The sequence below is a fragment of the Spermophilus citellus genome, assembly GCF_964194105.1.
Source record: "Spermophilus citellus genome assembly, chromosome: 14".
Lineage (NCBI taxonomy): Eukaryota > Metazoa > Chordata > Mammalia > Rodentia > Sciuridae > Spermophilus > Spermophilus citellus.
In genome coordinates this window covers 87,080,143-87,152,231 of record NC_138194.1, presented here as the reverse complement: position 1 = coordinate 87,152,231, position 72,089 = coordinate 87,080,143, and the positions used below count along the sequence as shown (strand labels likewise).

Here is a 72,089-nt window from a genome sequence, read left to right as displayed (position 1 = left end):
ATTCATAAAAAATAATAAAATTGAAGAAAAAGTCCAAATACTATTTCCTTTTCAATTTTTAATTTTTCCTGAGTTATTCCACTACAACATAATTACTTTTCTTCCTCTGAGCTCCCAAAGAAGTTTATGTCTTTGGAATGAATCAATTCTTCCTAATCATCTTCATCTATTATACAGAATAGTAAGCCCCTAGGGAGCAGAGACAGTTTGTATTCGTTTTTGCATTACTCATGGTGCATAAAAAGTGCCTAAGTAAAAATTTAATAAATAACTGTGTATGTGTGTGTGTGTATACTATAAATATAAAAATTTAATAAATAACTGTATATATATATAAAACTGTAGATACATATATAACTATATGTAACTATAGATATTTATCTATATATACATATATATAACTGTATATTAAACAATTTCCTCAATAAAACTTTGTACATAAAAATGTTATTCTTTTATATTATATAACATATCTGGTCCCAAGAGTTTTGACTAAAGGATTATAGGTCATTATTATAACACCATGTTTCTGAAGTCAAAACCAAAGATCAGAAATGTTAATCTACTTGTTCAAAACGAAACAGCTGTCAAACAATGAAGCTGATATTCCAAACTAGGTTTGGCAGACTTAGAACTCAAACTGCATCTGCTTTGTCTGAAGATATTTTCAATTGTGGGTATAGTATCAAGAAAAAGTTGGGGCTGGGGTTATGGCTCAGCAGTAGGGTGCTCACCTTGCACTTGTGAGATCCTGGGTTCGATCCTCAGCACCACATAAAAATAAGTAAGTGAAATAAAGGTATTGTGCCCAACTACAACTAAAAAATAATTATTATAAAAAATAAAAAGTAATCTCAGTTTTTTAAAAGAAGAATCCCTTGCAATATATCAGTCAATGTTACAGAAATATAAAACTTTTCTAATAGAGTTGGAAATGCTCACTATTTGGGAGACTGGAAGATTCATTGATCTTCTTTCTTCTATCAAGAACTAACCTACTCTACAAATACTCAAAACTATTGCATCTTCATTCTTTATTTTTTTTCCTTTGGCTACCCTTTTCTAACTGTATGATGTGAGCTAAATTCAACAGTTAGAATAGATAAGCTAATAAAGAAATGCACAAAAACAGACAAGCTTATCACTAATTGGGTTTTCTCTTTTTATACAATTGTTTTGTTTTGCAGTGCTGGGGATCAAATGCAGAGCTCGTGCATTCTGGGCAAGCATTCTACCTCTGAGCCACATCCCAGCCCTTTGTACAGCTATTTAATAAATTATCTTCCAGAACTCATCTTCTCATGATGCAGGTGGGTCCTTTGCCACAATGTAAGGCCACAGGATGAACAATCGGATTTGAAAATCAATAAATACAGTCCAGATCTTTTTCCTGGGAAAGATCAAATGTTTTGAGTTTAACTTCCTCTCTATTCCTAAAAACATTTCAGAAGGAAAAGACTGATGGATTCCTCATTGGTCCCTTTTCCTTTGTATGTTTTGCTAGTTTTTTTTAAAGCAGGCTGAGAAAAGTTGTTGTTCATTATTGAAGCTCAGAACGTAGTCAGATCCCTTTGAAGTTTAATACAGCATCTGTTCTGCTGTCCAAAGAGAGTAGAAAATTAACATCTTCATCACATGGGTTTCAATGTCAAGCTATTGCCACCCAGAAGGTGCAGGTGCAAGGATATAGTTAGCTTTGTTGTATAAAGCATATTCATATGTGAGTGGTGTGTGTGGGACCACTCACATAAAATAAGAACTAGATCTTATAAAACACATACTTTAAATATAAGTTGAAAACACATTGATATTAAGCTAAAATTAGTCTTCAGATTGATTTTTCTGTGACCTGTCAAAGCCATTTAGAATTTAGCCAATAATGAACTCAGTCCAGTTTTGAAAAACTCAAAACTTTCTAAGGGTCTACTAAACTTTTCTGGTTTAGCTAATTGAAAGGTATGACTTTCAAAGTGGGAAATCTAATTCTAGCATCCTGTATAAAGGGTACTTCTATCTCTTCTCCTCAATCAAGATTTTGAAAGTTAAATAAGAGTATTATAAAATAATGATCAATATCATATTTTATAATGAAATATGCTCTAATTTGTCAGTCTATAAATGTACATCTGTGACATTGATAGGGACAGAGATGAGGCATATGACTACTCATTAGTGCCATTAGGCTGTGATAAGCCTTTTCCATAGTGAAACTTCTGTAATTTTCAGTTTTGCTTCCCTGGAGTGAGGTGAGAACCTAGGAATACCTGAAATGCCATCTCAGTGCAGAAGATTTCAATTTTTAAAGAGTTTCTCATTGATAGTATTTCAAATTAAATTAGATTTTATAGATTCATTAATTCCCCACACATTATATTTTGCAAATCTATGTAGAATTTACTAAAGCAAGGAATCACAGTAACTCTCAAACATAGAGTCAACTTCTACTTCTAGGAAGATAGAATACACATAATTTTTCCAATTTCTCTCTCTAAATAAAAGCCTTGGAAATTATGCATAAGCAGGCTTTGAAACATAGAGAAAAGAAGGCAGATTGGATAGTGACCTTGGGATCAGAGGACTGACACAGTGAGTTTCCTAGGATTTCCTTTTTGCCTTATAAGTCTCAGATATGGAAGTGAAAAAGCCGGCCACCCAGAAATGCTGACAAGCTCAGTCAACAAGAAAGCCCTGTCAAAGCCTCCTCTTCATCCAGAGGATCAGGGAAGGGGCAGCCTAGTAAGACTGGAAACTTTTAGATAAGAACTGCTCTACTCCAGCCAAACACTGCAGGACAAACTGTGGCAGCACCCCATCCATGCAAAGGTCCCATTGAGAGCCTAGATTTCCCACCACATCTGGTTGTAACCAGGTGCCCCAAGCCCCACACTCTCTTGCCAGGGTGATGTCAAAGACTCAACCAGAAACCAGTACTACCTGTCTGCTGTAATGAAAACTCAGTCCCCTGAAGTACCAATGCAGAGGATTTAGGGATCCCAGAGCTTCACATCCTGCACTGTTCCTGCTCCATTCTGGGATGATGCCAGTAGGCCCAGTGAACATATAGGACCTTTACCACTGCCCAGTGGTGAAGAGGCTGTATACCCTTCCCTACTCACGGTGTCCACCCTTGTCCATAGTTTTGACTACTCCAGCCAACACAATTTTTTCATATTTCATTAAGAATTATTTTTACACTGCTGATCGATTTTTGTCTTTATATGAATATATGTATTTGTTTATTATCATTTGTTCCATTATTCTTTTGTTCTTTTGCTTTGTTTTTCCTTTGATGGAGGACTAGTGAAATTTTTGTCTCTGTACTGTTTTGGTGTTTGTTTCTCCTATTACTCTTTCTCTCCTTTCTTCTCTCACTAATAGCCAAATCATCTTGTTCTCTCTTTTTCCTTGTTCCTTTTATTTTTTTCTTCTTCTTCTTTATGAACTTCATTTGATATTGCTCTTCTGCTTTCTTCCCTGTCACCTTTTGAATACTCTAAACTTTCTTTTGCCTTCTTACTCCATTGTCTTTTTTTCTTAAGGAAATATATTTTTTTACCATCTTCCATAAGTATTTAATTTATACAGTTTCTGTCCCTACCACTTATGTTGCAGTTATTAGTTCAGTGAATGTCACTGTTGACTTATTGTTGTTGCTATTGTTAATTGCTGATGCCACTGTTTCTGGTTTTGAGGGATTTGGGGTTGTAAACACCTGGTATTTTTTAATGCTATTTACTGTTTACTGCTATTGCTGTTCTTTATTTCCATCTTTTCTGTGAGGTGTTGTGAATTTAGTGTGACACTGTGAGTTCACAGAGTAGCTATTCAGCTGCGAAGATTCACACCCAACTTATCTAAGAGACAGGTATCCTTATTCCATACACAACCTAAACCCATTCAAACTTTAGCAATACTTTAGCACAACAAATAGGTGAAGAAAAAACAAAACAAAACTCCAAACTGATGACTAACCCCAAGCATAAATGTCTATGGGGGGACCTCAAGTACCTTTCATCAATATTTTCTCCTGCAGCAAAAGCAGAAAGAATTAATAAACAGACTGCAGACCCTACACCTGCAAGAGGCTTCATTGTAGATTGCTCCCATATCCTTTTAGAACATACAGAGTTGTCAAGTTTAGAAGAATAATCACAGAGTATGTACCCAATATATTCTACTGTGGATAACACAACTGTCTGACCTGCTAGAAAAACCACAGTCTTGTAAGATCTACAGAGAAAATGGGATCCTCAACCTTTGATACAATAAACAACATATAAAAATACTCTAAATATCACAAAATAACTAGCAGGGGAATTACACTACAAAAACTCAGAAATGTATTCAACATTTCACCATAACCCAATATCCCAAAATACTGTGAGAGAAGGCTCTGCCCTAAAAAGGTCCTCCTATTAAAAGAGAGGGAACATCCATTTCAACAGATGCACAAGTCTCAACATAGGGATACAAGTAATATAAAAAATAGGTAATATAACAGCTCCTTTAAGGTTCATAATTCACAAACAGCAGATTCAAAGATATTGACATAGATGAAATAATGGATAAATAATTCAAAAGAATGATTATTTAAAAATTAATGAATTTTCAAGAGAACACAGAAAAAGAACTGAAAGAATTAAGAAAGTCAGTTTAGCATAAGGATAAGAAAATCAATAAAGAGAGAGAGATTGTAAAAGAGCAAAATGAAAATCTTGGAAATGAAAGGCACAATAAATCAAACAAAAATCATTGTTGAACACCTCTCCAATAGAGTAGGCCATGTAGAAGACAGAATATTGTAGCTGGAAGACAAAGTGGCTGCCCTTGAATACACAGACTGCACTGAAGAAAGGAAAATAGATAACCATGACCAGAATAAACAAGAATTCTGGGACAACATTAAGAGACCAAATTTAAGAATTATTAAAATTGAAGAGGGATTCAAGATACAAGCTCATGACATAGATAATCTTTTCAGGAAAATAATAAGAGAAAAAAATCGAATTTTATTCTGTATGGTAGGTATTTTAATTATAACATGTCATGGATTTTCAGATATAGAAGGCATTCAAAATTCCAAATAGACAAGGTGAAAAAATGAGCCTCTCCATCATATAATTCAAATATCCAATATACACGACAAGGTAAGAATTTTAAAAGCCTCAAGAATAAAACACCAAATCACCTTTAGAAGTAATTCAATCATAATTATTTATGATTTCTCAACAGAAACTATAAATTCCTTGAAATACAAATCTGTCACACAAGATTGCTATATCCAACAAAGCTATCCTTTATAATAGATGAAGAAATGAAAATCTTTTAGCAAAAGCGAAAAGAATTCCTGACTAGTAAGCTGCCGCTACGTAAGAAAACATATAAGGAAATATTACACCATGAAGAAATTAAAAACAAACTCCAGAGCTCACAAGTGGAAAAATATCATTAGATGAGGAGAGAAGGAAATGAAACACAAACACTACAAATAAATAAAAATGCCAGGAAATGACAAAAATCTCTCTGCAATGACATTGAATATAAACTATTATCCAATTAAGATATAGATGGGCAGAATGGATTTAAAAGACTCACTCTATGTTTTTTTTTTTTTTTCAAATGATTCACTTCCAGACAAAGACAATAGCAAGCTGAAAGTGTGAAAGTGAAAAGATGGAAAATGATACTACATGCACATGGAGCCCACAAACAAAGGAGAGTAGTTACTCTGAAACCTGATGAAGCAGACTTCAAACCAAAATTAATCAGAAGAGACAAAGATGGTCACTTCATACTAGCAAAGGGAAAAATCCAACAAGAAGATGCAATGGTGTAAATATGTATGTCTCATAAATACATGTCATGCAGTGTAATTAATTAACACAACTCAACTCAGATAGACCTAAAAACAATAATATTGATTGATTTCAATACAACCATCTCACTGAAAGGTCAATCAGACATAAACAGAGTAGATTTTTCAGACCTGAAAGATAGATTGTAAATCACATTGATCTAACAAACATCAGTAGAAAATTACATGTAATGGCAGTTGAACTCACTTTCTTCTTTGCTGCCCATGGAACCTTCCACAAAAAATACCACATTTTAGGCCAGAAAACAAGTCTTAGCAAATATAAAAACAATCAATATAAACTTTGCATATTATCACATCATAATGGAATGAAATTAGAAATCAACAGCAAGGAATACTATAGAGACCACATAAACACATGGAAATTGAACAATATAATTTTGAATGATGGATGAGGTAAATAAACAAATCAGGAAAGAGATTTAAAAATTCTTAGGATTAAACTATAGGGGAGACACTACATATCATAATCTCCAGTACACCAATGAAGGTCTTTGTAAAAAAAAAGTTTATACCTGTGAGTGCCTACATAATATATATATATATATATATATATATATATATATATCCCAAATAAATAAACTAATGGTGCATTTCAAGGCCCCCAAGGAATATGATTTATCCTATTTCAAAACCAGTAAAAGGAAGAAAATAATTAAAGTCAGAGCCAAAATTTATCAGAGAATTTTAAAAAATATAAAGAATCAGTATAATGAAAATTTTGATAAAATAAAACATCTTTTTTTTTGAAAAGATAAAACAGACCTGACAAATTTTGGTTAAACTAACCAAAAGAAAGAACAGGAAGACACAAATTAATAAAATTAGAGCTGAAAAAGGAGATATTTCCACAGACATGACAAAAATGGGGAGGATCATTGAAGGCTATTTTGAAAACTTATATTCCTATAAATCGAAAAGTCTAGAAAAAGTAGATAAACTTCTAGACTTAACAAAGTTGAACCAAGATGATACAGAAAACCTAGCCAGACATGCCCAAAACATATGCCCTACCGAATTTGAAACAAGAGGATATAGAAAACCTAAGGAGACCAAAATAAAGGCAATGAGGTTGAAACAGTAATAAACAGCCTTTAAACAAAGAAAAGCCCAGGACCAGAAGCATTCTCAGTTGAATTTTATCAGACATTTAAAGAAAAACTAACTCCAAAGCTTCTCAAATTATTACATGAATTAGAAAGGGGTGAACATTTCCAAATCCATTCTATGAAGCCAATATTACCTTGCTATAAAAAGCAGACAAAGAAACATCAAGGAAAGAAAATTATAGACCTAAATCCTTGATGAAAAATAGATACAAAAACCCTTAATAACATATTAGCAAATTATATTCAACAACACTTTAAGAGGATTTGTACATCATGACCAGGTTGGTTTTATTCCAAGGACATAAGGATGGCTGAACTTGTATAAATCAATAAATGCAATTACTGCTATAAACAAAATCAAGAACAAAAATCACATAATCATCTCAATAAATGCAGAAAAAAAGCCAACCAAATACAACATCCATTAACAAAAAAAAACAAAAACAAACAAACAAACAAAAAACTAGAGATAAAAGGAACTTATCTCAACATCACAAAGAATATCATGAAAAACCTAAAGCCAACAACATAGTAAAGATGGTAAAGCTGAAAACATTTCCTCAAAGATCAAGAATGGGACAAGGACGTCCCCTCTTACCTATTTAACACGATGATTGAAATTTTAATAAGAACAATTATTCAAGAGAAAAAGACCAAAGTGGATACGAATAGGAAAAGAAGAAATCAAATTATCACTGCAAATTATATCACCTTCTATACATAGAAGACCCAAAAAGCTCCATCAGAAGACTTCCAGAACTAATAAGTTCAGCAAGTAGGGGGTTACAAAATCAATAGCTTTTCTATATTCATTTCTAATAATGAATCTCATGAAATGGAATCAGGAAAACAATTTCACTCACAATAGCCTCAAAATATAAAAACCAAAAAAAAAAAAAAAACAACCTAGGAATAAATCTAAACAAGGAGATTTATAGAACACTGAAGAAACAAATTGAAGGAGATACCAGAAGATGGTATCTCCCTTCCACATTCATGGATAGGCAGAATCAATATCATTCAAATGGCCATGTTACCAAATATGATCTACAGACTCAATGCAACTCCCATCAAGATGTCAATTTGACTAAGAAAAAAAAGTTCTAAAATTCACATAGAAAAATGAAAGCTTCAGTATGGTCAAAGCAATACTGAGCATAAAAGCAATATGGAAACATCATAACATCTGATTTCAAATTATACTACAGAGCTATAGTTATAAAAGCAGCATGATACAGGCATAAAAACAGACCCATGGAAGGGTATAGAAGACCAATGGAGAATAAAAGACACAGAGACAATCCATATAGATGCGGTTATCTATCTGTTCCTTAACAAATGTCCCAAAAAAACATGTTGGAGAAAAGATAGCTTTTTTAAAATTGGTGCTGGGAAAATTGTATATCGTTATGTAGAAGAATGAAACTAGATCTCTTATCCTGCACCATAGTCAACTTAAAATTGATCAAAGACCTAGGAATTAGACCAGAAACATTGCAACTATTAGGAGAAAACAGGTTCAAATTATAGGCACAGGCAATAATTTGTCAATAGAACTTTTAAAGCTCAGGAAATAGTATTACAAATTAGTTAATGGGATGGCATGAAACAATTAAGTACATGAGGAGAGAGCCTATAGAATGGAAGAAAATCTTTGACAGCTGCTCTTTCAACAGAGGACTGATATCCAGAATATATAAAGAACTCAAAAAACTGAATGCCATAAAAACAAAGAACCCAGTCAATAAATGGGCAAATGAACTAAATAGTCACTTCTCTAAAGAATATAAATAGCCAAGAATTATTTGAAAAAAATGTTCCATATCTTTATCACTCACGGAAATGCAGCTCAAAACTCCACTGAGATTTTATCTCACTACCCAGTTAGAATGCCAATTATCAAGAATACAAATAATAATACTGGCAAGGATGTAGGGAAAAAGATACACTTGTTCACTTTTAGTGGGCTTGTAAATTAGTCCAATCACTACAGATATCAGTGTAGAAGTTCCTCAAAATATTAGGAATAGAATCATCATATGACCCAGCTATACCACTCCTCAGTATTTTTCCAAAAGAATTAAGGTCAGTATACCATTGTAAAACGTGAATACACACATTTATAACTGCACAATTTACATTAGCCTAATGAGGGAACCAGCCTAAGTGCCCATCAGTAGCTGAATGAATAGATAGATAAATAAATAAATGTGTGTGTGTGTGTGTGTGTGTGTGTGTGTGTGAGAGAGAGAGAGAGAGAGAGAGAGAGAGAGAGAGAGAGAGAGAGAGACAGAATTATGTCATTTGTAGGAAAATGGATGAAACTTGAGAGGATTATGCTAAATGAAATAAAGCCAGACTTATAAAGCCAAGGGTCACATGGTTTCTGTCATACGTGGAAGCTCCAGAAGAAGGTTAAAAACAATAGGGGGATATATTATGAAACTTGAAGGGAGATAAGTAGAGTAGAGGAAAAGGACAAGGGAGAAGGAAGAGAGGGCAAAAAAATGGGGAATTAAATTAACCAAATTTTGTTATGTGCATGTAAGAATATGTAAAAATAAATCCCAATATTATGCCTACCTATTATGCACTTATAAAAATGAAATATGATATATGTGCAAGTATAAAGAGTCATATTATATACATGTTTTAAGATCTGTGCCTATTGTTCTTTCCATAATTTCAGTGTTAGTTCTGCTCTTTGGCACACATCTGGAGAAAATTAAATAACTGTTTTGTAAGTGAGTTAATCAAGAAAGGCAAAAATAAGAATACACAATAGTGAAAAGACAGTCTCTTCAACAAATGGTTTTGAGAAGAACTTATATCCACATGCAAAAGAATAAAGTTGTTCTCTTTTGTACACAAAAATTTGTTTTAAATAGATTTTAAAAAATTAAATATAAGAGGTAAAATTAAAGCTAGAAGAAAACACAGGGAAAATCTTCATATATTGACTTTTGACAATGATTTCATTGGTATGATACCAGAAGCAGGCAACAAAAACAAAAATAAAAAAATAAGATCATAACAAATGGAAAAGCTTCTACTCAGCAAGGGAAACAATCAACAGAGTGAAAAAGCAAACTAAGAAATGGGAAAAAATATTTGCAAATCATATATCTGATAAGGGGTAAATCTCTACATATATAAGAAACTCCTACAACTCACAAGTAAAATATCAAAGTCCTGATTTTAAAATGAGCTAAAGATTCAAATAGATCTTTCTCCATAAAAGACATTCAAATTCTCTGCAGATATAAGAAAAAAATGCTTCATATCACTAAGTATTAGGGAAATGGAATTTAACACAAGGCCACCTTATACCTGCATGAATACGCATAAGTAGTGCATAATTCCACTCATATAATGCACCTAGTCAAATTCATATAATTAAAGAGTGGAGTGGTCATTTCCAGGAGCTGAGGTAGGGGAAGAAATGGAGGGTTTTAAATCAATGAATTTAACATTTTTAGAAATATGAGTAAGTTCCAAATATCTGCTGTACAACATTTTACCTATAGTCAACAACAATGTAGTACACATGTAAAAAGTTGTCCACAGTATTTATCTCATTTGAAATGTGCTTATCACAATAAAATAAAATCAGAGAAGTAAAGTTTAAACTAAAATAGATCTTAAAGAAAAAAAACCTCATTTAAATTTTAGAACTAAAACATACAGTAACAAAATAAGAGACTCAATGAAAAGATTCAACACAGAATGAAAGGAGAAATGTAAACCCCATAAACTGGGGTGTATTACAAAAGTAATCTAATCTGGAAAATGGAGAATATAGATTAAAGAAAAATAATGAACATAGCCCCAGGAACCCATGTGATTATAACAAAAGACCTAATATTTGCATCATTAGAGTTCTGGAGGGAAAGGAGGAAAAGCATGTGCCTAAAAAGTAAGTGTAGAAAATAGACACATCCCAAAAAATCACGGCATTTGCAGGTAAATGGATGGCGTTAGAGAAGATAATGCTAAGTGAAGTTAGCCAATCCCAAAAAAACAAATGCTGAATGTTTTCTCTGATATAAGGGGGGGGTGACTCAAAGTGGGGGCAGGGAGGGAGAGCATAGGAGGAAGATTATTTCTAGATATGGAAAAGGGGTGGGAGAAAAGGAAGGGGAAGGGGATTAGCAAGGATGGTGGTATGTGATGGTCATCATTATACAAAATACATGTATGAAGATTTGAATTTGGTGTCAACATACCTTATATACAGAGATATAAAAAAACTGTGGTATATATGTGTATTAAGAATTGTAATGCAAAAATAAAGAGTACATGTATAATGGCATAATTTGGCATGAACATACTTTACATACAGAGTTATAAAAAATTATGCTGTAAATGGATAATAATGAGTGTAATGTATTCCACTATTGTCATGTATTTAAAAAATAAATAAAAGAAAGGGGAATAAAAAAAAAAATAGACACATCCCAAGTGTAGAAAATAGACACATCCCAAGTATAGAAAATAGACACATCCCCAATTTATAAAATAGACAAACATATTCATAAAGTTGAACAAAGCCCAAACAGACAATCCTAATGAAATTACACTTAGGTACATCAGAGTCATCATAATCAACTTTTGAAAACTAAAGATAAAGTCCTGAAAGCACCAAGAAAGAAAGGTCTCCTTCCAATATGGGAAATGATTTGAATGATAGTAATCTCTTCTCAGAAGTCATGGAGGTTGGAATATGTTTCAAGCACCAATAGAAAAGAACAGTTGACTAAGAATGTCAACTCTGAATGTCCCACATTCTTTAATCTTTAAAGAAGGAAAGGAAAATCAAGATATTCTCAGGTAAAGAAAACTAAGAGAATTTGTTACCAATGGCCCTGCCCTAAATGGCTGGACAATCAATGGATGTTTGCTAAGGAGAAAAGAAAAGATAAATGAAAGAATTTTGGAACATCAGAACAGAAAAAAAGGGGTTTAAAATATGAGCAAATGAAAAGTAATCTATTTCTTGGCTTGAATTTTCTAAGCTGTTTGATTATAGAAACAAAAGTTCTAATATATAAAATGGCTCTAAAAGTATAGGGAAAAATTCTTAAGATAGTTATAAAAGGTTGAGGTTAAAGGAAAGTAGAATGTAGTGCTTTTGCATTCCTTCAAGCTGTCAAAATCTCAACACTAGTAATCTGTGTTAAAAATTCAATATATATAATGTAGCACATTCATTGTACAAGATATATATAAATGTTTATATACATATATACACACTCAAAATTTTATATTACATATGAGATTATATATCTAAAATTTTTGTATTCATTATATAGAATTTTATATATATGTATATGTATGAGATAAACTGAAAAAATCATAAATGAAACAAAATGGAATAAAATAATGTTTAAGCAAACCACAGGAAAGATGATGCTATGGTTAGACTACCCCTCCAAATTTCATGCAAAAATTTGTTGCCATGGTATTAAGAGTTGGGGCCTAGTAGAAGGGGTTTATATCACAAGGGCTCCAGTTCCATGAATAGATGAATGCAGTTATCACAGGAATGGGTTAGTCTTCACCAGGAGGACTCCTTTTAGAAGTGGGAGTTTGGCCTCCTTTTGCTGTCTTGTGCATGGTTTCTTGCAATATTATCACACAGCAAGAAGCCTCACCATTAGGGACCTGCAAGCTTGCATTTCTGGGCCTCTTGAACCATAAAAATAAATCTCTTTTCTTTTGCAAATTACTCAGCTTGTGCTATTCTGTTAATACAGTAGGAAATGAACTAAGAAAAAGAATACATCGAAATAAAAATTTAAAAAAAAACAAGCAGAAAAAGACAATAAAAATGGTAGACTTAAAACTTAATATAATAAATTAATGTAAATGGTCTTAATATACCAATTAAAAGATACAAATAAGCAGAGTGGAACAAAAAATGATGCAAATTCATGTAGACTTTAAGAAACTAATTCCAAGTATGATGATAGAGATATGTTGAAAATTAAAGAATGGAAAAAAAAAAGAGCATCAAGCAAACATTAAAAGAAAGCAGGTGTAATGGTTAATTTAAATAGTCAACTTGATTGGATTAAGAGAAGTCTGTGGTTAACGGGCTTGTGGGTGTGTCAATGAGGGTGTGTCTAGGAATGTTGGGCATGTGGGATAGACAGTGGACACCCTCCCTAAATTTGGGCAGCACCGTCCAATAGGATGATGGCTTGGTTGGAATAAAAGTTGGAAGAAAAGGAAGCAGTAGCAGATGTCAGCTCCATTATTCTTGAACTGGTTCTGGATTGCTGCTGTGATCCTCTAAGGATAACAGACTCTGGCTTTTTCACTCTTCCAAAGTGGATTCTCCAGAACTCTTTGGTCTTAGATTAGGGTAGCACCATTGATCCGTTTTTTTTTTTTTTTTTCGGGGGGCTTCAGCCTCTTGGACTGCAAAGCTACTGGTTCTTCCAGCTCTGCAGCCTGCAGATGGACATTGTGGACTGTCCAGCTTTTGGTCACCTAAGCCAACCTAATAAGTCCTCCTTTTATTATTATACTTCCTGTTGATTCTGTTCCTCTAGAGAACCCTGACTAATATAGCAGGAATGTTGTATTAATATCACCCCAAATAGAGCAATGGAAATTACCAAACACAGAGAGGTACATCCGATCCAGAACTGCAAAGCCTAGGAAGGCAAAATGTGATGAAGCGTGCAGTGGTGTTTGCCTGTAATCCTAGAGACTCCAGAGGCTCAGGCAGAAAGATCCTAAGATGGAGGGCAGGCTCAACAACTTAATGACACCCTAAACAAGACCCTGTCTTAAAATAAAAAACAATAAAATGGGTTGGGTATATTACCCAGTGTAAAGCACCCCTAGGTTCAACCCCCAGTACCAAAACAAGCAAACAAACAAAAAGTTATAGACTCAAAGGACAAATAGGCAAATTTGCAATGATAATTAGAAACTTCAACACCTCTTTCTCAATCAATGAAGAGAACAATTACATAATCAGTAAAATAGTAAAACTCAACAATAGCACTTATTTAAAAAAAAAATCTAACCAACAGTTTTATAGAATGTTCTCCAAGAACAGAACACATTCCTTTCAAGTACTCACCAAATACATAGATAGACCATGTCAGTCTAGAAATTCACAGCAGAAAGGGAAGAAAACTGCCAAACACATAAAAACTTTTACATAATCCAGAGAAAGTTTCTAGGTAAATAAACAAAAACAAAACATTTAACTGAATGAAAACAGAAACAGTGAAATATAGCTAAACAGTGCTGAGAAGGAATTCCTAAGGCTACTTAGTTCCATTAGAACTGAAGAAATGTCAAAAAACCTATGAGAGAAATTTTTAAAAATAGATAAATTCAGATTTATTTGTATATTTGTTTAAATATGAATATATATAGATTTCTTTGTATGTATACAATAAGCTAATATATTAGATTTTCCTTGAAAATTTGAAGACTGATCATATATATATACATATCTTATATATATAAGCTAACATGTATGTATCTGTTTTTCAATATACACAATTTTTTTTCTTGAACATTTGAAGACTGATCAAATTTAATTAGGTCAGTCATTGTGAAGGTTTTGAGATAACAAAAAAATTCATCTATCAGAATGAAAATAAGCAAGTAATTGATTGCTAAAGAATATTTTGTATTAGACATCAGTATTAAGCTCTTATTCTCCCTCTCTCTCCCCTTCTCTTTCTCTCACTGTACTTACATATACTTTACATATACCAGGCAGAGTACTAGGTGCTAAAGATTATTCAAAAGCTAGTGGAGGGCCCAGTCACTGAATGAACCAACTCCATCTTATCTGTGGTGCCATTTGCCTCTTTTGACTTTTTTCCTCTCTGAGCAATTTCCTTCTGCAAGTTACCTTGGATTTTAGGAACAACAGGCCCAACTAGTAAGTACCTTCCTGATAAGGCACTGAAACTACTTACAAGCAAAGAAGAGCCTTGCAGAACAGAACACCCATAATGGGCGTGTCCCTAAACGAAGCAATTGTCCTGAAAGAAAACCAAGGACTCCGATCCAAAGCAGGAGAAATCTCACAATGTGAACTAAACCATCCCCTCTAATGATGACCTTCCAGAACCTCATAGAAGCCAGCCGAGAGTCTAACAAGGTAGGTTTATTCCACCAGGTAAGCAAACCCCCTACCATGTGAGCCCCCAGCCCTAGCCTTTGTTGCTCTATTCTATAAAGTTCCAAAGTTTCTGTCAGTCCCTTGAAGGCAGATCTTTTGTCACTGTACCCCTCATATCTGTTCTTCCTAATGTGGCCCACCAACGCTCAACTTTGTCTAATCGACATATTGAGAGGAGTGGTCAAGCCTGGTCTTTGAGCCCAAGCTGGGGCTGGGCCTTCACCCAAGGACTCTGGTAGCACAAGAACTAGGAAAGACTGTGTCCGTGCTATTAGTGAACTATGTATGCTTAGTTCATAGAATACGTTTCTTCTTCATCTAAATAAGCTACTTATTTTCAACTTTAATCTTCAGTAACTGGAAGAAAGCAAAGCAGGTACTAGGTCCTCAGGTGTTGCTGGTCTGACGCTTAGACATCAATGAAGAAATGGAAGGTTGTTGCGTCTTATTCTCCAATTTGGGTTTTTCCTCTGGAAAAAGCAGAGTTCTCCTAATCATAGTTATCTAAGAAGCCAGTTCCTCCAGCAAAATTCTGTTTTCCAATGAAGTGGTTAAAAACCATTATTTAGCTAAAAGACTGAGTAGTGTTTTCTCAGACAAAACCCTCTGCCTTTTAAGTAAGTAGATATAATCTTGAAGCTAGAATTCCTCTCATGTCACTGTCTCCTGGGGTAACTGACATGAGTCCTTAACATAATATCTTAACATAATATTTCTTTAATAAATATTACCTGAACAAATAAATTCATGATTCAATTAGTGACTGGTTACCTAATATCTAATAACTAATACCGAATAATCTAATATCTAATAACTGACCTAGTGCCATACTGTGGTTGGATATTCTGAGAGGAGCCAGACTGGATTTGTGTAACTTCTTTTCACAGAGCAAGGATTGCAATAAATTAAAAAAAAAGACATAATAGGTTTTGAAATAACAGAGTAAGAGATATTTGCAGTGAATGTTGCTGGTGTCATTTTATTTTCTTAACAACACTATGAAAAGATAGAGAGGATGATGTGATATCCACTTTTCACATGAAGAATCTTGAACTCAGCGCAAGTTCCTTGCCTAAGATCCCTTGGCTTTGCAGTAGGACCAGGTAAAACAACAGAAAGTTTATTCGGCTCAGGGTTCAGGAGGCTGGGAAGTCTGTGAGTATGGCTTGCCTACACTGGTCAAGGGACTTTTTGTTCTGTTATTCCATGGTGGGAAGGTAAGTCAAAATGCACAAAAGTTGAAGACTCAATCTTTATATCAGGAACCCACTCCCATAATAACCAACCCACCTGAAATCATGGTCTTCATCCATTGATGAAAGCAGAGCCCTCGTGGCCTGATCATCTCTTAAAGGTCCCACCTCTTAATCTTGTTCTAATGGCAATTAAATTTCAACATGTGTTTTGGAGAGGATTTTCAAACAATAGAAACTCTTTCAATGAAATATTTCAAATTTTGCTTCTAAGCCTTTGAAACATAGAGTGTCATGGTTAGGATATGAAAAAATTGCCCCCAAAGCTCATGTGTTAGGCCACGCAACAATGTTCAGAGGTGAAATGATTGTATCATGAGGCTCTGATTATCATCAGTGGATTAATAACTTGAATGGATTTAAGAGTAGGTGGTGAAAACTATAGGTAGGTGAGGCGTGGCTAGCAGCAGTAGGTCACCAGGGCTGTGGCCTTGGGGATTATATCTGAACCTGGTCTCTTCCTCTTTCTATCTTTCTCCTCTGTCATGAACGGAGCAGCTTTCCTTCACCAGGTCCTTTCCTCTTGATTGGTGTTTCTGCCTTGGGAGCAGATGACCATGGACTGAATCTTCTGAAACGGTGAGCCAAAATTCATCTTTCCTCCTCTAAGTGGTTCTTGTCAGGTATTTTGGTCATGGTGATGAAAAAGCTAACACAATTCTAAACTTTAGGTAGACTTGGTGAATACACAAAGTTCCTTCCATACTACGTGCTCAATATTTTAAAGAAATTTTTCTTTAGGAATTGAAAATCAAATCTACAGATTTTAAATCTTCCAGAAGACTTAACCACAGGCTGTGGGTGTAGCTCAGATGGTAGAGCACTCTGCTAGCATGAATTTGATCCCCAGTACTGTGCACAGAAAAATGTCTTTGGTAGCATTTTAGTTTTTGAATTCTGGGCATCATCTAAAAATATTTAGTCTATCAGAAGGAAGTCTATCTGAACAGGGGAAATCGAACACCTCCATTGCAACTGAGGAGTGAGTTCTTAGGGACAAATACACTTGTCATCTTAAAACATCAGTGTTTTCACCAACATCAATAATTATGGCCAACATTTATTTCTATCAGAGCTTTAAAATAATGATTTTATTTATTTCCCACAATCAATTTCTAAGGTAAGGTTTCACTCTTACACTCATTTTACATATTGATAAATTAAGACTTAGATGAAGTGATTTTCCCAAGATCATGCAGATAATAAATTTCTGCGTGCCCAAAGAAATTTAAGTCTAGAGCCCTCAATTTTCCACTTGATACTCACTTACCTGTGATAGAAATTACCGGATTAATGTGCCAGCAGGTAACTTATAGATTACATAAACCTCATGGTGTCCAAGGCAACCATAAGGTAATAGCAGTTCTTTGGATTTCACAATCACATTTTACCAAAAAAAAAAAAAAAAAAAAAAAAGAGCATTGTTATTCTTTTGTTATCCAAGAAGTTTTAAGGAGAAAACCTATACTTTTAAGAATTATGTATAAAACATGCAGGAAATCTATTTTTTCATCTATAACCATCCAGAAGGCTTTCAAACTGGGCATATTCCCAGGGCCCACTACTCTAAATTCTGATGAAATGGATCTGGAGCTTGAACTCAGAATCTGTATTCTTAAAAGCAACCAGATGATGGCAATGGAAGTCACCCTCCCACCACTTTCAAAAAAACAGTTTTATATTTCTTTTCACCTCTGATTCTTGAAGCCACCTGGCTTTTCAAAACAAACAATGAAGCTACTTCCTAAATTGCTTAATTACAAGTCTGACAAATTCAGTGAGAACAAATAACAGGTGTTGTTTGCAAGATGAGTTTGGAACCCAATCAAATACCTCCTGTATTTGTTTTTGTTTTTGTTTTGTTGTTTTGCTTCAGCATAATATATAGTTGCTAAGTTCCCAGGCTCACACTGATCTGAGTTCAACTTTGAAATTTTAAAATGCTAAGAAGAAAATTCGGTGGGACAGGACATATCTATAATTGAAGAAAATGTCATTCCTTTGATAAGCATCGCAATTTGTTGCTTTCATCCTCAAGCTATCCTGCAGTGGCTTTCAGGGTAGTCAGGAAATGCTTTGAATCACACTTCTTAATGGTATTTGTAGGGCTGATAGCCCCAAACTAGCCCTAGGTAATTCTCCTAATGGGGTCTTGGGCTAACACCTCTCTTAAATAAAGATAGGAAGTCTCATTTTACTGAATTGATCCAGGCTTTCCACCCTCTAGGATTTTCACCATGAGTGTTTGAAGGCACCTTTCTTAACCTGAAAACATGGAATAGAATTTGAAGTGTGTGTGTGTGTGTGTGTGTGTGTGTGTGTGTGTGTGTGTGAGAGAGAGAGAGAGAGAGAGAGAGAGAGAGAGAGAGAATATCAGGTGTCAATATCTGGGGCAAGAGAAATGTAATAGATTCAGAAAAAAAGATATATAATCCCTGCTTTTTCCAAAGTGACAAAATTCTCTTGTGACTCCATTGTTCCCTAAATTGATGTATTAAAAGAAAATAAAGAGTTTTTTTTAACCCCCTTTCTATCTTCTCTTTAAACTTTTAAGTATATGCTGCTGCTTTTAAATAATTAGCAAGTTTTAGGATTTCATAGTCTTTTCAAAGACTGTGCAATATTTTTCTTGGATAGGTAAGTTTTACCCTGTCTCTGTTTAAAGGGGAACAGTCTGTGAAGCCTTTGAAATTGCATGGCAAACTGGCATGGTGGCACATGCCCATAATCCCAGTGGCTCAGGAGGCTGAGTCAGGAGAATCGCAAGTTCAAAGTCAGTCTCCCCAATTTAGCAAGTTCCTTAGCCACCTTAGCAAGACACTATCTCAAAATGAAAAATAAAAAGGGCTTTGGATGTGGTTAAGCACCCCTGGGTTCAATCTCTGGTATTCTCCTCCCCCCCAAAAAGAGAAAAAAAGAAATTAGATGGTAATGTTTGAGTACATATTAATTATTCTGGGAACAGAGTAACTCCTCACTTCAAATTATCAAAAAAGGTCACTTTACCTAGAAAAGCTTAACAGTTACACCTTCTCATAAGAAATCAGTTTTCCAGAAATTAAGTCTGTCTTTTTAAGATTTTAAAAAGCTAAAAACTTTGTTAAGGTTTCATGAATAAGATGAAATGCCACGTAATTTCTATAGACGGTTACTTTTAAAAAATTGATTATTTCCCTTATCTATTCACAACTCATAGCTGTAAATATATAGAGAGTACAAAGTGGTCTTATAATTTTTAATAGAGTGTGGAATGAGCAAATCAAGCCAACCAATCCCTCCCTCACATTAAATAGGGGACATCTTCGATGAGAACATTCAAGATCCACCTTCTCAGTGGATTTGCACAGTACTCAACTATTAGCTATAGCAAGGAAAATTATTTATACATTGTAGATTCTTAACTTGTTTCCACAATCAAGACTGCTAGTAATTGCTTATAGACAAAAATCTTTTCCTTAGTCCTTGCCATTAAAATATCAAAGGCCAATTGTATTACAGAGGCCTGATAGTGTAGCACTTTCTGTTTTTGTTGCTTTATTTTAGAAAGTGAAAACCTCCTTGATAGAAAGTGTTGGCATTTATATCAAAGATAGTTTTTTTTTCCTTTTATGAAATCTGAGTCTGAAAAGTGAAAGTAAAAAAAAAGATATCTTTTAGTCTATGGACCTTCCACACCTTCCAATCTGGGACATGCACAAATCTGGAGATAGTACTTAAAATTTAAATAGTTTGATAATGGAAAAGTGAAATATTCCCACTTAAGTATTCAGTGTTTTAAGGTAAAGTACCAAAATCCAGGGTTTGCTTTCTCTTTTAAAGTAAATGATTCAGATGGCCACCTGGGGATTTTGTTGTTGATCAAATCACAATCTTGACCTCATATACCTTTGGATATCTATCAATCATTTAAGGTTTTGTCTAAGTCATACAATATTTTGAAGCTGGTTTCTTTATCTGTGGAAAGGGCTATTAAGAGATGATTACAAATGGTTTCTAATGATTTGGGGGGTTTTTGTACCCTTCTCTTTCATTTTGGTAATCCTTAAAAGTAGCTCAAACAATATTCAGAGTTTAATTTGAAATGATCAAAGACTGATAAATTGCTGCTCTGATACAGTGAAATCTTCAGAAACTATGATAAATAATAAAGTTATTGATAAATAATCCTACCATTTGTGGAGTTGGAATATGATGTTTTTGATTCCACTGCCATGCAGTGTTAATGATAGACAATGTGTTAAATCTCACCTGTATATACAAGACATATAGAAATTGTCCTAAATATGTTATGTTCTCAGAATCTTCCATGTTATAACAAGCATTACTGTTTCTTATGTTCATGCTTCATGTGTCAGGGCTATTACTGATAATCCTTTTCTTAGTGTTAGAATGTTATGCTCGGATTCGGGACCCCCAAAAGACCACCAGAGACCAAGATGTAAGCAGCAAAGAGGTGTTTATTGTGAGCTAGCTGGGTCCTCTGTGTGTGCACAGCAACTGGTGACGCTGAGAGGCCCTGAGTCCAGGGTTTGCAGCAGTTCTATACACTCTTTGGGGAAGGCAGGACGTCACATACATCATAGCATCTCTTAGCAAATCATCACACACCTCGGGAAAATCATAAAACAACTCTAAACATTGATTAGCACATTCACTGGCAGGAAAAAGTTGGGTAGGGGTGATTGGTTAGTACAAGAGGGGGATTCATTTGAACTGATTGGTTTAGGCCACGAGGGTTGTACGTGCTGAACTACATGGTTTCCCACATGTTATCAACTACCATAAACTACTGGGAGGGTCATCTGGCATCCCAGGTATTTTCCCTGTCTCATGCTGATTGGTGGTTGCTAGGGGGTTGCTATGGGTCCTCAGCTAGCCTGACTGAGTCAGGGATACCTGGCTTCACAGATCTCTCCTGTTATTTGTAGATAAACAACTCAGCAGGGTGGGTATGTGCCTAGGAGTGCTCTCTGGGTCTTTCCAAGGACAAGGGTCACGCCCCCTTCCTTGGACAGGCTTTGCTCTGAAGTAGAGGCTGGTTTTTCAAGAAGTCTTTTCTTAGTGTTTAAAGGAGTGGGAGCTTTCAGCAGGTTGTCTATAATCTTAAAATTTTTAAAAGCCAAAATTATACATCACTGCATTGAGTATAACTAATATCAACCCGTATTTTCCAAAGTGTAGTTTGAAGATTCTTGGGGAAATCCAAGACCCTTTCAAGGGATCAATTTATTTTTATAATAATATATTTTTATCCTTCACTTTGTTGACATGGCACAAAGACAAGGGTATGTAAAGTTGCTAGTGCCTTAGTGTGAAATGAGTCATTGGCACCAAATTGTGCCCCAAGAATAACTGAACACAATGGGTTCTTAGGTGAGCACAAACCCAAGGAGCACTATCAGGAGATAAGGGAATGGAGGAAGACTTATTACCCACAGGGAGTAAGGAGTGCCGAGAAGTTATTTGCAAAGTAATGCTCGCATGGAAAAAAGGAAACATGGGGATGGGGATTTAATTCAGGGAAGATATACATGTCTATTGAGGAAAGCACAGATAAGGATGGTTGTTTTTCTGAGCATGCTCATTTAAGTGTACATTTCTGAGCATTTTGGTTTAAGGTCCTAGTTGGAAAAGGTGAACACTGTTTTGGGCATGCTCAGTTCTAAGTTCTAGAACACCTGTTCCAAAAGGAAAGATGGTCCATACCAATGCTCTGGGCATGCTCACTTTAGTACAGAGACAAGTGTACTCTGGGTGGCCTAAAAGAATGAATCAGAGTAAGGTAGTGACCTGAGCTGGTTCCTCATAAGTTTCTTCAAAAAGTTTTAACTAAAAGAAAGAACAACTTTGAAGGTGTGTTAATGGTCTTTTAAAGGGGTGGGAGCTTTCTCTACTTAGGTATAGGAGTTTGTACTTAGGGGTGCTGACTGGCTTAGTGGCCCACACAGGTACTCCCAGGGAAATAAAAAGCAAGTTTCATGTAAGGTCCTAGATGAAGTTGTACAAGTTATTAATTTCATTAAATTTTAACTCTGGAGTTTATGGCTTTTCACTATTCCTTGTTGAAAAGTGGAAAGTGTACAGAAAAGATTTCTGTGTATTCAGCTATGACAGCTGTCTGGAGGAAGAACTCTCCTGTGATTGAATTGTGAGCTAAGCTGGCCATTTTAATCATGGAAAATCACTTGAAAGAACAACTAACAAACCAATTCCTATTATTCAGACTGAGGTATTCTGAAGACTTTTTTTTTTAATTAAATGAATTGATCTGTTACCGCAATGAGAGTATTGGATAGTATTTGTTGATAATGAAAATACTGGGTCCTAAGAGAAAATTAGAATTTAGAAAATTTGTGTTACAATGTCAGAATAACATTTATTGGATAGACAATTAGATAGAAATTGGTGATCTTAAAATTGTGACTGTTTTTAATATTGAAAATGAAAAATGCATCAACATTTGGAAAATCTGCAAATCTCAGTAAATTCATATTTTTCAAATAATCAATACATGACATCACAAATTCATAAACAGTTGTTCCTTTTTTTTTTTTTTTTTTTTTAAACAGGGTTGCTAAGTTGCACAGACTGTCCTGAACATGCAATCTTCCTGCCTCAGCCTCCCAAGTGTCTGAGATTACAGGCACTTGCCACCGGGATGAGCAGAAGATGCATTTGAAGTGTAAGATAGACCAACATATTTTAATGTAGCAGAGTAGATGAAGTTTCTCTATACTGTTTTAGACTCAATGTAACAGTTTACCAAGTTTTGATGTAGTATCAAAGAAGAACGTGTAAATAGGCGATTAAAATATTCTTCCATTTTGAATTATATATCTCTATGAGGTCAGAACTTGTTTTTTTCCATATACTTCAATCAAAACAACAACTTAATGAGAAGAAAATATAAGAAAACAGCTATCTCCTATAAAGCCAAAACAGTAAAGAGCTTTGCAAAATTAGAAAACAATCCTACTTTTTTATTTTTTTATTTTGAAAGAGTTATTTTCACAAAAAAGATGTTATTAAGTTGACATATATTTTGGTTTATTATTGCTTTAAATTAATTAATATGCCTCTTTAAACTTTTCAGTCAGCTTTAATTTCTAATATGATAAATACTGATAAACATAACATATCAATGCATATTTTTTGAGGCCCTCAATAATTTTTAAGAGTATAAAGAAGTTCTTTACCCAAAAGTGTAAGAACCATTTACATAGAGAATTATGAAGTACTAAGTCCCTGGTTATGGGTACTTTGTTTATATCAGACATATGACCATTGTTTTGTATTTTGAAAGGGAGATCAGAAACCACCTACTGCTAACTCCCATCACCTTAGGTAAAAGTTCTTTGTCTGAAGTCATTTGTTCTGTTGTCTTGCAAAGCTGAACACATAAAACACATTAACAAAAACTTTTCCAAATACATGGATTGGAAAAGTTAGGTCTTAGGATGTCAAAACCTGAAGTGGGTGGAAGAAAGATGATGACATTATTTGCTTGGATCACAAGATGACATTCTTGTGATCCAAGCAACTCCTGTTTAAGAAAGAAAGCTGAAATGCAAGTTGCCCCATGTTATTCAATTGGTTCATATCATAATGTATGAATCTGGAGATCATATCTCTTAATTTGGTGCCTATGAACCAAGACTGGCTGACTGGTAGCTGAAATTCTGATGGGAAACTCATAAATTGGATTAAATGGGAAGTTTTGGGATGTGTCCATGGGCACACAGAATAACTCAATCTGAAGCTCAGTGAGAAGATTGTAGAAAGCTGAAGCAGGTCACATGAGTGAGCACAGGACAAAGCAGTTGGTGATGCTTCCTGCTTTGCTTTGAATGAGTATCTGTGTTGAAGACTTCTTCTGCCTGGGATGCTTTTTGGGGGCAGTGGAATCTTTAGGAGGTAGGATCTTGTGGAAGGAAGTTGGGTCACTGGGGTCTATGCCCTTGAAGGGGATATTGGGACCCTGGACTCTTTTTCTGTCTCTCCTTTTGCTTCCCAGCTGCCTCTTCCACCAGGTACTCTTACCATGATATATTCCCTTCCCAGGGCCCAAAACTAATGAGGCCCAAAGGCTATAGACTGAAACCTCTGGAACTGTGAGCCAAATCTTTCATCCACATAAGATGTATATCTCAAGCATTTTGTCACAGTAACAGAAAGCTAACACACTTACCAACAAAAATTTAAGGAATATAATGCCAGAAGATGAGCTCTAATGCTTTTTGAGTATGTCCACAGCATTGAAGACACTTCACATTTAACCCATTCCGTCCATCACTACAACAACTATGCAAAGCAGGTATTTTTCTCTACTTATCAACTAGAAAATCAAGGTCCAGGGAGATGAAATGTGTTTCCAGGGTCCCACAAACATTAAAGATGGGATTTGCATGCAAGATCTCTTTTATTTCGGATCCCTTTTGCATACAAGGAACTTAATCCTCTGGCTTTAAGTTGTGTTGGCCTTTTCCCCATTCCCTTGGTGGAGAGGGGATGAGAGAAATGTGAGGATGTATGTCAACTTTTATATCCATCCATAGCTAGAGGACACGTTCCTTTTTTCTTTATGGCTCATGAATTATAAATTCAAGGGGAGAAAGAATAAATGTGTTTCCCTTTAATAAAGAAATTTCAGTTTTACTAAATGTTCTCACTGCTTGAATTATTAGCATAGGAAAAGTTAAATGCTACTAAGCAATAGTTGGCACTCCTGCATTACATGTAATATCCCTGGAAGTTTAGAGCTGGGAGATTAAATGTCTCTTGAAGGTCTCACAGGCAGGCGGTGGGCACCCCACAATGTCCACTCTATTCCTACATCAGTTTAATTCTCATCATATGTAGGAGTATAGAATTAGGGGATATATTTTCAATTATAATTTAGCATTTGAAAACGACCAAAGAGGCAAAAAAAAAAAAAAAAAAAAAAACCAGGAAGCTCAAGTCTGATTAAGTGAGATGAAATTGCTCTGAAATTTAAGCCAGTCTGTCTAAAATTGAACCACCTCAGACAGAGTTCAGACAAAGGCTGAAACCAAGAAGATTTGTTGGGGAAATGAGTAAGTGGGTCTCCCAAGAGCGGCGTGAAGTCAAGGGGCCAAGGTAAAGCTTCCCAGAGGTGTAACTGCTGCATGTGGGGGTGGGGCAGGGTTGGAAAGGTGGAACACTTTGCAGGTCCGCCTGGGGGCTGGGCTGGCTGGCTACCTGGGGTTGCAGAGAAAAAATTTTTTAACGCTTTTTCACATCTCCCAACACCACACCCTGCACGACGTATTGAAAGCATCACCCCCAGTTTATCGGACTTTTCTGTTTCTGTTTCTGTCTGATTTGTTCATTATTGCCACGTTTATTATATGTGATCCTTATCATGGGCCAATAATTTATCAAGGCTTGGTCGAGTTCGAGAGTGAAATGCACACCTCGGAGGGCCCTAGTAAGAAAAAGAGGCCAAGAAAAAAGAAAATGTTTTACTCTGTTAACAATTTCATCAGTCTCCCCCCAAACCAAGTCAGTTCATTTGTGAATCCACTCATTTTTTCCTAAACAGTGCCACCTACTGTCCATTTTAAGTCGTTATCAGACTTTTTAGCAAGGACCAAGGAGAAAGAAAAGGGGGCTCAAGTATCCGAGAAAATAAACTCTACTTAACTTTGGGGACATTGGGAAAAAAATGAAAAGCCAACTTAGTAGTAAAAGAGTAAGAATTTTGACTCGCCAGCTTCACAGAAAACTCGCAAGGAAGGTCATCCACTTCCTTAGAAATGGCTATATATACACATATATAACTATTTTTAAGAGTGCTGTATCGAGTTCTCCAGACTCGATGTTTTATTAAATTTTTATCTTTAATGTTCTCAATTTGCTTATTTTTACCTTAAAGGACCATATTTAGGGAAAAAATACAATACTTTTCTACTTTTTTTTTCGCCCACCCACAGCGAGGGTTTGACAAAGGGGAGGCTTTGACGTTTGATGTCAGCTTAAAAACTTGAGCTGGCAGGAAGAAAGGGTTAACAAGTTCTAGACCACTCGCCTTCTTTTGGGGGTCCCGGAGAGGCTCCAGGTGCGCGCGCGCGTACACACACACACACACACACACACACACACACACACACCGTCACAGTCCCTGCCCAGGGCAGCTACTTAGCTGAGGGGCATCATTTGTCTTTAAAGCAAATTACCTAAACATAACAGGGAGTTTATCGCGTATCGGGAAGGCGTGTAGCTCAGACAAGACTTCAGAAATATCTACAAAGAGGGTCTCCTAGCTCCGCCGCTGGAGGAGAGGAGGGAATCAGGTGGCGGCCAGCATGTGGGCACTGCATTTCTCTGCACACGTTAACAATCAAGTTAATTGAATTCATTGGAGTTTAGAACCGGCCTCTAGCTCGGAGAGGGCTTTGAATGGCCAATTTCTCTCTCTCCCTCTCCGCCTCCCCGCCTCCCTCCCGTCCGCCCGCGCTCCCAGTTCCCTCCCCTCCGGGTTCCCCAGTCCACACCTCCCTCCTCCACTCCCCTAACCCCCCACTCCCTCCTCCGCCCTATTAAAACACCCACCAGCTCACTTGTTAAGACCCCCTTAAGTTGGAGGAGGCAGAAAGGCAACAACAGCGAGGAAGGAGAAGTCAAAGCGTCTGGAAAGAATTACCCAGTCCTGGCTTCGAGCAGCCCATTGAACCAGGGACTTGAACCAGCCCTAGCCAAAGACTTTTTCTCCCGATTGATTCTGCGCTTCCTGGGTTCTGCTGAGTCTTCACCGGCATTTTTTTTTTTTTTTAAATACGAAAAAGAGACTTTCCGTTATCGGTGGGTGGGAGGGGGACTGGAACCCACAAAAAAGTTAATTTATTTTTTAAAACTGATAATTTTTTTTAAAAGAGTTAGAAGACTGAAGTGCAACGGAAATAATAAAAAGAATATTAGTGAATTTCCTTTCAAAGTGGGAGAGTACTAAACATTTGAGACTCCCCCATCTTTTTTAAATGTTGTTTTTAAATTTCTTATTTTTTTTGGCCGGTCGTCTCAAATTCATCTGATCTCTTATTACCTCAATTTTGGAAACTGCCTTCCAGCGACCCTCCGGGACCACACAGACAGGCTGAGGACGACTTTATGACCGAGAGCTGAACAAGGTACGTTACACAGAGGCGTTTGGGTGAAGTATGAAGGTCCTCAGGCCAGGGAAATGGAAGAAATTGTCCAAGTGAATGTTAAAAAAAAAAAAAAAAAATATATATATATATATATATATATATATATATATATATATATATATCAGTTTCTATAGAAAAGTTTGAGGTCTGAAAATTTCCAACATATTGAAAATCGGAGAATATTTCCGATCAGTATCAAGTTTAGCAACATATCCGTCTTTTCCCATCCCTGCAGCTCTCGCCATAAATCCGCTGCTTTTTTGGGTACACAGGTAGCTTCTCTTGGGCAACGCTGTTTGTCCTGAGATGTACTTTTCCATTCTGCATCTTCTGGAGCGACAGAGGGACTCTGTGTTAGGAAAAAGAGAATTTCCACTGTGTAAGGAAAATGCATCCCGCACAGCCTTCCCTTTCCCCCCTGTCTCCCCACCCCTCCTCCCTCCTTCTTCTTTTTTTCCCACACACTACGTTGGACGGAAAACCCTGTAACTGTCCTGCGGGTTTTACGGTTAAGCAGCTCTCTTTTTGCTTGGAATGAAAGGGTTAAGCGATCCCGGTTTCCAGCTCCTACAAGCTGAGACCCCCGAGAAGGAGGGTCCTCCGCCACCTCCTCGCAGCTACCGGCCTCACTCGGCCACTCCCCCTTTACCGAGCCTCCCCTCCTTTGCTTCCCAAACCCCATTAAAGTGTCAGGCTGGGTCTGTCCCTGCTCAGCTCAGCTCAGCTCCGGAAGCCTTACTCCGGCCAGGGGTCCCTGACGCAGGCGGTGGCACTCGCAGCTGGGAGCTGGAGGAGGGCGCGCATCTCTCCTCCCAGCGCAGCGCCGACCCGCCCGCCGCCCAGGGCTGGGCGTGCGAGGGGACCGCGCGCTGTGCTCAGGCAGCTGCAGCGACCTAGCAGCCAATTCCGACGTGGCACCGAGCACGCCGGCGCTTCTTTCCCCAGCTGCAGCTGGGGGCACCACTGGGTGGAGGACTTGGGGGCGCCGTCCCGAGCACCCACAACAGGGTGGGGGCTGGGGGCCCACGGGAACCCGGGTGAAAGTGGGAGTGAAGCCAGAGGCAGAGTTGGGATGGATAATCAACACCTTAGGCGGAATTGGTCACGCTAGTTCCCGCCCAGAAGGAGCCAGCGCTCTGAAATGGGTCCCAGTGAACAGGAGGGCGGGTCTGAAAGGAGGTTCTGTGTTAGGGTGCGAGCCGGGAGGCGAGAGAGGCTGCTTCCTCTGCCCGAGGAAACGCAGGCGAGGGGAAACGGCGCTGAAAGGATCATTAAAGCTGGCAAGAGGGACTGGGAGCAGAGAGGCGGTGCCTGGGGAGGAGGGCTTACAGGAACCCGATCTTATTTCAAGGCCTTAGGTGCCAGTTTCATCCAGAGCCTCTCCCTCCATCCCCAAACGCCAGCGCTGAATTCTTGGACTGAAAGGCACTGGCGCGCTTCTGCTCCTGGGGGAGCAAGCTGCTATAGCCGCGCTCCCAGAGGGTTTAGGCAAAAACCCTCTGGCACCTCCCTGCCCAGTTCCCCGCCCATTAGAACAGTGGCTGCCAAGTTGGTCGCTGCAGCTGCACAGAAATGCTACACCTCCTCAACCCTAGAGGCTGGGCTGGGATTGCCTTTGACGTCATACCCAGGGGGAGGTGTGACGCAATAGGTAGGGAAGCCCTGATTGGTCAGGAAGGGCTTCCCCCTCAACTCACAGCCTGAGTATCTGTAGACTTTCAAGTCAGCCTAGAGTAAAGCGAACCAAGCTGGTGGACGGGTTTTGCTGAAGACGTGGGGAGGCTGGTTAGAGGGAGAAGGATTTTACTCCCCGATGTAGATTTCAGGGCAGCCTCAGATTTCTCACTGCCCTGGGTGAAAGCATATGATAATATGCCTTCGGAGGTGTTAAGCCGGCTTGTGATTTTTTAAAAGGTCATTCTAATAATAAAGTTTTGATGATCAATGCATATTCATATGTATGCTACAAGGTTTTTAATTAAAATATATACTTCTATAGAATGGACAAGAACAGCTATTCACGCCCGTCAACATATTTGTAGATATTTTAGATTTTACAGAATTGGGTTGAAAAGAACTTTTGTTCTCCTTTTTCTTCCAATATGTGCAAGTTGACTCATTCATAAAATTAGTTTTACTACATCCCTTTTAAACACTTAATAAAATTACATATACAGCGGAGATACTGTTTTTTGAATACCCATCCTCTTTCACGGAAGTTTTCCCTAGTAGCTTGGCTATTCACTTTCAATGAAAGTTTAATACCTTAAAATACCTATTTTGGTATGTATACTATATTGTGTATGCCTTTGCATTCTGAAAAAAAAAATTCCAAATTCTACATAATTTTTCTGGATTAAATCTAGAATATCCTTTCCATTCTCTTTTTGCTTATATACTACCGGAGACAAATACATAGGGAAATGTGTTGTAGGTATACTGGCAGATGCATGCTACCTGGATTGCTTGAATTGAAAACTTATTTTACATAGATAGTTATGAAGCATATAGAAATTCAAAGATTTAATAAATTGGTGGCTTGCATCAAATAAAGTTATGACTTTCTTCAAAGAAAAGGAGATACTTAGTCAAGTACCTTCCTGGAAAACAGGAATTGTGCAACAAACCAATAAAAAGCTGTTTGTAGAAAGTAAATTAGCTTGGACGTGATCATTTTTGTTAGGTCTTTAGGTTATAGTACTTTTCTCTGCATGATGTCTTTGTGAACTAAGATTTCTTTTAAAATGTTTTTGTTTCTGAAATTTTAAAACACATACCTTTTTACTGATGCATTTCTTTTTCTATTATTGGCAAGGCAGGGAAAGCACTTTGTCTAAGGATCAAGGTGGAGATCTGCTTTGACAATGTCTATCCCACAGTTATGCATTAAACTTAAGATCAAATAACAAGTCATTGCATTATTACCTTCCTGGCTTTTTCATGAAGTGCATATACCCCATGTCTTCATTTGGGTTCTCCTTTTTTGCATGCATACCCAGGCCAGTTCCTCTACAAAGTTGCCAGGATGAGCTGGTAGAGCAGCCTGGGGACAGCTCCACACTTTATTCCTTTCCTACCCGGCAGCAATCTACATAGAATAAGTATCATCCCCTACCACATGTAGCCTTAAATTATTTAAGAATACATGCATATTATGGTGCCTGAGATTTAACCCAGAGTCTTGCACATGCCAAGTAAGTACCCTACCACTGAGCTATATCCCCAGTTCCCATTGAAGAATATTTTGAATGTTATCTATGTGGAATTCATAGGTATATACTGCCTTGCTTACAAAATAGGAAAATGTAATTGATATGAGTTGATTAAATATAATAAGGTCACAGTGTTAAGTTTTATTTTTTAAATTAAGTATTTATTAATGGATGTCTTTTAATTGAATACATTTGTATTTCAGGTAATTAAAAATTGAAATTAACATAAATAAACATTAAAAAGTCAAATAACCAAAATTCTATAAAGCAAAATATGATATAGCTTATAAGAAACAATAGCCATTATTTATCACATATCTATGTTATAGGTCCCAAAGTAGACACTTTCTGTATATTGTATCTTATCCTAACTTGAAAAGAATATTTTATGAAGAAACCTTGCCTCAGAAGAGTTATGTGATTCATTCAAAGTCACAGTTTTAGTAAGGGATGTGGATGGAGTTTAATCCAAGAGTTCAGTATAATATCCTTGAACTGTACTATGCTGCAGCTGGATTAGCTAAATTTTATGGGGTCTCAAATTGAAAAGAAACTACATCTGTTTGAGAGGAGCAGAAAAGATTTCACACAGAGTCTTGGCATTTGTGTTGCCTTTTACTGTCCATGATTTTGACCTACAAAGATAGTTCTCAAGATTCAATACGGGTAGTGAAGATACTCAGTGGCAGAGTACATACTTGCACATTTAATATAGTATGAAAATTTCATGTCAAATCTTTGGAATGTTCCCCTTATCTGTAACTAAGTTAAGGATGATAAAGTTCAGGATCTAATCAAGCAGTTGGGAGCATTGGCATCCTAGGAGTAATTGATTAAAATTGATGGTGCAAAGAAAGAGAAATCTGAAACCTAAGGCTCTGGATGCAGCTACCACTGGTGTGATGGTGTGTTTAAAAGGCTTGTATCCTAATCCTGCCAACTTGATCCTAGGATCTTTGCTAGTATAACTGCCTTGAATATGGAGGCAGACTTCAAAGACAGGAAGAGGAGGTCAGAAGGGGGAGAAAAGAAAGGGGTCTCAGTGCACTGTATCCCAGAGGGCAAGTATTCTAATGTGAAGACTTTGGGGAGGGATTTCATGTGAGTATTTTTGTCTCAGATTTCTAGACAGGGACATTAGCAGAGGGAATCCACAGAAAGGATGTGCATCAATGCAAATGAGGCATGACATCTTTGACTTTAACCCAGTGGATGCAAAACCAAACTTTATTGCACATTAGAATCTCCTGAGATTATAATTAATTCCTTTCAGTTAACTTAGAATGTTGTTAGAGCCACATGTCAGGGACTTTCCCAAGTCATCGGTTAATTTGGATGTACAGCACAATTTGAGAAATACTACTTTTAAATTTTTGACTCACTATGCCTTCCTAATCCACCATTCACAGGCAGACAGCCACCATGAGATTATGATTTATTTCCAAGAAGCCGATTTCCATTGTCTTTGCTGGTGTCACCTGCATATATTAATAGTCCCAATTCTAATTGTTCTCCTTATGGTACAAGGCCTTTTTCCTGCTCTTTGCACACAACATAAGTTTATATGTAAAGAAATCCTGTGCTCTAGAACTGGTTCTGTTGATGAGATATGATATCAAACAATGCTTTCATTATGGATAGACACATTCTTTAATGTCTTCCATCATTTTTTGTGCCTTTGTGTGCTTATATTCTGGCTATAAGTTAGAACAACACTGACTTAGTCTTCAGTGGATTTGAAAATATAATGAGGAAGAGAGGAAGTACAAGTGCCCTTTAACTTCAGCTACTCTTCCTTTGGATTGAAATGTTAGTTTGCAACAGCAATAATACCCACAATAATTAATTTTTGAATGCATACATATTTCAAGTGCTAGACTTTGTTTATGCTATCCTTCCTAGTTAGAATAATCCTGTAAAAAGGAATTATTCCCATGTTAAAGATGAGGCAGTGAAGCTTAAAGAGTGGATAGGAGGAAGAATTTGCCATCTACTCTCATCAGGTGGCAGTGATGAAGAGCACAAAAGTGAAATACTGAAGATAAACTCCATCCTGCTTATAGACACTCAGTGATGGTAGTAGCAGTTTTAAACTTAATGGGTCTTGATCATATATCTAAAAATTTTGAAGTTCAAAGATAATTAAATTGTCCAAGAACATATGACTTCTTCACAGAACCCTCAAGGTTTGGCTTAAAGTCAGTTTGCCAATATAAGGCATGAGTTGGGATGAATCCATTTCTTCTAATTCCCAACCCTTCTATTTTTTTTTCACCATGACACAGTTATTATTTGTTATCTAACCAACAATAGGTTAAAGGGGTGGAGGGTCTGGTTCATTAGGTAATTGTCACTGGTAGGACAATAATATAACTGGGAAGATTTTAGGTATTTAAATGAGTTCCATTTTAAATCTCATTATCTGTGGTTTGAGTCAGTATGATTAGCTGCATTTTATAGAGGAAAATGAAGATGTCAGCTCTTATGGAACTTGGTCAGGGTCAACCAACTAATTAAAGAAAGAGGTAGGACTCTGTCCCAACTCAGTTTGGTTCTTTAGGCCAAATTCTCTGGAATGAGAGGTGGATTTTGAACACTAGTGTATATTATTTAAAAACTTTTGTTAGTCTAGTTAATGTTATTAAATTTTTCCAATTGAAGAGAAAACATACAGGCACACTTGTGCTTGAGTCATTAGAACCCAAATGCGAAGCATTGTATAGATTAGTCAACAATACATACTACCAGGGTAATAGATTGCAGGTTGATAAAAGAAGATCTCATTATTCCTCATGTCCCAAACACAACCCCTGAAATCATAAGATTGCTCAAATTGCAACTCAAAATTGTTGTACATTGCTCTTGTGTGTTTTCTGTCTTTATTATCCAAAGGTCTTTTAGAGCTGGTTTAGTATTGCCTACAGCCATTCATATATATTAAGCAAGAAAGTATGGAGCTGTTTTTAAAAATGGTAATGGGGGAGAAAAAGTAAGAAAAACCATTGGAAGGGAGGTACCTTAAGGGCCTGGTTGACTCTCAGCGTGTATTCAGTGTTCCTTCAGTGATGACAGGGATGGGACCCATGCTTATCTGTCTACATTGACTGCCTAAGTCCAAAAGAATTTATGCATTCATTTGAAATTTGAGTACCTTCTATGTGCCAAACCCTGATTTCAGTAGCTTTCAGTAGCTTTCAGTATAGGGACCTAATGGTTATGGAGACTTGTAATTCCCTGTGTTCTGGAGAGTGCACAGGAACAAGTTAGAAAACCCAGCAGGGCAAAGGGTGAGCATATGCTGGGGGTAAGGAGATTGCAGGGTGGGGGGTTATTTTAGAAAGGAGTGGTAAACTGTGACCTCTCACAAGAGGGCCATCTGACCTAATCTCTGCAGCCTTTCAGAGATGCTGACTCAACAAATTTGAATTCACATCAACCAGATAAATAAATGGAAGAAGCACTTTATGAAAACTATGGGAACTTCGTTTTCACCACTGCACTAGGGCACTGAGAGCAGCTGTTGTTCTCCCTTCATCCAACATTTTGCTCTCTGGGTAATGTAAAAAGGTCAAGGCAGAGGAAAAGGCTCTGAGGCCCAATGACCCAAAGAGTCCCATTTGGGGTATATGAGCTAACAGCTAGGCTTTATATCTGCTCCACAGGTGGACTCAATGGAAACAGTAATGCCTTTCTTATGGTGAAACAGACTTTTGGCTGCTGGTATTAGAAGCAGAATTGCTGTTGCATAGATGGAATCGGCAGCTTCTTTTGAAACAATCCCCATGTCCCTTTAGGGTGCACTCACATGGGAAAGTATGTGAGACCAGAAATCCTCTCTGATAATTGGCTGGCCTAGAATCTGTATTTGAACAAGTGCCCATCCCCCACTTTCCACAATAGCAGGGATACCACTTTCAAAATTTTCCCCCAAACTCCCTTATACAATGCCATTTTATTAGAACAAAAAGATGATGCCTGTCATGAGAATTCAATTCTATTCATCAAATATTTATCAAGAAGAGTCAGGTGTTAGACTAGTATGTGCCCCTAGTATGGTTTTTGACTTTGGACAGCAAATTTACATACTCAGCCTCTTGGTTCCCTTGGCATATACATATATTGTAACATGAGTGAAGAATATATTTGTCACCTAAAGCCACTAAGATTAACTAAGATCATGCTACTAAACAAAACAAAATGCAAAAAAATTTCTTCACTGACTAAAATCTAATAAATGATGAATGAATGTTACCAGCCATCATAACGAGGATGATAGGAATGATGGGATTTCATTCATTCAACAGATATTTATTGAATGGTAGTAGTAGATAGTATAAACCATGCAATGTTTTTTGTCCTTTGAGAACAGATGTGTGTGTGTGTGTGTGTGTGTGTGTGTGTGTGTGTTGACTTTATGGATCTTACATTACACTCTATTAAGCCATCCCTTACCTTGATTTCAGTTCTGTGGACAACAGAAGTTATTAAGTAATTGGTGTCAAGTTCAAAAGCAATTTAAAGGTCAAAAATATTTTTTAATAGGCTCAAGTCTGATAATGAGCAAAAATTACTTTTTCCTATTTTAATTATTTGTGGAATATAGATTTTTAAATAATCTTTCTGTCTCACAGTAAGCAAGCTCTTATGATCTAGCAGGGAACTTTGTTTTTCCAACTTGACAGAAAAGCCATGTAGCCATGCTCCTGTTTTAATAGGAAAGTATGCTTACGAACCAGAGCACATGAATCAGGGATTGTCTCACAAGGTCTTACACATATGGCGCCCATAGCTGTGAAATGACCCAGAGGAATAATAAAAGAAAAAACACATCCTGTGTATCACTCCCTGAGATCAATGTCTTCACTCAGCAAAGCTGGCTCTAAGATGGGCCTTTTGCCCTTTAGGCTGTACTGAAATGCTGTGTGTCATACTAGGCCATGCTGAGATATGGAGCAGGAATATAAGGGTTCAATTTTAGTGACATGGTTGCAGTTCATTAGTAACTTTTCCCAGGCTTCAAAAGGACATCCTGAGGCTACCATGATGTAAGAGGGTGTTCCCACTTTAGCGGTGGCCAGCAGATGCTATGTGACTACTCTCTGTGTCCACGTGTGCTGATAAAAGCAAGGAAAATGTGAATAATGGAAAAGAATGTCAGGCAGCTCTTTTGCTGGTGATGGTGATTTAAACACAAGCTAAATACACACTTAAGCTTCTGCCTGGCAAAGTGCTTTAGTCCCCATGAAATTTTTCACTCTTGTGAGAATGACTCATGTCTTGGAAATGACAAGTTCTAAGTCTGGTGCTCCCAGCACCTTCAGGCATTGGTTAACATGCCCTTTGTGAGGGCTCAGCATCCTGTCAGCTGTTTTAATTAAGGGGATGCTGTATTTGCTTGCCTTTCACCAAAGACTCAGCATCTCACCCTTTTGCAGTAGTCTCAACTTTCCATTTGTGTTGAGGTCGCTTCTGTTAGGCTCCCATATTACACAGTACGGTGTTCTATGCAGCTGCTAAAAGTGGAACACACATTTGTGCTTGTTTTGTACGTTTTTAAAACAGATATGTTAAACTGCATTGTGTTTCTTTTTTAAAAACACTTTCACAAATGATTTTATTTTGCTACTCAGCACAGCCCTGTAAAGAGTCTTTGAAAAACATTATCATCTACATTTAACAATGACAACAACAACAAACAGATGTCCATATGCTAGAAACCTGGTTTCTAGGCTGCTGTGTATTACCTAGATTATACTAGCTAGGGTAAACTAAACCCCCAAATGCACAGCAGCAAACAGAAATAAATAAAAATACAGAAATCATTTCTTGTTAATATAAATGCAAGGGAAGTCCCCTTTCTGTGGGCTCTCGCTCTCTCTCTCTCTCTCTCTCTCTCTCTCTCTCTCTCTCTCTTCTCTCTCTCTCTCTCAGTGGTACTGGGGATTGAACCCAGGGCCCCACACATACTACTGAACTGCACATTCAGCCTTTTAAATTTTATTTTGAGACAGAATATTGCTAAATTGACCAATCAAGTCTCAAAATTGAGCTCCTCCTATTTCAGCCTCCCAGATAGCTGGGATTATAGGAGTGCCTCACTGCGCTGGGCTCCGAGTTCAAGCAGATATCCTGATTCTTGGGAGACTCCCTTCTATAAGGCAATTCAAAAACCAAGCTCCATCATGGGACTCTACACTGCCCTAGATGTTGATGTGTGTACCCAGCCTGCAGAAGGGGTTGATTGGAGGAGGACACCCTCTCTCTTAAATGATGCACATCTCAGATTTCAGGAGGCTGGAGTGTCATGGGTGTACCACACAGTCTGTGCTCAGGGAAGAGAGGTAACACAAAAGCAGCCATGCTAATGTTAACAGCAGTAGAATGCATACCTACTCAGGACCATTTTGATACATGAACAGAAAGAGAAGGTGTGAATGGTGTCTTTCTAGAGCTGAAAAAATATGGTGGCCATGCAACTGTCAACAACCAGGATGATACTACATTCCTATGTGGATATTCAATTTTAAATTTTGATTTGGAGTAGGAAACTATAAATATGCATATCAAGCAAGAGGTTTTACAGAGATAAATCTTAGCCCCAGTTTCTACTTAAAATAACTTTTTTAGCTTTTAAAACATTAGTTGAGTCAAAGAAAAAGATTAAGCACTAGTTATATACCAATAAGACAAATATCCAAAATTGATATAAAGGTCCAAAGATGGGAACATTACATTTATATCAGTTATGTCCTTGTGATAGTCCATTCTTAGAAGAGGAGGAAAGAAAACCTCAAGGGGGAAAATGACATAATAGGTTTACCAAGCATCTTTTCTATGCCCAGCACTGGAAATTATTTTTGAAAAGAACAGAAAAATGGCTCTCTTAGCTTTGAGTTGTTCAGAATCTCACTTAAGAGACACATAAAATGTAGGGGAAAGTATAAAACTGGTTATAATTAAAAACTAAAAAACATGTTTTAGGTCTAACATCCTTCAGCTTTTAATAGTATGCACATTCACCTGTTGGAATTAAGCATGATGTTATTTCTTCTTGAAGATATTCATTATTTCTACAAACACTTACTTATTGGAACACTTACTGTGTTCCAATAAGGTTCCTGATCCCCAGGATCTAACATCTAATATTGATGGTGATAGATGAAAGGGATAGATATTTGATGTGTGTATCCAGTTCAAAATTACAAGGGCTTTGAAAAATATTGTGCAGAACACCTAGGAGTAGAGAATTGTTTGTGTCAATGGGAGATTTGGAGTTAATCAAGGATAAACTTCCTTATTAACAGATTGAAAACAAACAAAATGAAGCTCTGAAAGTGAGGTTCAAACAGTCAATTGATGAGCTAGGAGATGGTTTCTCCACCTCCAATCTCAGCCAGATACATGGAAAGGACGTAAATTGAAGGATTTGCATTGGAAATGAGATGAAATTAGACATAAGAAATTTATCAAAATCTTCCATGGGTGTTGAACTTGTCAGTGTCAAAGAGTAAGAATAACCTGATACAGGAAGAAAGATTATGCTGGGCTTCAGAAATTTTGATTCTATGCCTAGCTATGACCACATAGAGTATGCTATAGTCAGAGAGGCTGACACATTAAAAACAATGTGTGTGTGCTGATAAAAGCAAAGAAATTTGTTTAATATATTTGGTATTTGTTTAATACATCTAGGTAGTAGTTTAATACATTATGATATTTCAATAGCACCATTATGGATTGGATTCTTGAGTTGTGCCAGAAGGGTTTCTTTAGCCTCATCTTGCAGATGAGCAAAGTGGGTGCCAAAAGTCACATAGCAAGTGAAGGGAATAACAGTGGTAGAACTTCTACATGCTCCGTGTAGTGCCCCCTGTTGACACCATGTGTATAACAAGCTTGGGACAGGAATGGTTAACTGAGAGTGTCATTTGATTATATTGCAGATGCATTGTGAGAGGTTTCTATGCATCCTGAGAATAATTGGAACCACACTTTTTGGAGTCTCTCTTCTCCTTGGAATCACAGCTGCTTATATTGTTGGCTATCAATTTATCCAAACAGATAACTACTATTTCTCTTTTGGACTATATGGTGCCTTTTTAGCATCACACCTCATCATCCAAAGCCTATTTGCCTTTTTGGAGCACCGAAAAATGAAAAAATCCCTAGAAACCCCCATTAAATTGAACAAAACTGTTGCTCTTTGCATCGCTGCCTATCAAGAAGATCCAGACTACTTAAGGAAATGTTTGCAATCTGTGAAGAGGCTAACCTACCCTGGGATTAAAGTCGTCATGGTCATCGATGGGAACTCGGACGATGACCTTTACATGATGGACATCTTCAGTGAAGTCATGGGCAGGGACAAATCAGCTACCTACATCTGGAAGAACAACTTCCACGAAAAGGGACCTGGTGAGACAGATGAGTCACATAAAGAAAGCTCTCAGCATGTAACCCAATTGGTCCTGTCCAACAAAAGTGTTTGCATCATGCAAAAATGGGGTGGAAAAAGAGAAGTCATGTACACGGCCTTCAGAGCACTGGGTCGAAGTGTGGATTATGTACAGGTAAGTCCCAGATTCCTGCCAGGGCAAACATACATTGAAATAAAGCAGCTTTTGTGTCTCTCCAGTCATATGCTATAGCCCATCCTTGTCCTGAACACAGTACTTCTTTCAGTTCATTTGAAAACAGCACGACTGTTGAAAGCACATTTTGAAAGACAGAAAAAAAAATCTTGTAAAACTGCTAAGACTATCTATGAAAATGCTTAACTTGGGGGTCATGTTCTTGGTTAGAAATCAAGATTATTTAGACAGGAGACCCTTCCTTCCCTTCCTGTGCCACCTTTCCTTCTCTGTCTCCTACGTTCTGCCAAGTCAAATCCAACATCATTTTCTACACCCTTAAAAGTCTCCAACTCTTGTAAGAAAATAGTGTCGACCTAAGCGAGGGGTCTTGACAGAATCTGCAGGCTGAGGAAAGTCTATATTATGTTTTGGACACAGACTGGGAAAAATGGGAGTGGAGAGGATGATTTTGATTAAAAAGAACAGGGCATTCAAAATTGAGCTAGAAAGACAAGGAAAACAAAAACAAGTTTAAAAAAAAAAAACTTAGAGCAAAATTGAAGTAATGTTTATTTCACTCCCCAAACAGCATTACCTCACTCACTCCAACTTGACCTTTGAAAGCATCTGTAATGATGTTGGCTTGCATGAAAATTAGGCAGACTGTGTCTCTCAGTAATTGGCTGACAGCTCACTATGGGGTTTCTCTTGTCCCAGTTCTCACTGAGGTTTCTTCTTTGGAACATTAGGAAGATCCCTGCGAATTTTCTAATTTTAATTTTCTGTAAATTCTTTAATTGGATTTTGGACATGAGATATCAAGAAGGAAGAAATATCACTGGTATAAGAAAGCTACTGGAACACTGTCCTCTTAAAAGTAAAGTCCTAGTTTTCAGAATACCCATTCTATTTTTTAAAGGGTCTTTATTGCCAGAAGTCTTAACTGTTGGATCTCAGAGTTACGAGAAGGGAATGAGCATTGGCTTTTGAGTCAATTTGCTGAGATCATAATCACAGCTATTACTAACTGATTGACCTTGCAGACCACCTTCCTGGGCCAGGGATATAGCTCAGTTGGTAGAGTGCTTGCCTTGCATGAACAAGGCCCTGGATTCTATCCCCAGCACCACCACTACAAAAAAAAAAAAAAAAAAAAAAACAACAACAACAACAAAAAAAACACCTTCCTAAGCATCAGTTTACTGGAAAGAACAAAGCCATCTTAGAAACAGTTTGAAGAAAATTTTGTCAAACAATGTATTCCAAGTGCTTAGCAAGAGTTGTTCATGATATTATTGTTAATATGATTACAACTTTTACTGTTAATATATTTATTATATAGTCAGCTAGTCCATACTAAAAAAATTATAGTATCTGTCATTTGTCCCTTAGGATTAATTTTAGTTTATATATGAAGAATTTTGAGGTATTTCTTTGTCGATACCTATCCACATAGTAAGCTCTCCTCTGGGGAGTTGGCTGAGTTTCTCTCTTAGGTTTCTCCTGATTTCCAAGGGTAGAACTTTCACATTTGAGGTGGCTTCAGTTATTGCAGGAAATTTAGGATCTACATATGCAACTCTAGGCCTAAATGAGAGGATGGCAGGATATTCTTAAAGGCAGGCATATGAGAGGAACTTTGAGGTATGAAGAATGATGCTCTATGCCTAAAACGAGAAAACATCTGTTTTCATATTTTGCCTTTAATTATAGTTAAAACAACTGCTACATTTGTCAGGTCTAATCAATAAATCTTTGTGTGTTTTTTTTTTTTTTTTTCTCTTTCTTTTACCTTCCCCTCCCGAATCCCCTTCTTCCATCACTCTTGTTTTGAATTTTGTTTGTATCCTTGACAACTTCACACTGTGCCTGTCCAGGAAAAAAGAATAATTCAAAATATGAAAGGTTAGAATAAGCTTCCTGTTGTAGCCCTGATCAGGCTTGTGAACTGTCCTTCCTCCAGGCTGAACCCCTCCAGATAGACTTACCCCAGCAGCTGCTATGAACTAGGCCCTAGTGCCTCCTGGGACTCTCAGCCAGTTCCAAGCACTCCAACACATGCTAAAATCTTTTAATGTTCTGAAACTAATAATTCCATCCTGCTATTCCTCTTCAAATCTCCTGATTTCGGACCATGCTTAACCTGTAAAAATTGTAATTTCTTAAGGTTTAGACTACACACTGAACACTTTGATCTTCTGACTGTCCAGGCTTCCGGAACTGCAAAGGGTTACGTATTGATCGGTTGAGAAAGATTTTGTACACAGAGACTTAAAGGAACCTAACCCTGTGTTTCTGCTAGAAGCAATTTTTTGGTAATAGCTAATCAATCTTCATGGCAACTTTAGAGAACATAACTACCATAAATAATGATAATTAACTGTGTATAATATTTGCCTGGTTCCTGTTCTCTACAGAAAGCCTAAGCAACTGAAATGTTCTGAGGGCTAGACTCCAGAATTGATAATATTTTTTTTCTTTCTATTCTTCATGTCAGAGGAAAGGATTAACAGCATACTGAAATAGGAATGAGGAAATCTGAATTCCAGACCCAGATCTGTTCTTTATTTGCTATGGACTTGGCTCCAATTGAATCATCAAATGAGCTTGTAGAACACATGATCACTGAGATCCCTCCCAGCTTGGGATTCAATTCAGTACCATTTTATCTCCATTGACCTCTTGGTTTTTTTTTTTTTTTTTTTTTTTTTCAGAAACATACTAGAGATCTGCTAGAGACTAAAACAAAGAGAATTATCAAAATTTCTTTTCATTTATTAGTTACTATCATGGCTTATCACTTTGAAGCTGCCCTTTCCCCAAATCTGGATTCTTGAATATAAACTCTGATTTAAGAGCTACCATTATGGGCTTTTCTGATTTGTTTTTTTTTTTTTGAATGAGAATTTCAAACATTTGGGGAAAAAAAAGGTGTTTCATGGCTCAAGACTTAAAAGAGTTGACAACATTTGGTTCCCCACTTTTCCTGGTGGCTTGTCACCTTCACTCTGCAGCTTCTGTAACTTTCACTCATGTTCAAGCTTTCTTAAAAATGGAGACTGAACAACCAATAACTTTTTTTATTACTTTAATGCTTGGAAGAGATTATACATTGACTAAAGGTAGGAATTATATTATAATGACTTGTATAACTCATTCTCTAAAGGAATGCTTATATCTTTCTATTTCCATTCAAGAAAAACATAACAGAACTGCCAAACTGCTTAGATGTGTGTGAATTAGAAGCTTTCTGTTGGTTGGATTTGAGATCCCATATCATAAGCCAAATTACTTTCAGAGATGAGCCTTTCATTGACATTTTTGATTATATCAGAAATTTTAAATTGTGGGCAATATTTTGTTTCTGTAAAGGTTACTTTTTGTCCTTGTTTTCTGTTTTTTTTCCCATGTCCTGCATATATGTAGTCCCCCCCCCAAAAAAAAAATTACCAGCCCCATGTTACTCCTTTTCACCAGACTTTGAAGTTTTCAGGGTCTAGATTTTAAAAATAAGTTTGTTATCTACATTTATATACTTCCAAATCCAAAGATCATATTCCTGTTTGCCATGTCCAAAGATCATATTCTTGTTTGCCATGTCCAAACCAGGTGGAGCTGCTTCCCTCCACCATGTCCTTCCACCATGATGCTCTGCCTCACCTCAGTCCCAGAGTCACGGGTGTTGGCTGACTATAGACTTAGCGTCTGAAGCTTTGAGTAAAGTCACACTCTTCAAGTTCAATGCTAATGAAGAGATGCAAGATACAACGCATACTTATGTAAAGTTAAATGAGTCTAAGTATGACATTGGCCACATGATGAGCTTTTGTAATGTAATGAAAAAAAAAAGTACCAAGACATGAATTGACGTGAACATACTTTATATACAAAGATAGGAAAAATTGTCCTCTACATGTGTAATAAGAATTGTAATGCATTCCGCTGTCATGTATTTAAAAAAATAAGATCAATTAAAAAAATTCACAATGGTACATTCTAGGTCAGGAATAAATCATAAATCAGCTCAAACCACTCTCTAATTATTTTATTTCTTTTCCCTAATTAACAACACAATCTAAGGACTTTCGAACTGTCTGTCTGCTCTAGAATTCAGCTTTTTGATATAAATTGGTTGGATGTTGGATGAGACATTGGTTTCCTCGTTCTGAGTAAATTATTGCTTATTTACCATAATTAATACAAAGATGCCTTCTCTCTGGACTATTGTCTTGAATTTGTGCCTTTGGTTTTGAATTTTCACTTCTTAGTACATGTGACCGACATTTATTGAGGATTTTTTTATGAGCTAGCCATTATTAAGTGGTTTACAAGCATTATCTCATTAATCAACCATCCCTACCAATTAAGGAGATGGTATGGGTAGTCATATTTTTCACCTGATAGATGGAGGCTCAGGAAGATGAAGGGATGAGTACAAGTTAAGAAGCTAGTCTGAGTTTACACAGCTGGGAATTATGTTGAGAACCAGATCTATTTGATTCCAAGGTCTTGTATAGTGCTTTCCTTTCCTTCCTATGGTATGTTTACTCTGGTTCACCATTAGGAGTTCAGGGAGAGTAGAGCTATCTTGGGTTTCCTAGTAATTAACTATTTGTAAGGTCTTTTGGGTTCATTTGTTTGTTTTTTGTTCTGGTCCTTACCCCTTTTCCTTAGAGAAATTGCTAGGGATGGATGAGCAGAATATTCTTTTATTTTGGATAAGTTGTGTGGCAGGGACCAAGCGCAAACTGCAGACACTCTAAAAATAGACTCACCAGGTCAAAGTTAAGATGAAGGGTCAAGGTTAAGATGAAGGATCAAAATGAAGATGAAGCTCAGGTTTAAGAAGGGATTGAGACTTATAACAGGAAAAGGGTGAAGCCAGTAGCAACATCAGTGGTCTTGATTTGTTTTCAACCTGTTTCCTCACTGAAGGCAGTAGGAGGAATAAAGATTTCCTCTTGTTACACTGGCTTTCAGCGTTCTTTGAAGTAGAATGAGTGGTAGAGAAGGAGATCCATCAGTCAAGCTGAAAGAAAAGATATTTTTTTAAAAAATGAATCATGGACACATGGTATTTTAGACAGTGTCTTAGAATTTGAAAGGTATTGGATGGAGCAAATAGTAACATTGTAGAGAACTTTATTGGGATTGCTGTGAGGTCGATGAACTTTTAATAGTAGTGAGAAAAGTTGCAATGGATGGTTTCATGTTCCTTTTTCTGATTTTCTCCACTGAGACATATATTTGTGGTAATGATTACCATGATTCTTTAGACTTAGATTTGCTTAAGAAGTATAAAAATTTAAAGGTCATCACTTTATACTAATGGGATTCTACTCTACAGTCCTTTCTAATTCACAAAGTACTTTCATATGTGGAGTCTCACTAATGCACTATGATGGTGATACAGGGCTTGTCCAAGGTTATAGACATTGTAAGTTATGGGACTTAATATTTTAATTTAGGTTTCTTGATTCTGTGGGTATTAAAATAGGCAAAGTCTAAATAAAATCTGCATAATAGTTTATTAGTGAGGCTCAGTGGTGCATGTCTGTAATCCTACCTACTTATGAGTCTGAGGCAGAAGAATCCCAAGTTCAAGGCCAGTCTGGGCAACTTAGTGAGACCCTGTCTCAAAATAAAAAATAAAAAGGGCTGGGGTTATAGCTCAGTGGTAGAGTCCCCTTGTGTTCAATACCCAGTACCAAAAGAAAAGAAAGAAAAAAAAAGAAAAGAAAAAGTTTATTAATATCCTATTCTTTATTTTTAATTTTTAAAACAATATACTTTTTTATACTTTATAGCACAAGAAAATAGAGGCAACTTTAAAAATCCTAGAATTAAAATTGAGGCTAAAACATATTTAAACTCCACATCGCTGTTATTTAGGATATTTATTTTTCATGGTACTAGGGATTGAATTTTAGGTGCTCTACACTTGAGCTATATTCCCAGCTCCTTAAAAAAAAAAATTGGGACAGTATCTCACTAAACTGCTCAGACGAACCTAAATTTGCAATTCTCTAGCCTCAGCTTTTGAGCAGCTGAGAGTATAGGCATGTGCCACTGCCACAGAGTCTGTATGGTGGCTGTTATGTTAATGAAAGTAGATTATTATTTTGAAACCAGGGTTGGCAAGCTTTGCTTATAAAACAAATAAGGCTAGAATATAATTAGGAAGAACCAGCCACTTCAGTTTTAACCTGTAAATATTCGGCTTTGCAACTGCTCCTCTTTGCTGTTGTCCTGTGAAAGCAGCCATAGAGAACATGTAAATGAGTGAGAATGGCTAGATTCCAATAAAATTTTTATGGACAGTGAAGTTTGATTTTCATGTAATTTGCATGTGTCATAAAATATTCTTTTGATTTTTTTTCAGACTGCTTAAAAAGATAAAGACATTCTTAGCCACTAGGCTATATCAAAACAGGTGGCAGGCTGGACTTGACCCAGTGGCCAGCTCCTATTTTGACAGGGAACTAAAGGGAGGTGTTAACTCTTGGCTAGAACAGAATAGCTGAAAGGGCACTGATCATATGCTTTTTTTCACTTGATTCTGTGGATAAAACTGAGATGCCTGGTTCTTTCCAATAATTTTATCTTGTCATTTTCCACTCCTTTTACTCCAAAGTTGTGACTTTGCTTCATTTCCAAATCTCCTAGTAAAAAAATCTTTCAACAAATTGCAGTGATACTCTCAGTGTGGCCAAAAAGACTTTTGATTTGTTCCCGGTTGGTTTCCTGTATGCAAATCATGTCTGTCATTTTTCCTTATGTGAAGTTCAATTCTGCATGAATTGGTGTGTCTCCCACAGATTCTAGCCCAGAGCTGAACAGCCAACATTCATGAACGTGCACACTTGTTATTGGTGAGGAGGTAACTAGATATTTTGTCTTTGCGGATTTTAAGGGCCAAGGCAGTGTTCTTCACATCCTACTAAGCAAACGTCACTGTGTCCCTGAATATACATGCTTTTCCAGACTGGCAAAGACTGACTTTCCAGTTGGCATTCAGTCATCAAATAACATCCAGGAATGGAAATTCTTTAAAACTCATAAATCCTCATAGAAGAAACCTCATTCTCAGGAGACTTCTGAGAGCTTTCCCTTCTAATGCATTTAGGTCACCAAGGGAACAGTCTCTCAGAGGACATTTGGCACTTCCCTTTTGGAAACAGGGAGGGGCACAGGCCAATTTTAATATGCAGAACCTCAGAGGTTTGGTTCAAGTGTGGTCATTTCAAAGAGGCTCTTTCCCTGCTTGCTTGGGCTCCCAAGCAGGCGGAGTTATTTGAACACTAATTCCGGATTGCTCCCTTCCTGTTGTTTTTAGACTTATTTTAGCCGTTTTGGTTTTACCTTTCCCAGCTTAAGTCAATAGAGGAGGGTGTGGCCATGAACTTGGGAGGCTGGGTTCTAAGGTGGGCTGGACTTCTGCCTTCACCTCTCTCTACCCTTATTGCAGGACTCCTGTCTGACTTGAAGCCATGTACCAACTGGTGATAGACAAAACACAGGAGAGGAAAACATCTCTCTCAGATCACTTTGTGTAGTTCCTGAGGCTTGGGATAGCTGGATTTAAAACCAAGTGCCATTAAAATCCTGTTTTTCAAAATAAAAAAATTAATGCCTACCTTTTTTCTAATTTTCCTCCTTAAGATAAAGAGACTATGCTGAACCTAAATGAAATGCCAAAAAGCAATAAATAGATTCTTGTTTTAAAAGTGAGTGCTTCTAAATAACCAAACTAAAATTTTAAAAATACAGGAGTTAACCCCCAAATTGCCATACTTAAATCTATAGGTGTGATAAGTTCACTTTTTATTACTGAATGTCCCATATACTCCTTGAATCCTTAAATTCCAATAATGCACTTAAATCATTTTTTTCAACAGCATTTTTCATTAATGGAAAACGTTTCACACACACAAAAAAAGCCATTAGTAAAGTTAAGAGTGGTACTTTTAAAAAATTTTGTGATTCCTTAGCAAATAATATGAAGAATACATTCTGTATTTACCTAGTATCTTCTTCAACCTTGAGTCTTTATGCAGCTATACACTGATTTTTTTTTCAAATGTTGACTTTTTATGGTAGAGTTTGGAGAACTGTTAAGATAATCACTTTTGATTATAATTATAGTCACTTGTCACTTAATGACAGGAATATAAGCTGAGAAATGCATCACTGGGTGATTTCATCTTACAGACATCATAGAATGCACTGGCACAAACAAAGGTGGCTACAAGATCATTCGAAAATCTTATAGACACACGGTAAAATGTGGTCAGTCTTTGAACAAAGTATTGTTAATGTGGTACTTGATTGTAAATAGACTAAATCGATTCAATTCAACTAGTATAGCTGGCTCTGGTGGCAGAATAATAAAAAAATTAGCTAATATTCTACGCCAATCATGTCCTTCATTGTTTGGCTGGCTCATCATGTGCATTCTGATCAATTTGTGTTTGTTAGGGCCTTGGTGCATTCAACAGAAAAAAATACTATGTCCAATTAGTAAATATTCCAGGGATAATGTCCTAGTTTATTTTCTGTTTTCATCACAGATTATCTGAGACTAGGTGATTTATAAAGAAAAAAATTTATTTAACACACCGTTTTGGAAACTGAGAAGTCCAAGGCCATGGCAGCAGCTTCTGGCAAGGGCTTGTCTACTGCATCACAATAGGATAGGAAAGAGAAAGACAACTGTGAGCATGTGCAAGGAAGACGGAACACAACCAAATACGAGGGACACCCTCTTTTTAATTTTTTTTTTGTATCAACCTACTCTCACAGTAACTAATCCAGTTCTGAAAGAGCCAGAGCTTATTGAGTGAGGATCAGCCTGGTCCTGAAAAAGCCATCGGTTTGTGAGGGCTCTGCCTCTTAGAGGTCCCACCACCTCTCAACACTGTTCTGTTAGGATTCCACTTCAACATGAGTGTTCAGGGGGACAGACAGTTTCAGATCATAGCAGATAGGAAGATGGGGACATTTTTTTTCCTAGTTCTGGTTTTCTCATATGATATGGAGGCAGCTCTGTCCATAAATTTAGCCCACCAGGACTCTGCCACCTGACTTCCTCCTTTCCCGGGAGAAGAGCTGTGCCTTAATCTAATTGGTGAGTGTGGAAGGAGTAATGGTTTACCCAGCTTTTCTTTCTGCCCTGTGTTCTGGGATGGGGCTGCTAAAAGATACGGCATCAGTCAGACCCTTTTGAAGGGGCACACATTGTGTCTGCAGAGGAGGCAAGTCCCACTTGGACATTGTGAGAGACTGAGTTCAGTGCTGGGGCACATGATTATGACCCTCCTCCTTCACACAGAGAAACCCTATTCTTCATGTCAGCCTCATAGCGGTACAGGCAGTAATATGGATTCTCTAATCTGCTTCATTATTCATTTAAATTTCCCAAAGTCAGGCCAGAAGGAAAATTACTATTTATAACCTTCCTCACTTTGGCCTCTGATAAAAATGACTAGTAGGGGTGCACACATTTAGAGGAATTCCAATAATCTTAACTTTAATTTTGTAGTTGGTTTGGTTTCATCATTGCTTGTTATGACTTTTATAAAGATTGTTTTTAAGAATAACAATTGACAGTTCTAGAATAACCCATGGTGATTTATATCTGCTTTTAAACTCTGAGGCATAGAAGAACAAATAACACTCTAGAATAAAAAGGTTTTCTGAAGGTCACATGAGTTCTCTTCCCTTTGCAACAAAAGAGGGTATTTGCGAGCCCAAGTGGTATGGGCACTGAATTCTCTTGCTTTACAACCATACAATCACCTGGAGGAGACCTGCCTTCTGTCTCTCAATCAGCATATTAAAATGAAATGATGGGTGGGGGCTCCACTAAATATATCTTCTTTTAGTACAGTTGGATAATTATTATTATTATTATTATTATTATTATTATTATTATTATTATTATTATTATTCAAAACTGAGAGACAAGTTTTTCAATTTTTATTTGAGGCAACTGAAGAAAAACATCTAGGGTGACTAACCATCTGAGTTTCCCAGGAATGGGGTGTTACCTGGGACAGGAGACTTTTGTTGTCAAAATTTGGAACATCCCAGGCAAAGTGAGAAAAACCTGGTTAGCCTATAAATTATACCCAGCACAATATTTTAGCTCTTCTATCTAGCGATGATGTCACTAACTTAAATATTGAACTTTCTGAAAAGTCTACTCTTTGCATTGTCCATGATAAACAAAAATAACAGATTCTTGTGATACTTGTTCAGTGAAGTCTTGTGACAGTAAGGCTTAGGGCATAGCATATATGCCTAATTTTGACTAAAATGCACTCATAGTTCTTTTCTTTAACTCATTTTCTTTTTTCTCCTTTGCAGGTGTGTGATTCAGATACTATGCTTGACCCTGCTTCATCTGTGGAGATGGTGAAAGTTTTAGAAGAAGACCCCATGGTTGGAGGTGTTGGGGGAGACGTACAGGTGCATATAGCTTCATTTTTTTTAAAGAAGACACTTTTAAAAACACTTTCTTTCATCAATCCATTGAATACATATTTATTATTCTGTGCCAGGTATTGTTCTTGGTGCTGGACCCATTAGAATGTGCCATGGGTCCATTTCGATGTCTCATTTCCTATCTAAATTGAAATGATTTATTATTTCTTTCCTTAGTCAGGGGTAACCCCTGTGTTTGTAGTGACTGATTATATACAACATAGCATACATGTGCAATGATTTCCACCCATATCTCCTGGGGTCACAAGTTAATCTTCAGTGTTCTGCTAAAATCTGATATTGGAATTCACTTAGTTATAGAAGTAAAGAAATGAAAATATGGTAAAAACATACTTTTCTATTTAAAATCTGTCCAATGTGTGATGGATTAAAAAATACAAATTGGAAAACAAAGGGAGAAAATAATTGCAACTCAAATGTATACTAATAAGGCAAAGAAACAGCAGGTAGGTATTCCAATATAAACCATCATTTACTACCAATAGAAAAACAATTAGTGAAACAAGTATTTGTGAAGGTAAGTTTGAAACTTGCACAATTGAAAAATGAGTATGTGAAGATGTATGAAGATTAAAACAAGAGTCCTTTGAAAACATGGGGTTACACTTTAACAAAAGATGAGAAGTATATGGATAATTAACCTTAAAATTTAGATTTTGTGTTGCTGTGTAACCCATTTTGTGTATGCATGTTCGTAGAAATGGTGAAAACAAATTGTTTTAGGAAGAACAAAAGAAATAGACAGGTGATACAAAGGAAGCATGCAAAATCTAGATTAAAAAATGAATAATAGTGAGACAGTGAAGAGCATTTAGACATATAACCAAGAAAAGGCATAATTTTCAATAGACTTTATGTAAAGCATTATTTCAGGATTCAGATTTTATGGGGAGGTCAGAGCGAATTCTTATGTCATTGGCATTACAAGACAATGTGGAGAGCAGGGAAGGAAAAACTGATAGACAGGGATTGGATCAATTGGAAATTAGCTAGAACAGGAAGGAGCAGGACTTTAAAACCTTCACACTTTAGATGGTAGGAAAGAATGTATGGAGGAAGCAGTTATGGACTGAGAACTAAAGCCTAAAAAACTCAGTATTATATCAGAACAGCTGGAACAAGAATAAAAAACAGCAAAAAGAAGACAAGAATAATGAAGTTGAAGAAAATGGTCACTATAGAAGAATACACACACACACACACACACACACACAGGTCAAATTAATCTAGCAAAACAGAAGACAAAATTAACTATGTCAAAAAGAGGAAGGAAGCCCAAGTAGGGGGATAAAACAACAAATCTCATGCTAGGTAGTCATCTCAGTATGGTTCAGGTTTTCTTGGCATTTTTAGCTAAAGCATACATTTATTTATTTATTATTTTATTTTCCTCCTTGCAGATTTTAAACAAGTATGATTCCTGGATCTCCTTCCTCAGCAGTGTGAGATACTGGATGGCCTTTAATATAGAGAGGGCCTGTCAGTCTTATTTTGGGTGTGTCCAGTGCATTAGTGGACCTTTGGGAATGTACAGAAACTCCTTGCTGCATGAGTTTGTGGAAGACTGGTACAATCAGGAATTTATGGGCAACCAGTGTAGTTTCGGCGATGACAGGCATCTAACGAACCGGGTGCTGAGTCTGGGCTATGCAACAAAATACACAGCTCGATCCAAGTGCCTTACTGAAACGCCTATAGAATATCTTAGATGGCTGAACCAGCAGACCCGTTGGAGCAAGTCCTACTTCCGGGAGTGGTTGTACAATGCCATGTGGTTCCACAAACATCACTTGTGGATGACCTATGAAGCCGTTATCACTGGATTCTTTCCTTTCTTTCTCATTGCCACAGTAATCCAGCTCTTCTACCGGGGTAAAATTTGGAACATCCTCCTCTTCTTGTTGACTGTCCAGCTCGTGGGTCTCATAAAATCATCTTTTGCCAGCTGCCTTAGAGGAAATATCGTCATGGTCTTTATGTCTCTCTACTCAGTGTTATACATGTCCAGTTTACTTCCTGCTAAGATGTTTGCAATTGCAACCATAAACAAAGCTGGGTGGGGCACATCTGGAAGGAAAACCATTGTTGTTAATTTCATAGGACTCATTCCAGTGTCAGTTTGGTTTACAATCCTCCTGGGTGGTGTGATTTTCACCATTTATAAGGAATCTAAAAAGCCATTTTCAGAATCCAAACAGACAGTCCTAATTGTTGGAACATTGCTCTATGCATGCTATTGGGTCATGCTTTTGACGCTGTATGTGGTTCTCATCAATAAATGTGGCAGGCGGAAGAAGGGACAACAGTATGACATGGTGCTCGATGTATGATCTCACATTGTTGATGTTTGCAGGCACACAAGCAGACACACACAACACCTTAGTTCCTCCAGGGGCGCTACAGTAATTGTGGCATCAGATGATGCCACCAAAGGAGACATATCACTCTGCTGCGACTTGAACAAAGACATTTTTATGGATTATTTTGATTCTGCCAAAGTAAAATGATACATCAATAAGAAGAAATTGAAATTAATCTGTTATTTCTATGAAAATGGGATGGATTCTTTGTTTATGCACTTTTTCCTTACCGTGCATCTGCCTGACAGTGTTTGCCCTATATACCTCACTAGCCATGCTTTATGTGGGTCATCATGGAAGAAAAGGATTTTGGAAACTCAAGGAAAAGTTCTTTCAACCTATACGACCTAACTTATGGACTGTTTTGATAGCTAATTTTTTTTAGGAAGGATTTCTCTTCTTTTTAACTCTACCAAATGAAATGCCAAAGGAAATGTTGAAGGCCGTTGGCTGTGCTGTATTTTGATATAACTGTACTGTGTTTTAAAATTTTGTATGCTGATTTTAAAAACAAATTTTGCATATTCTATATTTTACTTTACTGCCAAAATACACCTGTTCTTCCTTTTTTTAATAAAAATAAATTCTGAAAAAATCATACTTAAAAAAAAAAAAAGACTTGCCCAAAATGTGAAGCTTGGTTAACTGATGTTCATGATAGAAAGAATAAAATATTTCTCTTATTCTGTCCCTTTTAAAAATTGAATAGTTTGTTTCTGTGAAAAGAATTTAAAATCTTCAATATTCTAACTTTTGGTTTTCATTTATTTTAGAAAAGGCCAATATATCTGTTCCACTTTGGTAGTAAACATACACACTTATGTGTGTATCAAAAGAATTCATTGAAGAGCAAGGTCCAAGGGTAGAAAAGTGCAAGTTTTTCTTCAGGTAATAAAAAGGGAATGCTAGTCCTTGAAAGAAAACACGAGGCATTCAGCACTGGACAAATCATGAATATCAAAGAGGAATAATTCTAGCTATGTTTTCCCAAACCAAATAAAATGGAAAGTGGAAAAAATATCTGAATAATTTGGACAAATGTAATGCAGTTCTTCAAGGTCCTGTTTTATAACCTGAATGCACCAGTTCCTATCTGTACATTGAACATTTTCATCTATTTTTTGAATTGGCAATTTTGCGTTATGTATTAATATGATGTTTACCCAGGTAAACTGGATAAATTATAATAAATATAAAATGTACAGATTCAAAATTGGCAGATTAAATCTCTGTGTCCTTCTACTTTCCAGGGAAGACTTTTTTCCCCCTGAATTATTCAGATAATGAATGGCCTCATCTCTCCTGTTCTTGGTCTCCATAAAAATGTCTGCACAATAGAAATGACAGCAAGATCTAATAAGTCTATCAAGAATTGGCACATATAAAAGCTGATGAACCTGATACTCTGAACTTGACCAATTTAGTTGCTACGGGGCCTCATTTGTTCAGTTTGTCTTTTACATGATTGATCTTGAGTTGTAGTTGGTGCTGTGTACACCTGTGTTGATGCACAATCAGAACATGTGAATAGTTGAATACAAAGCACTGTGGTGAAGCAGAGACAGTGAAGAAGATCAAGCAGTGTGCTCCTGTCTTTCTGCTTCCCTTTTATGCAGATACCTAGTACAAATATCCTAAGAAAAAAACTGCATGTTCTACCTACCGAGTATAAAAAGGTACATTCACCTTCTGAATCTCAGACTCTCACGGATTGGAGAGCCTGTGGGAAACAAACACACCATGCCAATAATTAAGACTAAAACTTGAGTTTGCCTTTTTAACTATTTATGTTCTAAGTTAAGCTTTGATAACATTCAAATGTCAAATTCTCTCATTCTTAGAAAGTTGAATTAATTGCCTGTATTTATTTTAGCAATTATTCAATGTATTTCCAGTATAGGATGTATAGTATAATTGATTTTTTGTAAATAAAATATTTTTGATAAAATCATTGCCTTTTTTTCCTGAGGGAAGGGGAACTTTGTTTTCTTGATTGTAATGGTATGGATTTAAAAATGGGGTATAGAAAAAAAATCATGTTGGGCAAAGATAATGTTACAGAATGGCATATTTGGTAGAAATCTCTAAAATTAGTATGGTTTGGAAATCTGGAAAACTAAGACAAAAAGATAATCTTAATCAATGTTAGCCTTTTGTTTTTATCTTCTTTCTCTCAACTCCCTTGAAAGTAACCCAAATTTACACAAAAGTTTGATTATAGTAACTTATAGCAGAAAAATCACAGATATGAAGAAAAATGAGCAAGTTTATTATAGCATTATTTACAAATAATAATGAAACTTTAAAATAACCTAAAATTCAATAATGAAGGGGAAAATTAACTCAACTATGGCATATCCAAATAATGGAACATTGTTATCCACTGAGCACAGTGTTCTCAGAATATATGAGGAAATCATAGAAGTGTCATCCTTAATAATAAATAACTATTTTGTATAGTAACATGCCCATTTTGTAAAAAAATTGTTCAAAAATGGTTATCTCTAATACTGGGAATTTGACCAATTGTTATTCTGTAAACATTTGTGTGTTCTCTAAATACCATAAACATGTATTGCTTTTATAATCAGAAAAAGGATAATAAATGTTTTTTAAAAGTGGGTTGGGATATCTAATAGCATTTCCTGGTTTGAGGAACTTTGATGGTAACCCATCTTGCCACTTCTCCCTCAAATTCATCTCGTTTCCTAATTTTCATAACTTAGATTCTGCGAATCTTTTATTACATTGGTACTGTTACATTACAAACTAGAGCCACTAAGCATAATTGCCACAGTAGATAACAGAAATATGTATAGTTCCAGTTCCAATATTGATAGTCATTTGGGGCTATAAAAGGACTGGAGATCTTTTAAGGTGGTACCTTTTAGGTTTTGCTGGCCCTATGGTCAGTTATCCAAATCCTCCTCAACTCTGCTATCTTAGCACAAAAGCATCCTTAGGCAATACGTAGACAAAAGTGTGACTGTGATCCAGTGACACTCTATTTATTGGCAGTGAAATTTGAATTTTATATATTTTTCACATTGTGGAAAATGCTCTTCTTTTGATATTTTCAAACATTTAAGAAATAAAAAGCCATTCATAGCTTACCAGCATTACAAAACATCCAACGAATCAGATTTATTCTGCAGGCCATAAATTAATGACCCCTGCTCTTTTAGGAACCTATTGACTTATTTGTACCATGGAATAACTGACACCTAATTTTTGAGCATGAACTTTACTATGTGTTAGGTGTTGTCAGAAGCCGATTTTATAGGTTAACTATTTTAGGCACCATATCAGTTCCAAGGGGTCCCACTGTTACTGCCATTTTACAGGCGAGGAAGCAGAGTCTCAAGGGAATTTGGTAACTTCAGATAATAATACCAGTAAATTGCAGGGCTGGAGTTCAGTGTCCAGGCATCCTGACATCAAGGTTACCCTTCATACTAGTGGCTATTCACTGTGTTGTCCATAGTCCAGCAGCATCAGCCATGTCTGGGAATTTGTTAGACATGCAAATTCATGGCCCTACTCTGGAGTTATGAATCAAAATCCATGGGATTTAATAGCATTTCCTGGAACAGGTGCATAATTAGACCTCTAGATGACTTTTGTAGACATGTAAGTGGGAGAGGCATGGCCCTAATCCATAATCTTATATTCTTCCCCTCCAGAGTGAGGATCATTTCTAATATATCTGTCCATTCATTTGTATTATCCTATTAAGCTTTGCTACTTTTGATATCATTTATGAGTATTGGCAGATAGCCAGTTTTAACTAAGTTTAATAAGTACCAGTTACGGGCAGAAATGAAGAATACTTGTTTCTATACTCAAGGAGCCTATCATTGAGTAAAAAGACTATTATCTACACAAAGATTTGATGTAAAACAAAATACAGGTATAAATAGTGGCATGAAGATATAAAAAGAAGGAATGAACAGGTACAGTTAGCTGTGTGAAGGGAGGTTTCATGATAGATAGCATGCTGTTTGGGTTGGTACCTAAGAATGTGCCAACATGAATGGGAACTAAGGACTTTTCTGTGGAATAAATAATATGATTAAAGTGATAGACATATGATTTTAATAGGTGGTCTTTAAGCAGCACTAATATTTAATTGAGGTGTGGGTTACATTTAAAGCAAGCGTAACTATAGTAAGTCAATTTGAAGGTGGACCACAGCGGACCATACTCAACTGGGAGAAACACTAGAAATGGGTATTTACATTAATTCAGACAGATCCTGGTACATTCAGGAAGTTTTTAACGGGGTTCTTACAGTATTGCAAAGTTGGGTACTTTAGGTGGTTTGGGCTTGAATATCCCACATGAACCATTGTATTTATGGTCACGATTTGGTCTGAGCATGTTTAGAATAAACTGGCATTGTCTTCACATCACTTGACAGCATTTGTCACACACCTTCCCATGGCCTAGGAAGTCACACCCTCACTTCATTAATGGCATGGGCTTCTGCTGGTTACCTAGCCCCATCTTTAGTTTCCTTTCTGTGAGGAGTCACAACCAGCCGGTCACGACAGCCATTTGACTGAACCTTTGCCATGTCTCTCGAATTCACTTCTCATCCTTGTTAAGAAGTTCTTTTTGTCTCTTGACTAAATCATTGAAAGCACCTCCTGATCCCCTCTTTTCACCCCATTTCTATTTCATCCAGTGGATGCTCTGTATTTCTGTCAAAGGCCTAATTTGGGATACAAAGGCTTCACCTGGCCTCATCGTCAGCAAATAACTTGTTGCACTGAACACTTTAGAAAGCTCTCAGTGATGATGGTTAAGCTCCATCTTCCCTGGAAGTCTCCCTCCTACTGTTTTCCTTGGTCCTACTAAGCTAGATGCTGTGCTTCCTCCTGAGCATACTGTGCCTTCACCTTCGTCTTTGCTTGCATTTTCCTCTCATCTGGAAATGGATTTTCAATGGTTCCTCTATCTCTGCATCTATTGGTCAGAATTCTTCTACTTCCTTCAATTCACTGTCCTCTCCTTTCCCCTATTCCTCAACTTAAAGGGATTTCTCTCCCCTCTTTCTCACTATATTTCATGTCCTCTCTGTTATGGGATACCCACTTTCTCTCACATTTCTAACAGATTGGGTCTGTGTGATCACGACTGGATAGACTAAAGGTTTTGGGGGGACTAAGGAGAGGTTCTCATCAATTTTTTAAAAATATCTCCATGGTAACTAGCACACGCAGGTGATAAATAAAACTTGGTGAATAAACAAATTAATGCGCCCAAGAACAAGGAAGGAAAGATGGACCCAAATAATGAATCTTGGGCTGATGCTTTTGTTCCAATAAAAAAGAGTCCCTTGGGCACTGTCTATCAAATTAAGAAATCCATTCATTAAGTGGATTTTAAATAGTGATTATTTGCCAGACTTTCTTGGGATTTTGGACACTTTGTAATTGAGTTCCCCCACCAAGCCAAACTCCCACCACATTTGGGGCCTACAGGGAAGCTCTTTTCCACTTTTCCTTTCTTCTTTGTGATTGGAAAAAGTAGAAATGTGGACTCAGTGAGTGCTTGCTATATCAGTGCTCCCAGATGCTGAAAGATCATCCATGAAATAAATAAATGAGATTAGCAAACAGTGAATATGTCTGATTTTTACACTGAAGAAATTGTTAGAAATCTTCTATGTATTGATGAAGTTTATGAACCTGCAAGAAACGCCCATCACATTCAGAAAACCTCACACTTAAATTACAACAGTCCTTGTTCCACAGGGATGGTTTTTTATCATCTGGGTGAGCATTATTATTCTGCAGAACATGGTCCAGGCCACACTGGTATATAATTCCTGACATCACAGGTTGGATTTGTTTTCACTCCAGATCTGGAAACACCACTCAGAGCTTAACCTCCAGATTGCTTGAGTAATCAGCTCCAGGTGTGGAGACCACGGGGTAATGAGGAGACACTTTCAGGTTCACTTGGCTGAGCCTCTGACTACAGAATCAGGCTCTTCTCCAAAGAGCACAGTTTGCTCATCTGTGGTTGGAAAGTTCCCCACACTGTCGCTTAGGCAAACCTAAGTGACATGTTTTAGCTCCGCTGTTCAGGGCAAGGAATGTCATCCTGGTGTTTTGGGAAGATATACAATTAGTGGGTTAGACAATATTTGACATAGCTTTGGCATGTATGAGAACACGGTAGAAAAAAAACACAATTGCTTTAGGAACTGAGGGAACTGATTTTCTGTCTTGGATTGGGTTTTTTGAGTTACAAAACAATTAAGTCGTTTTCATCAGGTCAGGACAGAATCACAGTACATGTGCTCATTCTCAGAATGAACAGGGGCACTGTGTGTCATTTAAGTAAACATTTAACTTCTCCAGACACCACATCATGTGTCTTTCTCAATTAAAAAAAAAAAGATGAAAGTTTTAAAGAAATAAAAACTCTGGAAAAAGGATTATTTTGGGGGAATCGAAATTGAGTGTTTCATGAAGCTATTGATAGAATCACAGCAGAAAAGAAACTTTAAGCACATAACTCCAAGTGGGCTATCTTAATTCTTCACTGAACTAAGGCAGAGGTATTAAGAGGAGAGCAGAGAAAGTCCAGGCTCCTTACTTCAAATGAGGAAACTGAGATCCAGAACTGACTTCAGCTCTTAGCCCAAGGTTTAAAAGCTAGTTACAAACTCTGAGGTATCTGGGTCTCTTCTACCCTTATAAGAGTTTGTGTCCTGCTTTATATTATGGAAACCTCAAATGTGCAAGTTCTAGACAGCTTCTCCACTCTTAAGCTGATACATTGAGGCTCTGCTCAAATTTGTTTGCCTTGAAAGGAGTTGTAAATTATAAGCTTTTAGGATTATGGGGCTTTGATATTTAAGTTTTAAATATAAAGCTACCCAGGATAGTCTAGCCCAGTACTTAAAATGTTTAGCTCCATTAGGAGATACCATAAAACATCAAAAATGGATTCTAATGCTCTTTCCCCACACCATTTTGGAAGTGGATAAGGCCACACAAGTTTGAACCTCTGACTCATTGTGTACTTGGGCTTTGGTGGCAGACTGACTAGCATTCAGAGTACTGCTCTGCTACTTATCAGCTGTATAAACTTGAGAAAATTACACCACTTTTTTGAGCCATGTTTTTCTCATGTGAATAATAATACAGGGGATGATATTCAGCTCTCACAGTTATTGTGTAATTAATAAATATGAAAAGTGCCTAGGAAAAAAATCTTGCCAAATAATAGGAATTTAATAATATTTTTCTTTCTCTTCCCTCTCTTGTAAACAACCAGGTTCATTAGTGTGGTCTCCTTCCTATAATTTCTCTACTCAGCAAAACACTGGGCTCAAAACACTGTAACTCAACTACAAAGAAATTTTACCTGTCCAAAATTTTTTAATTCACCCATTTCCTTTGCTTCTCTAGCTTTAAGATTTTCTCTATGAATAGGTGGCCAACCTCTCATTCAGACACTGAGCTGGCAAAATCTTTAAAAAAAATTTTTATTCACATGTAATAATTGTACATCTGATTGGGGTACAGTGTGATATTTCAACACATGCATAGAGTGTGTACTGATAAAATCAAGGTAATTAATGTCTCCATCTTTTTATTTTTTTAATATTTGGAGTCTTTGAACTCCACTCTTCTAGATTTTCATAAAATGTATAATATGTTGTTCTGTTCTTAACTGTGTATGTTTCTAATATGTGCTGATGTCTTAACAAAAACACTCAAGGAATAGTTTTGAACCTGACAAATGTTTTAAATGTCTAAAACATTGGGTCAATATATTAAAAAGAGCATGACATTGGCCTCTGATGAATTTGAGTCCTGACTTCATTGGTTCTGGTATTTAGCAGACACCCCAGTTTCTTCATTTGTAAAAGTGTAACAGCTCCCCTGATACAAACTTCATAAAGGGACACTATCAAAATAAAAAGAAATGATAATAACACTAGAAAAAAAAAGCCCACTGGAAATTCAGAAAAAAATTCTCCATATTTGACTTGCTGTTATTAGTTCTGAGCATTAGAAGAAGTCATTCAGACTTTTACCATGGCAAAGGTTGGATTAGGTTCCTGAGTTCCTAATGGACTCTTCTTTTCATCCTTGCTACCTCCCAGGTCAAATGCCCACACTTCATGCCTATTGTCAGAGATGTCTATCCTATCTTTCTTCCATTCTTGGTGTTCTATATTTCATCATGTAACAACCAGTGGGAAAGCACAACACCCACCTGCTTAGAATTTTTTTAAACTTATTCTTATTTCAGGATACCATGTTCCATAAGGCTCAACAGGGCCTGCCTCCATCTCTTTCAATGACCACCTGTTGAATTTCTTTATTTCTTCCATATTATAATACACACTGTGTTCTTCCTGTTCCTCACCAGGTGCTATTTTTTGTGACTGAAGCATTTTTTCTCCTAGAATTTAGCATGCTTGATCTCTTCTTGTCATTTATATCACCCTCTCAGAGAGTCCCTTCCTCATCCTATCTAAAGTGAAATTCTAACCCTCCATCACTTTTTACCATATTGTTTTGTTTCTTTTCTCAAAAAAATACAGCCACCTCATTATTGTAAATTTGTAGATTTACTTATCTGTTTATTTGACTATTGTCTCTCTCAGTACCCAGATTATAAAACTCAGAGAACAGGGGCCATGTTATGTATCTCAGAGCTCAGAACATTGCTTGAGATTTTAGAAAGTGCTCTATGAATACAGTTAATACATGCACATACACAATATTGGTGCCAAATACCCCAACTTTTTGTAAATCTTGGATCTACTTAGCCATATTTTAAAAATGTATGGCTTGTTGTTATGTATAGATTTGGAACTAGAACTTTCCTTCTTTACTATAAATGTTGTAATCAAGAGTGAGTGAATGTGTATTTAAGTCCACAAGCTAGGATTTAAAATTTTTAAAACTTGTAAAAATGTCTGATAATGAGAGGAAGGGAAATACGCAGATTCTGATTATTGCAGTTATTGCTTGCCCAATATTTGACCCCACCCAGGAGAAGTTCCACCCCAGATAGCCAAGAATCAAGGCACTTGGTGGTGATTTGTGACCAGCAATAACTGCCTGATTTTTGGCAGGAGAAACATAGTGATTAGAGACTACAAAGAGAGCTAAGAACCTCCGATGACCTTCCAGAATGATGACTGAGGTCCTCGTGTTGCTGTGACCCCATTAGATGGCCACCTTCCAAATTGTTTAAAACATTATTCCTGGGCGTATAGAGCTGATATCTCACTGTATGGATAGAAGCCCAGCCTGGATGAGGTCTGATGAAGAAAGCATCTCCACGGGAATGATACTATCTGTGAAGGACAAATCCAATGATGACATAGGTATTTCCATCTTCCCTCTGCATGACTGAGTCATTTCCTTCATAGACAAGATAAGGAGCAGCCTGTCTACAGGACTATGACTGGGTCAGAGTTCCTATACAAAGGTTGAGCTCTCTCTCCAGAGGTGACCTAACCCAGCTGAGCCTCTGCAGTCAGATAAATATGGGCCCACAACATAGCCTCATTTCTTCCTCCCTTCTACCACAGCCAATGAGAAACATAGATCTACACTTTCATTCTAACCCACTAATAAATTAGTGTTTTTCTTCTGTTTAAATTGACAGATGTTATTGGTAGTGAAGGGAGGTTTAGATTTGGAGTGCACAATAATTAGTTTATTCTAATTCACCTACTTCCTAATTCACCTACTTTCTGCTCATAGGATTTTGTTTAATTAATTTTTTAAAGCTACACTTAACTTGTTCCATTATCCTACAAGACCTAGGTGAAATATCAAACTCCTCTGTGAAGTCTTTCTGGTAATCTGTGACTCCATCTTTTATTTCCAAATGTCATTTGTATTTTCTACTAATTGTGCATTCAATATATCTTATTATTTGTAAGTTTTGCTCTTCTCCCTAACAGATTGTGATCCATTCAGGAGGAGGATTATGTCTAATTCATCCTTGCAAGCATATTTTAACCAATGCAAAATGGTTATTGACTGAGGGAAGACTACATTGGTAGATAAGTGGAGTGAACAAGTGATCTTGTCATTTATGACTAAGCAATAAATACAAAATCCTTGTTCAAGTCAGTAACTAGCAAATACTCATTGATTTCCAACCAAATGGCAAGGAGTTTTGAATGTGTGATTTCATTTAACCTAAACAAACCTATAAGTTAAACATTAATAATTGCATTTGAGACTAGTACAACCACTCTGGAAAGGAATATGGAGATTCCTCATATGGAATCACCATATGATCTAGGTATCCCACTCATGGGTATTTTATCAAAGATATAAAATCAGCATACTATTGAGATACAGCCACCTCAATGTTTATAGCAGCACACTTCTCAGTAGCTAAATCATAGAAATCAACCCATGTGTCTGTCAGTGGAAGAATGGATTAAGAAATTGTTATACACACACACACACACACACACACACACACACACATATATATATATATATATATATATGCACATACACAATGGAGTTCTACTCAGCCATAAAAAAAATGAAATTATGGCATTTGGCAGTAAATGGATGGAAATGGGAATATCTTTCTAAGTGAAATAAGCCAAACTTAGAAATTCAAAGGTTGAATGTTTTCTTTCATATGTGGAAGTTAGAGTAAAATAAAAAACAGAGGGAAGGAAGGATAGGATAATATAAAGAACTGATCAAATATAAATTAACAGACCAGTGAAAGGAAGTCAGGTAGACTGGAGGAAGGAGAATGGGAGAGGAGAGGGAGTATGGAAGGGAAAAGAGGGAGGTAAAATGAATAGTCATGAACTGAAATCAATTTCCATGCATGCATGAGTTTGTCAGGATGAACTCAACTACTATATATAACCATAGAACTCTAATTTAAAAAGGAAGATAGAGGAAGGAATTGTTACTCAGAAAAATAAGAGGATTTCCCCAAAGTCCATTAAACATTAAGGCAGCATTGAAAACAGATTTATTCTCTTTAACTCTGATGTTCTTTCTTGTCTCCCATAACCATCTTGACAAATAATTTTTTCTACAAAGTGTATCGACATTTATCATGTCTCAGTAAACACACTTTCATAGGGTTTTAAAATAATGGAGCCTATTTATGTTACTTTTAAATCATCAAACAATGTAGATATCCAGCAATATTCTGCCTAGAGAATATAAAAGACAAATGCTTCTGAGACTAGAATGGTTAAAAGCAAAATTTTGGGGTTAATGGTATGAATTAGAATTCCAAATCCATCATCTCTAACATGTAAAACCCTAAGTAATTTACATAGACACAGTGAAACTAAGTTTCCTCATCTCTAAATAATACCTTTCTCCTAACCAGCAGAGCAAGAGTAGCCAAATAAAGCAAGGAATATACTGAAGATATTCATGAGCAAAGACCAGACAACCAGGCATGGAGAAAGGTAGAGACATTGCGGTTATGGCTAAAGAACCCTAATGTCTGATCTTTCCCAAGCCTGTGTCCCACCATGAATGTGGTCCAGCCTTGTCTCTGTCTTTGTATTGATTTACACTTGAGTCACATTTTCACAGGGGAGATTCTGATTGGCTAGCATAGATTACATGCCTAACTTTTGGCTAAGGGATGACGGAGTTCTTCAATAGCCCTTGCCATCAGTTCTGATCACAGCAAAGAGGGCACGATTCTCCATGACAGAATAGAGATCCTCTTACCAAGAAACTCTCTCAAAAATGAGAGTCCTTAAAACAACAAATACCTTGTTAAAGGTTAAATAAAGATTAAATGTATTTACAAAGTATTCCAGTGCGGGGCTTGTAGTAAACATTCACAAATATCTTTTTAGTATCAACAACAGAGGCTTCTTTAGCCTAGAGAAGTGATTTAGCTTACTGGTTGGAGCAATATGCCTAGATTGGAAAGTTAGATATTATGCTATGGCTTATGTTGTCATGGGGAAGTTTGAGTAACCTCTTTGATTCACTTTCTACATTCATAAAAATGGTATCATAAAACTACCTATCTCAAGGATTAGAGAATTTATCTAATGGTCTTTTGTGTGTAACAAATCATCCCCAAACCTAGTGGTTTCAAACTATAGCAACTTATTATTTTTCACAACTTGAAATTCTGGGCTGGGCTCAACTGGTTGGCTGGTATGTCTGCCTCACAAAGTATCTCTCAGCACTGACTAAAACGTTCACAGTGGCTTCTTCCCCAAGGAGTCTGTTATCTCGATTATAGTTTCTGAAATGAATCTAGTTTAGCCTAACCACAGTGATTTCTTGGTCAGGCAGCACCATCGCAATTTCTCTCTGTTCTATCATGTTTTCTTTCCAGCAGGATATCCAAACCTCTTTACATGGTTTCATTGGTCGGGACTCAGGAAGGAATGAAAACTTTAATGGAAAATGTCTGAGAGCACAAGTATTTTTCAAGTCCCTAGTTCTGAGATGTTTGTGAATGTCTGATTGTCCCCATCAATTCACATGCCTAAATTCAGGATCCATGTGGAAGGGCTACATACAGGATGTACATGGTCAGGTACATAGTTGATGGAGATGTTCCACAGTCTACTGCCTTGAATCAATAGATTAACATGTAGAACATTTAAAATAGTGCTCAGAAAATATTAACCAGTCTTCTAAGCCCTTCATGTTACAAAAGATACACACACACACACACACATATATCTTTATATACATATATAAAGATGTATGTCTTTTATATATATAAAGATATATATATCTTTATATATAAAAAGATTCATTATCATTTTCAGACATTTCAAACAAAATATTAAGTCAGTCTTGATTGTGAAGTGATCTATTGGTTTTGTTCTCATATGAGTGCTGAAGTCATAATATTCTTCCTTGAAGAGGAACACACCTGCCATTCAACAGAAGTCAACTCTTGGCAGCTGGGGGAATGAGCACTTCATTGAAATAGAAAGTGGGCATTGTGTCTACCACACTGTGCTCATTAATGTGCAGGTTCATTGGTGTTTGAAGTTTCTTATTCAGCAGACTCTGCGTGGGCCTCAGGAATCTGTACATTATCCTTTGTATCTTGTCTATATTTTGGTAAGAATTGCTCCAATACATAATGAAGTCAACTCCTCATCTGAAAAAAAAAAAAAACAACTTTCTCTTAATTTTTATTCCTCAGTCAGAATTTCTTCTGCCCATCAATGCATCAGTGCATCCCTCTAGGATCTCCCAACCTGTCTTTGGGAACAGTGGACTTACCTCTAACACCCCAAAGTTCGTAACTACAAGGTTCACTTCAGTTTCCAAAATGGCTTCTCACCCATCATTTTCCCTCTTCCCTTTTCTCAAGAGGTTCTATTATAATACCAATTTTTAATGACTCTAAAGGGAAACAAGCCTACCAGTCCCAAACTCCCAATAAAATATGGCATTTGTGGCCAAGACTTGGGAATAAATCTCAAAGCCTCCTAGAGGTAGTTCACTAAACTCTTAGTTCTTAGTTATATTTTAATGGAAATTCTGGGAGAGAGGATGTCCCTGAGTCTTCTCTGTAAATATTTGCTTTATAATTCAAAAGTAAAGCATGGTGCTACCTGCTGTTTTCTTCAAAGCCAAAATGCATAATGTTATTTGTGTTCATAAAGAACATTTGGCCCAGGCAGGAAAGTACAGAATCATAACCCCTAAGACACAGGAAGGGCCAGGGGGATTGCCTTGCCTTTGTTGGTCTTTTCTTCCATAACTGGGGATTGAACCCCAGGGCCTCACACATACTAGCCAAGCACTCTTCCCCAGAGCTCTATCCCTGGCCCCTTTTACTTTTTATTTCCAGACAGGGTCTCACTGAGTTTCTGAGGCTGGCTTCTGACTTGTATTCTTCCTGTGTCAGCCTCCTGAGTCTCTGGGATTAAGTCGTGCACCACTTCACCCAGAGTGATTGACTTTCTTTATCCATGTATCTTTTTGAGTTTCAGAAGAATATACCAAGGATTTTGAGGACCCTTGATTTGAATAAAACTGCAAACCAGATTGGTGTCATGGCCTGGACTTGAATTCAGATTTTCTGAATGCAGATTCAAAATTCCACCAAGCTAGGCAGGAATAAAGAAAGATAACTCAGAAGGGCAACAAATAAAACCTGGTCATCTCCCTTCATTAAAGGCCAGGAAAACACTTCACATAAAATGTGGATTTACCAGTTCCCATCTGTCTCACTTCAGAAGAGAAATCAAGAGATTTCTTTCCCCAGGCAAATAAATCGTTTTTTCTAAAAAGGGGTAGACTGTTAGTCAAGTGAAAGGTGATAAGAATGACTCCCACCTGTCACCTACAAAGCACTTTTATTTTTTTTATATTCAATATTTTCAAATTAAACATTTCAGGATAATTGCAGATTTACATGAAGTTGTAAGAATAAATACAGAGAGATCTGCTATTTTTCACCCAGTGTACTCCAGTCTGCTCATGGTAGCATTTGCATTCTGTAGTACAATATAACAACAACAACAAAAAATTGACATCAGTACAGTCTTATTCAGATCTCTCCAGTTTTTTTTTTCTTTTTGTACTCGTGCATGTGCTTTGGTTTAGGTTTAGTTCTCTAGAAATTTATATCATGTATAATCTGTTTGTCTTCCACCTAGTCAAGGCACAGAACAGTTATGTCATAAGAGTCCCTTGTGGTGACACTATGACCACACTCACCAGCCCCCTATGGATTCCCTAACCCTGGCAACAACTCTGGCTACTGGAGAGATCCACTGCAGAAGGACAGGTGCAGAGGCAGGATGACATGTGAAGGGGCCGTGACAGCATCTCAGTTGACACGTGATGACAGCCAGACTAGGATGTTCACACCCAGGGACAGGAGGACAGATTCTGAATAAGCTTGGAAGGTAGCTTGGAGAGAAAGAGAAGAATCAAAGATGATCCCAAGATTGTTTTGAGAACCAGAAAGATGGAATTTCCTGACAAATGGAAGAAATTAAGGTGTATTCTATTTGGGAAAGAAGATTAGAGGGGTTGATTTTGATATTTCTATTAGACATCAACGTCAATGATGAGTGGGAATATAGATTAGAGCTAGGAATACAGATTTGGGAATTGTCACCACATGGACTGTAGGTAAGGATCTGGGACTGTTTGAAACCACCAAGAAGGGAATGTAGACAGAGAAGAGAGAATTGAGGACAGGGTCCCAGAATGCTCCACTGTTAACAGGTCATAGGAAAGAAGAGCCTCCAGCTAAGAATTCTGAGGTCTTGTTCTCCATCCTGGCTTAACTACATATTCCGTTTTCTAGTTGCTTATCTTATTTACATGTTCTCTAGTTTCTTAGATATTTCTTTCTTGTTTCCTGCAGAAGACTGAAATTTAATGTGAGGAACAGTGTTATGTTCTCTCTCTCTCTCTCTCTCTCTCTCTCTCTCTCTCTCCTTCTTTTGTTGAGGGGTGGTGGTGCAGACTTGTGTATTATTCTGGATCCAATCAGAAGAGAGAAAAACACTGTAATTTCAACAGGAAAAGTTTAAATAAATAATAACTATAACCAGAGACTGGAGTAATGAGGTATAAACTATTAAGGATTAAATACAACTATAAAAATGTAGAAATGGCCAAGATGCCTCTCCTAAAGCTGAGATGGAGAGCCCACAGAAGTGCACTACCCACTATCCTGTTAGGACAGGATAAGATCTGCTCCTGATGGGGACAACAAGACTCTGTCTCATGAAATAGCTGAAAAGTCTGTGTTGCCATCCTGCAGAGAACTGCTGGAGATCACTGCTGATATTAGGTCTTGAATGTCCTCTGAAGGCCCATGGGTTACAGGCCTGGTACCTAGCCCGGGGTGCTATTGGGAAGTGGATGAATTTTTAGGAGGTGGGCTGAGTGGAAATAATTAGGCCCCTGGGGACATGTTCTTGAGGAGGATGTTGGTAATCCAGCCCCTCCTTTTCTCTCTCTCTCTTCTTGGGTTTTTTGTTTGTTTTTTTTACCAGTTACTCTGAGGTACGCAGCTCACTCTGCCATATTCTCCCATTATGATGAACTGTCATACCACATGCCCTAAAGCAATGGGCCAATCAACCACGGAACTGAAAGCTCTGAAACTATGAACCCAAACCTTATGTGTTGATTATCTCAGGTATTTTGTCACAGTGCTGGAAAACTAATGCAATCACCATTCTAGATCTTGCCTGAAACCTGTCCTGTAGGGTGTGCCAGAAAGGTATTAATAGGAAACAATCACCCCAAACTCACTCTTTTTGAGACCACCCAAAGGGCATGCTACGGGAAGCTGCCCCTGGTGGCTGTTGCTGGCTACAATGCACTGTGGGTGCAGGGGACTGGAGCAACTCTCTGAGTCGATGATGCTGGACCTTGGTGCTGGAAAGACACATGCTGGGTAGCAGCCAAATGCTTGAGAAATTTCCTGTGCTGCAGGGTCGGACACTGCAGAAAAGACCATCACTGGAGATGTCTAGAAATGGAAGTCTGTGTAGGAACTTTCTAAGAGGAGCAGATCACAACCAGGAAGCACATCTCCTTCTTCCTGAAATTGCTTTCTGAGCCACAGTACCCTCTACCAACAAAATCTGTTCATACCAGCTGACAAAATTAAAAATGTTTAAATGGATCAGATCCATTTTCAGAGAGTAGAAAAAAAATGTGTGAATTGGAGATGATAGGCCATAAATCAGTTGCCAACACAGTTTTTAGGCACAGTGATAAGCACAGTGCTAAGATCACTGATATTTAGGTGTTAATGTTGTTTAACCTTGACATTGAAGAATAGGAAGAGGAAGGAAGGGCAAGGGAAGAAAGAGGTAAGGAAGGAGATAATTGAAGGAAGGGAATTGGAAGAGAGGTTAAGAAGGAAGCAGTGCTCCTTCGTCTTCAAGCCACACACTAACTATACCATTCTTAATCAGCAATATTTCATGGTGTGAGTCCAGTATTCTTTCCTGATAGTACACATTAATATTGTTGCTCTCTTACAGGTGTGTTTTTCTAAGTAATTTTCCTTATATTTTAAAAGTAAAAAATTCCTACAAAATTGATCATTAGATGGAACCAGGAGAGATTGTAAGGTGCTTTGCCTTAACTGTATGTTTTCTTATTTATAAAATTTCTTTCACAAGGTCAAGAAGCCTTCTTTGTAGGACAGAGCACTAAAATGCCAATAATAAAAACATAATTTCAGCTTCAAAAGAAATATTGGACATATTAAATCTAACACTGATATTTAAGGAAAAACACCTAAACCTTTTAGTGAGAAATGGGGCTTGCAAAAGGTATATACAGTGTTTTGTGATTGTTTTCCACTTTATGGAGAATCTTGAGAATAACAGGTCAAATGAATGAGGTAACTTATAAAATCCTTTATTAATACATGAGTCTTCTTTGGGCTGAGGCTGTGTGGCTCAGTGGTAGAGTGCTTGCCTAGCATGTGTGAGGCACTGGGTTCAATTCTCAGCACCCCATATAAATAAATAAATAAAATAAAGGTCTATACATCTGAAGAATATTTTTTAAAAAATACATGAGACTTCTTAATCCACCTCTCATTGATTCCAGGCTGTTTTGTGGGCCTGAGGCATGTTCATATACCCCAAAGATGAATCACACATTGGGGACCAGAACTCCAGAAGCAGTGTACAAAAATTAACACTAAACTAGGTGTCTGAATAAAGAGACAAATGATCTAGTACCAGGCTAGGGGTTGTGGGAAAAAAGCCAGTGAAAGTGAAGGAGGCATGATCCAAGGGAGGAATAACCCTATCTGACAAGCCCTGCTGACAGGAGTTTTATTTGTTCAGAGTTCACTGCTAAAGAGAGGGGATTTTCTAAAACGTACCTCACTAACTGACTTAATTTTTGGAATGAAAATAAAGCCACAATTTAAAAAGTCACAGAGCCTCATGCAATATATCCAGCTTTCTGGACGCTTCACAGAGAACACAACATTCTGGGACACCTAATTAAGTACCCTGAGCTCCTTGTAACAAAGAGGAGGGTCCCTGGCAACCAGCCCTCCTTGCAAAGCTTGTTCTCAAACCTTAGGCTCCCCCAGGGCTCACCATGATGGTTTTCATTTAGGCCTGGTGGGGCCCCCCAAGTAGAAGGCTTGTAGATTGCTTCTGAATCAACTCTGTCATGCAATACTCAGGGTGCCAGGTTTGAGGAGGAAAAAAAAAAAAAAGCAAAACAAGAAACACTTCTAAAGCCCAGAAAAGCTTGGCTCAAGCCTGTGCACATAATAAAAAATAACAAAGAGGGAAATAGTGTGTGTTTGCTCTTATAAAATATGGAGTCACCGCTTTTATTTATCATCTAAACTCAAGTGTCAAAACTGAGCCACAGCTGTGCTAAATACATTCAAGTGATAGGCAGGAGGTGAGTATCCAGGTAGGATTATGTGATGTGATGTATCTTTCCATTTCAACACCCAAGCTAATGACCAGGCTGGGTAGCCCAGTCATTGTCTCTCTTTTCCACATTCAATTCAGAAACTTAAACCACCCTGGGTGACCAAATTCTGCTCTCAACCCACACTCAGAACAGGCTGTCCTCAGGTTCAGTCTCCCAAACCCAAGAGGAAAGAGAAGGCAGAGGGGAATTCCTTTTTTTTTTCCCCTTTAAAACTCCAACTAAACCCAGGCTTCAAAAGACAACTGAGAGACCATATTCCTGCTCTTGACCTTTGTTGCAATTCAATCTCCAGGATTTAGAGGGTTTTAAATCAGTGTGTCTCCACCCTGTTTGGAGAGTGCCATGGAAATCTCCAAACAGAGTTGTATTTCACTTTCACTCCAGCCCATAGTGATGTTCTGAGAGCCCCTGTCATCTGTGCCACTCCCCCGACCCATAGATTTAGATGGCATCGTGCCAGCTCTTCAATGCTTGATGGGTTTAGAGATTAAAATCTATTTAGATATTCGGCATAGAGGTTTCAAATGTAAGCTGCAAGAATTGGATTGCCTATGGTAAAATCTCAGCTCTATTCAAAACTTGAATAACCTCAATCTAGTCAGCTCCCCCGAGCCTCTCTTCGTTTAGTAAATGGAGATAAAGAGCAAACACTTGTTGAATTCTTATTGTATGAGATGTATTCAAAGCACTATATGCTTTCAATTCATTTATTGTCACAATATTCCTACAAAATGGGTAATCTTATCATAATCATCACTACGATTTTATTGAGAACAAAAGAACACGGTGATTAAATAACATGTGCCAGGGGACACAACTAGTGTTCTATGCAGTGGAGAAGGGATTTAACCCAGCACGCTTAGCTCTGGTTAACTGGGCTCCACAGCATGTGGATTAACTCAGTGTGATGGTGCTTCTTCCACGTACACCACTTGTAGTTGGAAAGAAAAGTCTGGTACCTACCCTAAAGGGTCACAATGAGGCTTCAATAAGCTCAAAAATGTTTTTAGCACAGTGCCTTTATTACAGCAAGCATTTAATAAATTCTAGCTGTGATTATTATTGATGAGAGTAATGAGAATACAAAGTCATGGAAATGTGTTAGTGGTAATAATGAAGAAGTTTGAGAAAAATTATTCTGTCCTTCTCAAGCAGATGTCACTTTCTTGAGGGTAGAAATCCAAGACAGTGGGGTATCTTGTCACCTTGAGCTGATGGTATTAGGGTGAAACTCCTTTCTATTTAAAGCCCTAGGATCCCTGGCCCCTGGGGACAGTGTAAAGAACATAAGACAACACATACACACACACACACACACACACACACACACACACACACCTGGAAAAGGGTCAAAGCAACAATTTCTCTACCATCATTCCCCAAGGTCATCATTGACCTTAACCTTGGGCCCTAGACCAGCTGATTTCCTCACTAAACTTGAAGGGTG

At 37.2% G+C, this 72,089-nt stretch overlaps 1 protein-coding gene across 1 annotated transcript; it reads left to right on the top strand.

The window, feature by feature from the left end:
* Window positions 1–26,940: 26,940 nt before the first annotated feature.
* Window positions 26,941–54,759, top strand: HAS2 (hyaluronan synthase 2). Its single transcript, XM_081266578.1, has 4 exons — window positions 26,941–27,542; window positions 38,719–39,345; window positions 49,717–49,818; window positions 51,255–54,759. The coding sequence occupies exons 2-4, from the start codon at window positions 38,719–38,721 to the stop codon at window positions 52,182–52,184; spliced, it is 1,659 nt and encodes a 552-aa protein (XP_081122704.1). The 5' UTR covers window positions 26,941–27,542; the 3' UTR covers window positions 52,185–54,759.
* Window positions 54,760–72,089: the final 17,330 nt, after the last annotated feature.

Excerpts from the sequence above, each read along its gene's own strand:
- HAS2 (XM_081266578.1), top strand. The coding sequence starts at position 38,719 with ATGCATTGTGAGAGGTTTCTATGCATCCTGAGAATAATTGGAACCACA. Across the intron at positions 39,346-49,716 it reads GAAGTGTGGATTATGTACAG|GTGTGTGATTCAGATACTAT; the intron begins GTAAGTCCCAGA and ends TCTCCTTTGCAG. Across the intron at positions 49,819-51,254 it reads GTGTTGGGGGAGACGTACAG|ATTTTAAACAAGTATGATTC; the intron begins GTGCATATAGCT and ends TCCTCCTTGCAG.